Source organism: Stegostoma tigrinum, chromosome 18, assembly GCF_030684315.1.
Source record: "Stegostoma tigrinum isolate sSteTig4 chromosome 18, sSteTig4.hap1, whole genome shotgun sequence".
NCBI classification, from domain to species: Eukaryota; Metazoa; Chordata; class Chondrichthyes; order Orectolobiformes; family Stegostomatidae; genus Stegostoma; species Stegostoma tigrinum.
In genome coordinates, this window is record NC_081371.1 from 16,285,659 (window position 1) to 16,357,747 (window position 72,089).

The window sequence follows — 72,089 nt, forward strand, 5'->3', positions numbered from 1 at the left end:
CTGAATGGACTGGTAGCTTTGGGAGTCCGATGCTGAGCTTACGAATGACACGTCCCAACCAGCAGAGCTGATTTTGAGTGATTGGCTCCCCAATGCTGGGCATGTTGTTTTGAGGGAGTTAGCTTGGCTTTTCAAAATTAGAATAATGACTACACTTCAAAAGTATTTAGTTGGCTGTAAAGTACTTTGAGATGTCTGGTGGGTTGCAACTCAAATTCATTGGTATCAGTGATCAGACAACAATTTCTGGTGGCTCAGTGGTTCATACTGCTGCCTCACAGCACCAGGGACCCAGGTTTGATACCGCCCTGAGGTGACTACCCATGTGGAGTTTACGTGTTCTCCCTGTGTCTGCTCCGATTTCCTTCCATGGTCCAAGGATGTGTAAGTTAGGTGAATTGGCCTTGTGAAATTGCCCATAATGTCCCTGGATATGTAGTTTCGGTGGATTAGTCATGGGATGTGCAGGGCTACAGGGATAGGGTAGGGCATGGGTCTGGGTGAGATGCTCTTCAGAGAGTCGGTGTGGACCTGATGGACCAAATGGCCTGCTTCCACACTCTAAAGGTTCTACGGATTCTATTCTTTGGCTTTCTCTGTGGTAGAAGGTGACAACATTACAGAGTGATGGGAAAGGGAAACTCATAGGCCCCCTATCCCATCACTGGCTGTGTTGCACACATGGTGGCAGCCCTCAAACCTACTTATCCAGCATCACCCTCACTTTATTAATGACTGCTATGTTCTCCTCTCCAATTTCCTCATATTTCACACTGGGAAGACAGAAGCCATTGCTTTTGGCCACCACCACCACAGTCTCCATAATTTAGCCATTAATCCCAACCTATCAAGAAAACAAATCACAAACCTTATCAAATCTTTGAAAATATGAACTTGCTTTGTTTCAAGCAAAGTGTTACGATGATGTGACATAAAGTAGTGCCCAGTGACGGCGAATAAGAATAAAATATTATCAGTCTATTATCGGCTATAATCCCTTTATAGAACATCAGACAAACCTCAAATATGGAAAATAAAATGGAACATACAAAGCAATAAGATAATTGATTAGGGCTATGTAGAACAAATTAAGTAGAATAAATGAAGTATATATGAATGGAAAACAGTATGGGTAGGTTAGTCAAGTCAAATCACGTGACATAAAAGTAAACAGGCTGAAGGTAATAATGACATGATGTGATAGATTAGGTGGTCTTAGATGGTACTGAATTAGGTGGTACTGGAACAATGGGAGCACAGTATGATTATGATAGTAACATCATGTGACATGTAAACAAATGTTGAAGACCATGATGACAGAGAGTAATAGATTAGGTATGAAGTAGACCATTGTGGCAGAAAATATTCATAGTCTAATAAGTTGAGAAATCACTGTGGCAGGGATAATTCAGAAGATGAATAGCTTTAGAGGGATAACACGAACTAATACTATTGGTTTATTGCATAGCTTAGAGAGCTAACACTAGTTAACACAATTGGTTATGCTGATAACCTAAGAAAGAGCATGATGACTGAAAAGGTATAAAAACTAACAAGCCCTAAGTGTCAGGGGCGATCGAGAAGCCATTTTCTGATTGTCACAGCTTTTGTTTGCAATTAAAAGTTTAACTTCTTGAAGAATCCTTTACGTCTCCTGCTGATTCTCCATGACACAAAACACATTCACATATTGTGCATGGTCCATCAACAAACTGTACAAAGAAGCTGAAGAAGATGAATTACTCAGGGAGGCAACGGCCTAATGGTGTTATCACTGGACTGTTAGCCCAGAGACCCTCAGGTAATGTTCTGGGGACCTGGGATTGAATCCCACCATGACAGATGGTGCAAATTGAACTAGTAAATATCTGGAATTAAGAATCTAATGATGACCATGAATCCATTGTTGATTGTCGGGAAAAACCCGTCTGGTTCTTTAATGTCCTTTACGGAAGGAAACTGCCTTCCTTACCTGGTCTGGCCTAAGAGTGACTCCAGACCCACAGCAATGTGGTTGACTCTTAACTACTCTCTGGGCAATTAGGGATGGGCAATAAATGCCAGCTAGCCAGCAATGCCCTCATCCCATAAATGAAAAAAGGAAAGGAAAAGGATCTTAGGAAAACTGATGATCATGAAAGGCCAAGCTGAAGTGTGCAGTTTGTGATACTTGTCATGGAATATATATTATATCAACACAATTAATCTATAATAATGGATAATACATCGACATTTTCTGAAAGATCAACTGTTCTTGGAAGCTATGTGACTACAAGTGACTGTGACCCCAAATAAGGATTTTATTTGAGACCAGAGGTGACAAGATGCCTGAGAACAAGATGCTCCTATTGTTGTAAAAGGACTTTACAAAGATACACATTTCAGAAGAATTTTCAACCAGTCAAACCATCAATAGAATTATGGCATCCCTACAGTATGGAAGCAGGCCATTTGGCCCATCAGTTCAACACTGCCTCTTTGAAGAGCATCCCACCCATACCCAACCCCCTACCCTGTCCCTGTAATGCTGCTAATCCACGCAATCTACATATCCCTGGACACTATGGGCAAGCATGTCTGATCCACCTCGCCTGCACACCTTTGGACTGTGGGAGGAAACTGGAACACCCAGAGGAAACCCACTCAGACACAGGGAAAATATGCAAACTCCTCACAGACAGTCACCCGAGAGTGCAATCGAACCTGAGTCCATGGCAATGTGAGATAGCAGTGCTAACTACTGAGCAACCGTGCCATCCCAATTCACCAACTGCCTGGAATGTAAAGACATAAGAAGACCCTTTAACTTGACTCTGAGGGCTGCAGTCAAAAGGAAAGATAGAAAACACATATCACAGCACATCCAAAGACAAAGATTCCAAGTCACGTGGAACGAGACATTCCACGGCTTTGATATGGACTCCTGAAGGTTATATGATCAAATAGTGGTTTTGTTTAAAATAAGTTCTATCACTTGAATCCAGAAATCCTAATGGAATAATATTCCTACAAACTCTAATATGCTACTCTGCTAGACTTGCACACGTAACTAAACCTATACCTTATGCTATTCCGTGAGATTATTGAGTGAATCAGAGTAGAGTTGCCCACTTTCAGTCCTGCTTTATACTTGATGTACTTTCTTCAATAATACCCATATTTGGGCACACTGTGGTTCTGGAAATAAAAAGTGGGAGAAAAGATCAGGCGTGCTAGCTTCTATGCCTTGATCATTACATTAGTGTAACACTGACTACAGGCAAACGCTCAACTACACAAAATAGAGGAGTCCCAGGAAACCTTGGGATACTTTACTGGGACATTCAGACCTGACAGACAGGTGTTCACTACATTTTCTTCTGTCCTATGTCCAAGGGACATCAGTTGTCCCAGATGCAGCTAGAGGGAAATCTTCAATTCTGGTGTTTTAATAGTGACAGAGCTGCTTATTATATCAACAGCAGTGAACATTGTACAGTGTAGCAAAATAGAGTTTCACAAAACATTAAGTTCTTAGTGTATTTATACCTTTCTTTATTATATGATGAAATCAGCTCTTAAAGTATGAAGGATTTTCACATAAGACCCTTGCAATTGCTTCGTTCTGAACCTTGTTGGAAAATGTTGTTACAATTTAAGCAAAAACCTGATGTCTCGCTGTCAAAATGAAGTTGTTGCTGAGGTGCAGACAAGGAACACCTGGCAGGTGTAGGTGCTAAACTGTTGATGAACTTTGGGGCACTGATGAGGATATCCGATTAGACTACATGATGGCAAAGCCATTGGATCCTTAGGATAGGAGAGGGAAAAGTTTGGACATTATTGGTGAGAATGAGTTCTGGGACAGACTGAGAAGTGACACTTACTGCAGCCTTCAGGACTCAATATCAAATTCAACAACTTTAGTACCTGAATGCCTTCTAATTTTGGTGCTCATTATCAGCTTTTTCTTCTCCCTGGAATACTATCATTCATTCCCTTAGACTGCCTGACTGTCATTCTCTGTCTCTGAGCTCCAGTTCTGCCCCTATCCATTCACCCTCTCCCACATTCTCCACCCCCACCTACCCCTGCCCCATTTACACCACCTTTTCCAAGTTCTGAAGAAAAGTCACTGGCCTCAAAATATTAACCCTGCTTTCTCTCAATAGACCTGCTGAGTTTCTCCAGAAATTTCTGTTTTTGTTTCAGATTTCCAGCATCCACAATTCTTTGCTTTATTAGATCACAACAAATGATGCTAGTCCACCTGGACTCAATGTCCTCAAAAAGTAGCATAGTTTTATATGCATCAGTTAGCTTCCCTTGTTTTTTTCTAAACTGCAAACAACTCTTTGTACATTCTCCACTTTTTAAAAGTTGCGTCCATTTTCCTCATTTTCAGTCCACAGGCCAAAACTAAAAATAAAATTGGCCTCTAATATTGTTGCAGGTGACCGGTTTTGATCTCTGTTTCAATAATGGTCTTTTTTGATAATTTCACAGTTTTGATTTAACTTTTAATAAGTGAGCCTTTGCTTTGACATCATAACAGAATAAATTACACTAGGTTCATGGAAATAAGTTGCAAGACATATGTCACCAGTATGTCTTGAAATTGCCTGGCAAAACCTGATAATAAATTTGCTTTTGTGTGGAAGGTAAACAGAGCCCTAAAAGATAATTTCAGCACTACTTGGTTAGGTTGTCAACAGTGGAAGAGGACAAGTTCATTTTAATACCAATAATGGTTACATTTGTGAAATGATGTGGTTGACAAACCACTCCTTCAGAGTTTGGTTCAGAAGTTTACAATTTTGGCAAAAGTTAGAGAGGGGAGAAAGACACAGCTTAATTGCAACTACTCTAACCTAATCTTTCATCTCCTGTCAATACCACCTCACTTGGTATCTCACTGACGAGTTACAAACTTACAACTTCATGCCTCAGCGCAGGTCTATGGATTGCCTGTTCTAGAATTGAGTTTATTTTTCAACTATTAGTTGTTTTGTATATTTTAATATTCAAGCAGCCAAGGGATTAACTATACTCCGCTTAATTGTGCTCATCCAAAGTTGCTAGTATCTTACTGTGTGAACCTTTGTTTCTAGCTGCATTTCTGCTGTCAAATGAGAGTTACCATATGACCTCGGGTCAAAAATAAGGTCATAAGCTCATGGTTTTACTACTGTTGGAGGGCACCCATTTTATGGCTTGATTGCAGGACAAACTTGAGGTCATTTTGCCATCTGAAAACATTGTGTAAACAAGCTAAGTTTTGGGAAACTATATGATTATTATTAAGCTGTGAAGCCAGTTTTATGTTAAATTGGCTTAGCTGTTTAATCTAAAATGCTTTGAGTAGAAACAGTCGCTTTCTTTTAATATGTGACGTGACTTACACATTATTTTGAAATTAAAATTCTTAAATAGTTTTTGTGTAGGTCTCGTGGTTTGGCATTTTTTGCAAGTGCCTCCTTCCATATCTTGCAATGTTAGTTTGTAGAATTTGCCTTTAATTAACTATGTTATTACTTCTTTTGTAAAGATCTACATATTTTAATTGTTTGACTTTGGATGGAAATGACTAAAATGAACACTGCCTTTAGAAAGGTGTACAAGGATTTGTTGTAGCTTGGAAAAACAAGTGAAGCTAACCATGAAACAGTATTACTTTTGAGTACTTTTTGACAGTGAGTCCAGACAAATTGGCGAAATTTATTATGGGTTCAGGAGAGATCAGCATAGCAACAAACCTCTGACTGGTCAGGATACAGTTTAACTCAGAGTCTGTTAAGAGTGAAACAGCAAAAAGCAAGAAGACCTCCAGGAGCTGACTGTGTCAATCTTTCTCCCATTTCTCTGTGAAGCTGCTCATTCCAACTGTTCGCGAAAAATGCAGACAAAACATTTCAGAAACACTGAAAGAAATAATCCTGAAGCCCAAAAACAACAAGAAAGACTCTAGGACAAACCAACTATAAACTAATTCACAAAAACATACACACTAACACACACGTGAAAGCTCTGAGCAAATGCAGTTACTTCTGTATTGTGTTCCTCACATTAAATCATATAACCATGCTGTTCTTTCCAACTAATGAAAGTAAACTGGTTGTTTGAAGTTCAGTTTGCTGGCTTTATCTCAAGGTGAATCACATACACAGGCATCGAAGAAGATACTGGGATCCTTGACTGAGTATGACAACAGGAGGCAGTGTGAGAAAATACTCAGATTATTAACAAAAGTCTGCAAAGTAAGAATGCTACTTTGGAGAAGTATGCCCCATTCTTCTCATGACCTAAAAAACAAGGGAGTTGGAGATAACAGCCCAGACAGTCGCCTAGCTCTTCAAGCACAACCTTGAAGAAATTCCAGACAAAATACATCTGGACCTGGCTTCGAACAGGAAACTAATTAAATGGGCCAAAACCAGATATAACATTAAATGCTACGATCATAACAATTAAAGGAGTTTAAAGAAAATTCTCATAAACGAGCCTCGGTTGCAGACAGAGTAGAGCGTTTGGTCAGCTGCACAGAAGTTCTGCCAGATCATCTATTGATGGATTGGCCACCTGAGACAGATCCTAGCAGTGGGACCTCTGAGTGACTGGTGTCATTCTCAGTGTGTAACATTGATCAAGCATGTAATAAAGATGTACCATATTCAGTGGTGTTATATCCAAGTTGTGTGCCATTGATATCTTGGTCAGACCTTGAGATCCAAAAGGGTTTTTTTTGCACAAGCATTCCAGTGAACCACAGAATGATTATCACTGCGCCATTAACATCAGTGTATTAGTGAATAACCAAAAGGATCGTAATAACTAACTCATCTAGTTTTGTGATACAGGCCTGTGTTATTTCTCTTCATTCATAATATTGTGTTTTATCTGTTTGTTTTTATTCCTGTGCCTGTGTAGGAATTTTCAAAGGTGCAAAGGTTAAAACACGTGAATTAGACATCCTGATCTTCTCCTGTCTTGTTAATGTTAAGAATGTTACAAAAAATGGGGTTTGTTTTTATTGTTACTAATGTGGTGTGGCTTTCTTTTCTCTTGGGTAGCAGTCAGTTGGAGCCAAATTGGGAATTGACATAGTTTAATTGAATCTTCATAATTGTCGCAACTTGAGGAACTGTGAGTCTTGATTTCCAGGGCATTACCCCTGTGGATCGTGAAACTTAAAAAACAAACTTCAAAGAATTAACAAGATCAGCTGTGATATGATTTAATTTCTAGTAACCATGTGGCAACGCTGATGAGAATTCTTGTAGTTAGTACAGGCTCGCCTATTTCACTAGAAAACTAATAAAGACCCCTGAAAGATAGTACTGCCCTTTCAAAGTTAGTTCCAGATTCGAAAAGAAGCCAGGTTGCATCCTGAGTAAGTTACTCCCTCTTTCCCAAACGCACTCTTGGAAAGATTTATTATGAAGTCAGTTTATTGTAATGAAATAATTAAAGCTTCTAATTGTGTTACATGTTTTTCCCAAGGCGTTTCTGTATACTATACCACACAACTGGGTAAATTAGTTACAGTTTTGTTCATACATCTTTGTAATGTAGCTGGAGCAATTTTAAACTGAATGGCATGACATGACACTTATACAACCCATGCCGGAATTCACAGCGGGTCAGGCAGCATCCGTGGAGAGACAGCAAGCTAATGTTTTGAGTCTAGATGCGATTTCCAGCATTTTTTTGTTTTCAGTACAGATGTTAGCATCTACAGTAATTTTCTCCTACGTTAATGCAACCCATTTGGTGTAACAAGTTTATATGTCTTCAGCACTTGATGTCAGTGGTACTTACCAGTACCCCTTCAATTAATCAATCCTGAAAGAGGAAATACGACAAGCTGAGCAATACTAATGGCATTGCAATTCAGGCAGGACAATACACAATAAAAATAGTGTAACTGGACTCAGATACAATTGCAGACCTAGGAAAATCAAGGTCAGGAGGACCAAAGGCTGTGAATCTGCCAGTAATTGAATATTGTCATTAAGTACAGGTGCCCAAAAAGTCATTTGGAAGGCCTAATTTGTGTGAACATTCGTAACTGGTGAAACTGACCAATGACATTAGAAATATATAAAAGGCCACAAGTACAAGATACCAGTGGAGAGATCTCCTGGCATGTTTGTCTCCCTGTTGGTGGGGATAAAGACACTTGAAGTATGAGTGAAGACTGAAGGTACGATGAAAGATAATTTAGTTAATCCACACGTTTGATCGTAGGAAGGAATGAGGCACTGCCAAACCAATTTGGAATGGACAATAATTCTAAAGGGGGAATCTCAACATATAAATGGAGGAGACAACAGAGCATTGGAAGACATTGGTTATTGTGGGAGTCAGGAGTCATCAATGGCTACAAACATTCTGACTTTGATGGGGTGGGGGTGTACAATACAACATGGAGGTTAGCATGACAACAGGTCTGCTGAAGTTGAGATGTTGTTGTCCACTCCAAACAGAAATTGCTGCACAGGTCTTGCATGGTACACAACCCGAGGGAAGGAAGGAACATGATGGATTCTTAAAAGCTGAGAGCATGGCAACAGTCTTTCAATGAGGAAGATGACGACATTGAGCTGGAGGAACATCATCTTCAATATGATGGAGCAGTGCAAGATTGGGCACAACAAGCCAGATAGGACCTCAACAGCTTTGAAATAAAAGCAAAAATAATGTGGATGCTTGCAGTCAGAAATAAAAAAACGATATGTACTGGAGACACTCAGTAGGTCTGGCAGCATCTGTGGGAAGAGAAAGAGTGGTAACATTTTGAGTCTTGAGTACTGAGGAAGAATCAGAAGAGCTGTGTGGGTGTCCCTGAGTACATAGTACCCTTGCTGCAGCATTAGCAACAATAGTTGCTAGTGCAGCTCGAAGATACATCATGAAGTGCAGAGGGATATTGTAAATAGATTCGCAGATGTGCTATGAATTCTCGTAAAGACTACCACATGTCAGATGCCAATGTCTGTGGATGTCAGGTGGATATGGCCCATAGAGTGTGCCCAAGATGCTAATACCCAGTGTTCATCCTGGCTGTCTTTTGGAGGAAGCGGCAAGTTGATTCTTCCAAGAACTGGCCAAGATTTCCTGAGGGCTGGTTTATATGGCAAGTTTGTTCAGAACATAACCTGTGATGGGTTGGGCAATTAACAAGCTATTCAATAAGTAATGAGTGTTAATTAGGAATCTGCTGTTGCCTACTGAAAATCCCGTCATGCCATTTGAGGAAAGTGTACAAGATGTGGGGAAATGATCTTGTTGTCAAGTAGAACTCATCAAATATTTCACTCAATCTTACCACTTGTGTCACCATAGCTCATGTCAAACAGAGTCTGTTAGAATTCAACCCTGAATGATTACTTTTGGCACTCACCACTTCCTGTAAAATGTCAGCATAGAAATGATCTTATAAAGTTGTTATCCTTTAGTGCCATTTTTTTCTTCACTGCTGTTATTTTGCATGTGCTATTTTTGTCGAGTTCCTACCACGATTTAATATTAGTTTTTTTAATGAGTGCACACTAGCTTCTTCTTCCACTGAAGCATGTTCAAAATAAGAAATGATAGTTTCTTTTGAGAAAGTACTGTATTACGTTAAATATAACATTGAATGTTGTCCAGATTGAAAAATTGACTTGTATTCTATCTCTCAATAACAACGAAGTTACAAATATCGTTGTAATGTGGGAAGTACGGCAGCCAATTTGTACATGGCAAACTAGCAAAAACAGCAATCTGAAAATTTTTTTGGCGATGTTAATTAAGGGATAAATACTGACTCAACACCAGGGATAACCTTAAAAGAAACAAATGAATGTGAAAGCTGAAGATTTGAAATAAAACAGAACGTGCTGGAGGATTGCAACAGGTCTGACAGTATCAGTAGAGAGAGAGAAAAACATTTTAAGTTCAGCGTTCCTTCTTCAGAACTGGAGAGATGGAAAAATGTTGTGTTTTATGCCATTGAAAAAGGTGGAGAAGAGCAATTGGGACAGAAGTGTAAAAGACACAGAGCAAAGAAGCCCATATAAACTTTCAGAGTGATGCATAAAGTAATTTTGATTTTGTTATGCGTTATTTTTGAGTAAGTAAGAATCAGCGGAGGTATTGGAGCAGGAATAGATCATTTAACTCTGAAAATTCATGTGAATAAATGCTTCCTAACAACGTGAACAATTTAATATTCAAGATATATCCCCTTGTTCTGGACTATTTTAATACTGCTAATTGTTTCTCCTGATCTGCCCTATGAAATCCTTTAACCATCTAAAATCTTTAATTGGAGTCATTCCTTACTTTTTTATGTTCAAGAGATACAAGTGTAGTCAGTGCAACCTGTGCATATAAACTGGCCCTATTCATTCCATTTTCATTGTGGCCATTCTGCTCCCCCTTCCATTCTTTGAAGGCCAGGATATCCTTCCTGTCGTGTACTGACCAGATCTCAACATTGTGCTCCAGACATATTCCGGTGTGCAAAAATGAAAAGCTTAACTCTAAACTGTTTTGTTTGTTAAGGTCTGGCTTTTTTCCTCTTGAAGTTGACAACTAATTTGCCCACAATGGAGTTAAGATTGAACTTCAAGTTAACAAATTGCATTGACAAAAAGATTGCAGGAAATAGTAAAATCAAGAAATCTTCAAATCTTAACATTTATGAGAATACACGAAAGATAGTTGGTTAACCACAGAAGGGACTGTGAATGATAATAGAGGAAGTTGTAACAGGAAAAGCTAAGCCAACCAGCAAGCAAATCTCAGCTTAATTGGATAAAAATAGTCTGAATTTAGAAATTATTATGTTACAGGATATATTAGGATTTAGCTGCAAATTAGAGTATGAGCTGAATCCTTAAGGTAACCCTGAAGTAATGACCTTTCATGCTATGAATGCCACTTAGCCACAAATGATTCTGAGTCAATTAATCATCAACTGTTGGGCAAGCAGTAAAACTATTGTTGGTGAATTGGTATGTTTGTGGTTGTAGTAAGTAAACTATTCTGGTATGTACCTGTCCCTCCTGGACTAAGTCACCTGATGCAAAATTTGCTTGTCTAGAGAAAGTTCAAGCTAATTAAAAATTATTATTTAAACCATTATGACCCATTGACAAAATGTGGTTTCACCTCCTGTTATTTTATTAGCCTACTTCAGTCGGTTGCAGCAAATATTTCTATTTCTTCTTAGCTTACAACTATCGTACTTCAGGTAAATTACTGTACTAGTCAACATTAAGAAGCCAATTACAAAATTTATTGAAGTGAAAGCGAAATTTTAATATCTGTTAATCCTGAGAAAATTCATTAAAACATGACAGCAAATGCACATGCACAAACATAGCTAATTAGCTTAAAAAGGAGAATGTGTCTAGCACAGTCAGGGAAAATAAAGTCTATGCAGTTTAAAAGTCCTTACAGTCCTGGGAGTATCAGATTATAACCTGAGACCACAGTCTTTTTTACTCATACATGATATGTGGGAATCTCTGGCCGGGCCAGCATTATTGTCTCTCCCTACAGGCTCTTGCGAAGATGGTGCTGAGATGCCTTCTGGAACTGCTTCAATCCATATAGAGTAGGCAGACCCACAATGGTGATACAGAGGGAGTTCCAAGATTTTGACCAAGCAACAGTGAGGGAATGACTACATCTCTGAAAGCCAGGATGACCTAGAGGGGAGCCACGCTTCTACTGCCCTTGTCCTTCTAGGTGGTAATGCTGAATAAGGAACCTTGGTAATTTTTTGCAGGTGAGTCTTGTACATGGTACACGCTGCTGCTTCTGAGCATTGGCTATGGAGGGAATGGATGTTTATGGATGTAACATCAATCAAGCAGGTTGCTTTATCCTGTATGGTATCAAGCTCCTTGAGTCTTGTTAGAGCTGCACTCATCTAGGCAAATGGGGTCTGTTCCATTACATTCCTGACCTGTACCTTGGAGATGGTGGAAGGGCCTGGGAGAGCCAGGATGTGAGTTACTCACTGCAGGATTCCTAGCCTCTGGTCTGTTCTTGTGGCCACTGTAGGGCTGAAGGGCCTGTTCTGTGCTGTACTGTTCTATGTTCTATGTTCTACAGTTCAGCTTCCGGTCAGTGGTAGCTCCCAGGATGTTGACAGTGCAGGATTCAGTGATGATAACACTCTTGAATGTGAAGAGATGATGATTAGATTCTCTCATGTTGGAGGATGGTCATTGTGTGGCACAAAGTTTAAGTTGCCTCTTTTTAGCCCAAGCCTAGACAATGTCCATGTCTTGCTACAATTGAACTGCTTCAGTAACTAAGGAGGTGTGCATGATGCGGAATTCGGTGTAATCATCAGCCAACATCTCCACTTCTGACCTTATGGTGGAGTTGTTTAATTGTTGACTGGTATCTTGAGCAGGGGCAAAATGTGCAGATGGTTTTGAATTGTCAGCAATTGGTTGTTTTCCCTGTTTATTTTCAAACAAGGTGCTATTTTCAGGAGACAGAGAGAAACTTCAAGACAGAGAAACTTTTAACTTTGGTGGCTATAAATTCATTTCTTTCCACTCTGCTCCTCAAAAGCAGCTACTGAAACATGGTTGCTTTGTATATTCACAAGTCTATTCTCTATTATCTTTCTAATCTCAGCTGTTATGGACAACGTTTGATGTCCAAAATGTGTATTTATTACCTGATTATGAATTAAAACAGGAAGTGTGAAATTCAAGGCACTAACACTGTTGCATGATTTCAATGTCTTTAGTTAAAATACTAATTTCAGTGAAGACAGATTCATTTATTCCATAATTAATCTCCTGACCGTACCTCAATCTGTGGTTAGATAATCACAATGTATTTTAGGTCAATACTTATCAATTTTTAAAGAAGAAAACATTTTTGTCCAAAACAATTTCAGGTATTAAAATAAGATGATGAATTTGATAACTCACATTTAGCACTGTTGTAAAAAATACTACTGATTATCGTAATTTACTGTTCAGCCCAAGAGATAACTCTCCTCTGTATAGTTGTAAATCACACAGCCTGGTCTGCCACCAGTGGAATGTTACTCAGCTTCTAAGACTACTTATCATGACTAATCAGATTTTATAAGATGCCTGTTTATTATTGTGAGCTCGCTTACCCGAGATCTAGAGTCTTTGACTGCTATTGTTGAAATTAACATAGTTAAAGACATGGTATAAAAACTTCTATTTAACTGCATTCACTGCAGTTGTTTGGCAATGAAGATAATGCATTGGGAATGTATTAATGTAATACATTTGCAGATCAAGAGACAAAATGGTGTTTCATTCTGTTTTGATTTTTGCACTAGTATGCTTGCTTGAAGGTGGGATGACATTAGAACTTCATTGCAACAACCCATTACTTCTTTATTCTGCCAAGTCAGATTTTTTGCTACAACTATATTGATTAAAACGATGTTGTCCAAATAGCACAGGACATTTGGAACATTTAACTGATTTTTATGTAAAGAAACCAAAAAGTATACAAAAAATTGGGGTCAATTACCTCCTATTCCCTGATATTTTAAACATGTTGTATGTGCCAAGTGTATATGGACGGAAGAGTGCAAATGTATATATTCAGTGATCCTATATTTATGGAATAATTCCTTACTCTGCCAAACGACTTCCTTTCAAAGTGATTCAACATGTGGACTTGCATTGAAAATAATTTTTAAAATCCTTTAAGTATATCATTTGATTGTTTGGGCAAAAACATTTCTAATTATTACATATGTGATCTTCCAACTGGAGATATTTTTACATTTACTTGATACAAACCTCATTTTTAACATGAATTGGTAAAGATAAGCTCATCTGAAAATTGACTGGAAACAGATCAACATTTCTTTGCCAATCAGCAGTTTTTGGAAACCAGGTGACTCAGGTCGTGCTTATCAAAACAAAACATTGTTGTTGCAAATTACACTGTACATAGTTATGTTCCCATTGTTGCAAAAATACTTGTTATTTTGATAGGACCATCAATTGGCACCTCCTTGCGTCTAAAAAACCTAAGAAGACTGTTTTTTGACTCTGCACTAGTGTCGTTGGGAAAGCTGAAGATTCATTGTGGAGAACCAGGAAAGATGTACTCAAACACCTCACAAAATTTACTGGACATTGAAGTCTGAAAAGAACATGTGGTATGCCTCTTTTTAATCAGAGTTAATTTTTTTTCGAATTTCATGGACAGTTTCTCTCCATGAGGCCTAATGGATTTTCTCATGCTATTGGACAAAACTTGTCTCATTAACTACCTGCACTGCCCCTATGGCCTTCTCATCTGATGCTGGCCTGATTTTACCACTTGTAATTGCAGAAAGAATGGACCACTGCTCTGTTATTCTGGAATGGACTGGTATCCCTGTCATCTTTAAAAGGCCATTGAACACAGAGAAGGACTGCCAGTTTTAGCTGCTCAGCACCATCTGTGACATTTGCTTTGGACTTGTCACATATGGGAATTGTGGCACCCATGCTTCATGGACAGGCTCCTGGACGTCCTTGTGCATTGGATAGTGCAGAGCAGTGCTGTTCTGTTTCCCCAGGATCTGCAGAGGAGGCAACAACCCCGCAGCCTGTCTGACATTGCTGCACAGATCAGTGCAGTCACCAGCATCTGGAAGAATGCAAAGGAGTGTAGCAGGAAGGTCTGTGATCTTCTTGGATCTGCCACATATGAGCCACTATCTGCTTTATGTTACCTCATTCTCACTCTGTCTCTACTACTGAAGCTGCCTGAGGCTCGTGCTCTACCAATCTCACGATTAGGTTACAGAGCTTTATTTAAGTTATAGAATCCTTACAGTTAGGAAGGGCCGATGATCATCCCAACCAGACTCACCCTACCCCTTTAACCCTGCACTCCCTATAGCTAACCCACCCAGTCTGCACATCCCTGGACGCTATGAGCAATTTATAATGGCCAATCCACCTAGCCTGTACATCTTTGGACTTGGTGTTGTCACTTTCATCAGTGGATGCCCATCAGTTGTAGCTTAGAAAGTTCTAATAGACCTCCTTGATTAAGACTACAAAAAAAGATTAAAAGAAAAACATGATTCCAAAAAATGCTTGTGATGCATGGTCAGACTTCAATAGATCTGAATACAAATGATCACTATGGAAGAATATATCACAAACCAGATTGTATAAAAGAAGAAGTTCAATTTGGGAATTCCTGGATTTGTATAAATATTTAAATTTAAAAATAATTTCTGGAGAAAGTATTCATTCCCTAAAGTCTTCATGAAACAAATGAGAGGTTCTTTGGTGACTCAAAAAATAGGGGACTCAACGGTTGCCACATTTCAAAATTTCAGATGCTGGACAAAGGAACTAATATAATTGAAGGATTAAAGACAGGTCAGATAAGGATGAAAGTACTTTTAATAGATCTGTCCATTTCAGCAAAAGACAACATTGGAACAGCGATAATAATTGAATAAATCCCAGAAGTACACAAGGTGTAACTCAAAGTAAGGTGAATTGCCTAAAGTGATTGAAATGACAAACAACGAGGAGGATTTGATGGAAGAAGATGATGATGGACCTGAACATGTTATACTGGTGCCAGAGAGTTTTAGTTGTGTGAGAGCTGATACAATATCTTGATTCAGTTAGCTGTAGAATTTATTGCCCCGTGTACCAGAGTACTGGAATCTAGACATACAATGAAAAATGTACAAAATTGCCAATCTCCGAAACCATCTTGGTATACAAAAGACAGGATTAAAAACAGAAACAGAAATAAAAGAAACAGCCAAAAGAAAAGGAAACATCCAGATCATTCCCCCACTTCCACATGAGTTCTCACCACGAGAAAAACAAACCCACAAAGTCCATCACTCAATCTATGAACATTCAGGTGCCCTGCGTCTCAACATGTCACCGCAGCCTGGAATTCTCATCAGTTAGATTAGAAGAGCAATGTAATAGAAGGGCAATGACTTGCTTTAGGTTTGGTGATGACATGTATTGTGATAACAATATATTGTGAGGACAAAGAAAGCTGTAATTTTGCATGTTGGACAAAAGAATATCACATAAAAACATAAGAAATAGAAGCAGAGCACACCTCCTCTGCTATTCAATGATATCATAGCTAATACGTCAACTTAATTTTTCCATACAGTTCTCGAACTGCTGATTGCTTTTAATAGGTAGAAATCTACCCATCTCAGTCTTGAGCATAGTCAATAACTGAACCCCCACAGACCTCTAGGCCAGTGAATTACAAAGATTCACAACTTTCTAAGTGAAAAAATTCTTCCTCCTCTCAATCCAAAATATCCTGCCCTGTATTCTGAGATTGTATCATTTGGTTCTAGTCATCCTCATTAAAGCTACATCTACATTTTGATCCTTGTAAGAATTATATATTTTTGAATGAGATCACCTCTTATTCTTTTGAATTCCAAAGGATAAACTCCTAGTCTGTTTAATATTTGCTTTTAGAACCTTTATTGTCCTCCTCTGTCGGTAGGGAGACGGAAAATCTTCAGAATACTCCAGGTGTGGTCTCACTAAAACATATTTACTCCTATACTCAAATGCTCTTGCAATAAAAGTCAAATTATTATTTGAATTTTTAAATTACTGTACTCACATGCTAACTTTCAGTGACTTTTGGACTAGGATACCCAAGTCTCTTTCAAGTTCAAAATTTGCCATCCTCTCGCTAGTTAAAATATAGTCTAGATTCCTACCTAAATGATAGGAATTCCATTGCATTCCATCTGATATCTTCATTTCGTTATGAAGCCTCTTAATATTTGATATTTCTTTGAGAACTTGAGTTTGAGCCATCGCAGAACTATCTGGATTTTTGTTTTGGAAAGACAATGAAAAGACAATGGATGTGTAGGAGTTTTGGAAATCATGTAACTAGTGATGTTGATGACTTAAACTCATTTCAGCAGAAAAAAACACCTGACTTTTCGTTGACATTGCACAACGCAGTCAGGTCCATATTGGAATACAGGATGTGCAGGACAGCTGGTGAAAGCAGATTGGTCTTGTAAGGGAAACAGTGAAACAGGGGATGAGATGGAAACCTGAAACCACAATTGGAAACTGACAAGGAAATAATTGACATGGTGCTCAATTCATACAAATGTTGCATGCATCCATTGTGACGCAAAAATGTATTAATACGCTGTTTTGAGCTGTATACAGCAGAGTGTTTCCGAGCTAGACTTAGAAACCTCTTCCACTTACATGTGGTACAATCTTAAATAACTTTGTTCTATTATAATCTACTTAGGTCTGAAGACTAGATCTTTGCAAGACTCCCTATCAGTGAGTATACCCATGACAGAGCTATTGCATCCAAAGATGCATCACCTGTGGTGGATACTTGGGTGACATATATTCCAGAAGGGTAGCACAAATGGCGGGATGTGACAATTGTGTGAGATGCAGAATAAGCTGCACACATACTTGAATATTGATTGAACGCTCAGGATGACGATTAAGAAGCAAGGTCCAGGGACTAGAAGAATGGGGTGAAAAGGTTGAAAGTAAGACAGTGTAATTTCAAATAGTGTGTCTACATCTGATCTTTGCTTCAGAAAATGATCACCTACTAGAAAAAGACCATCCAATGGCGCAAAAGGAAGACATCACAGTAGTGAGGGAGCAGTCTATTGTCCAGTATGCAACATTCCCTTTTACCTTTAATACTGATAGTTAGAAAGATACAATTGTAATAGATCAGATAACAAAATAAAAGCCACTGAACAGTTTTGGAATAGAACTCGAAGCAGAATCGCTCATGCTCATGAAGTTTTGGTTACTGACATTAGTCTGGAAGGTAAACTAATAAGTGAGGATAAACAAAGGGTATTAAATAGCTGGAGCATGTTGGAAGTTTATTCTGAGATACCAATTTACGGTCAAACAGCCCAAACTAAGCCAGATGCTAGTTTTAATGTGTCACAGTCAAGTACTACAATAAAACAACGTAAAATCAAAAATATTTTGATATCGGTAAAACATTTGCAAAAAATGAAAACAGTGAACTACACTTCCAACATTCTAAATTAAAGAAAACGCCAGAATCAGCAGCTCAGACTGCATCTGTGGAGTGAGAAACAGAGTTAATATTTCAGGCCAAAGACCTTCTACCTAAAATTTAAAATTAAATCTGAAAAAAGGTGTACTTAAGTTCCTTTCCTGAGGTGATCCAAAGGACATGAAACAAGTCACTTTTAACAATGCTTCATATGTTAGTCTTCTTGATAGTTTTTCTCATGCAGAAATTTAATAATATATCTAATGAGAAGGAGTAGAAAATGTTGTTCTTCAGTTTAAGCCGTTATAAGTGTGAGGCAATGGCTAAGTGGTATTGTTGCTACACTAATGGCAGATGCTGGAATTTGAATTCAGTAAAAATCTAGAATTACGGGTCTAATGATAATTATGAAAGCAATGCTGTTTATTGGAACAATCCATGTGATTCACTAGTCCCTTTAGGGAAGAAACCTACAGTCCTTGCCTGGTCTAGCTTATATGTGACTCCAGATCCACAACGTTGTCGTTGACTCTTAACTGCCCTCTGGGCAATTAGGTATAGACAATAAATACTGGCCTAGCCAGTAATGCTAACAGCCTGTGAAGGAATTAAGAAAAAACTAAATTATTATTAAAACAATTTGCTGAAGCACTGGCTGATATTGCAGTCCATATTGCATTTTATGTGTCAAAACATGTTGAAATTCTGAAATTCTTAAGTTTAAACACATTGTACTTAATGTAGATAATTGTTCATTGTAGATAACGTGCATTCAACAACAAGTGTAAAGGATTGACCCTTTTGGTTAAAAGGATGCTGGAGGAAAGGGAATTGTGTAAAATGAAACGGGTGGATGCAAGTTATTAACCATAAGATTGTTTTGCCAAGATATGCTTGTGCAAAATGTATTAGTCATTCTAAATGAGGGGTATTTCACAACGTAATGCTTTTTCTACAGAATATAAAAAAATCACAATTTATTTTCATTTGAACTTTTGTTGTAGGTACAACATCTAATTTTATTTTAATGAGATTGTAGAAAATCTATAAGTTGCATATTTAATTGTGTTTGATTGCATTTCTGATGTGTAACTCCAAATTAAATCTCCTGCTATCTTCTCCTCACTGTAAGGTATAATGAACATTGACAACTAGCTGGAGGCAGGTGGACCTTCCAACACAGGGTATACAAGCAGAGGATCAGCTATCTTAGCATGTTTGAACACCAGCACCTCAGTAAGCTCAGTTTATCGTGAGAGTTTGCTGCTGACCTTTGCAGCCTCCTGGAAAAAGACTTCATGTCAATTGTATAGAGCAATAGTGGAGACATGGTGGGAGGTGTCTTGTGAGGTGCATCAATCATTCAGGATGATACCACAACTGTCCAACTCATCCAACATTCTCATGGGGCTAAACATGTTTCAAGTAATAAATAGAAGTAGCTAGCTGAATTGCTGACAGGAGGTGTTGCCGGGGAATGTGACACGCCACAGGCATGTCCGAATGTCTTCAGTTTAGGACAGTAGACAACCACCACAACAGCTCCTCCCTCTGAAGTGGCCAGAAGAAGCATAACGTTGCATTAATTTATTTTGTATCCCACCTGTTGCCAAAAAGTAAGCTGTCAGGAAACATACTCTAATTACACATACACACAATAGTAGTTGATAAATAAACTTACAAAAGCTTACTTGCAATTAGCTCATTCAGATTTATGTATTTGAGGGATGCAATAACATATCAGGTGATGAGATGTTAGCTTTATATAATTGCAGAGCAGAATATACAGCTCATGGGACAAGTATACATCGGAGACAACAACAATTTGTGCTTATGTGGTCTCCTTAATGGATTAAAATGTCTCAAGGCATTTCACTGCAGTGTTATCAGACAAAATTTGACACAGAGCCTTAAGAAGAGACACCAGGATTCGTAACAAACAGTTTGGACAGAGTAGGTTTTAAGCAGTACTTGAAAAGTGGAATGAGATGGCAAGGGAATTCCAAAGCTTATTGAACCGAAGAAATAGAAGAATGAAGAAAATTGGAAATGCACAAGAGGCCAGAATTGGAGAAGTATAGACATCTCAAGAGAACTGGAAGTCTGCAGGAAATTATAGGCTTGAGCAAGGATTTGAACGCAAGAATGAGAATTTAAAAATCAAAACTTTGCCAGATCAGGAGCCAATGTAGGTCAGTGAGCATATTGTTTCCTCCCTCATCTGCCAAGGATCGTACCTTGGGACTATGCAACTTCCTTGCTCAATGGCAAAGTTATGCAATACTTAAGGGATGCAATAATGCTGTTAATCCAACTGCAAGAAATCTTTTTCCTCCTCCAAATCCAGCTGAGATGTTGAAATGCCCAAAAGAACTCCCATGCATTCTGGTTATTGTTAGTGATTCTGCAGTTGAAGGTACAACACATACCTTTTCCAATATAATCAAGTACAAATGTGAGTTTGAACAGCAACAAGGCTAAAAATTCACCTTCACAAAGCCAGAGCAGCAACCCTTCAGTGGTGCCTAATGTACCAGGATAAATAATCCTGAACCAAAATAAAAACACCGATATCAGCAATGATGCAGCATTCACTATAATGACACTGTCACACAGGCAGAGGTTTCGAAGCAAGACCAAATATCAATGTAAGTATGGAATCAGGCAATGGTTTTGAAAGGGTTAATGTTTGAAACTGCATTTAGTTTCATCGAATTAGATGATATCTGCGTGGGGAATTGAGGATCCTGATAGGGGTGAGAAAAGTCACCCTGGACCCTTGATTGGCTAATTAGACACAGTAACTAAACAATGTAACATGCATTATTAACGTTATACAATAAAGTAAATCTTATTTTTAAGACAAATAATTCTTCTTGATAAGACTCAGGCAATATGTCCAGAGCTATTATTAATCAAACAAGCCCTAAAATTTATGGCAACCAAGATCAGCAAATTATTGTGGTGCAGTGGTACCGTCCCTACCTCTGAGCCAGGATGCCTGGGTTCAAGTCTCACCTGCTCCAATAGTGTGTCATTGTGAATCTAAACAGGTTGATTAAAGTAACTGGAAAGCAGGACTGGTGGCTGCATTTCATCCCAGTCATTAGCTGGAAGTAATTTGTTCAGTGAGCAGATAATACTCAGCACCCTCCATATCTGGCACTGGTGTCTCATTTCCTCAGTCATACACGCAGCTAGCCCGCAAATACAGAATTGGCCCATTGTTTTTAAAAGACACCAGAGTCAGCAATTAGGTTGAGAATTGGAAAGCTAATTGTGTTTTATCTAAGTCGAATATAGAAGATTGTACAATGTGAAGGAGCTGAAGAAAGGGCTTAGGAGACCTAATAAGGGAGCATGAGAAAACCTTGGCAGATAGCATCAGGAAAAACTCCAAGGCTTTTTACACGTACGTGAGGAATAAGAGAATGACCAGAGAAAGAGTAGGGTGAGCAAGGATTGTAAAGGGAATTTGTGTACAGAACCTAAGGAGATAGGAGAAGTCCTTAATGAATACTTTTCTTTGGTATTCACAACTGAGACAGACCTAGTTGTACAAGAGACAGTGTGAAACAGGCTGGCAGGCTAGAGGAGTTCGATGTTAGTAAGGAAAATGTACTAGGAATTTTGAGGAACTTGAAAGTAGATAAGTCCCCCAGAGCTGATTGGACCTATCCAAGGCTTTTATGGGAAGTGAGGGAAGAGATTGCAGGGCTGGAAGATTGGAGAGAGGCAAAAGTCATTCCCTTCTTCGATAAAGGGAATAGGGATAACCCCGGAAATTACAGGCCAGTTTGTCTTACTTCAGTGGTGGGCAAATTATTGGAAAGGGCTCTGAGAGAGAGAATTTATGATCACTTGGATAGGCACAGTTTGATTTGTCTTCGTCAGCATGGATTTGTGAGGGGGTAGATCATGCCTCATAAATCTTATTGAATTCTTTGAAGAGGTGACCAGACACATGAATAAAGGTAGAGCAGTGGATGTGGTATACATGGATTTAAGTAAGGCACTTGATAATGTTCCCCATGGTAGGCTCATGCAGAAAGTAAGGAGGCATGGGATAGGGGGAAATGTGGCACATTCGATTCAGAATTGGTTGACCCTTAGAAGACAAAGGGTGGTAATAGACAGAAAATATTCAACATTTTGCACAGTTACAAGTGGTGTACCACAAAGATCTGTTACAGGTCCTCTTCTATTGTGATTTTTGTAACTGGTTTGGATGTCGGAGTAGAAGGGTGGATTAGTAAATTCACAGATGAAACGAAGGTGGGTCAAGTTATGGATAGTGTAGATGGCTGTTTCTAGATTACAAAGGGACATTGATAGGATGCAGAGCTGGGCTGAGAAGTGGCAGATGGAGTTTAACCCTGAAAAGTGTGAGGTGATTCATTTTGGAAGGACAAACTTGAAAGAATATAGGGTTAACAGAAAGATTCTTGGTAGTGTGGAGGAGCAGAGGGATCTCGGTGTTCATATCCACAGTTCCCTGAAAGCTACCACCCAGGTGGATAGAGTTATTAAGAAGGCGCATGGTGTGTTAGCTTTCATCAATAGACGGAATGAGTTCAAGGGCTGTGAAGTTATGCTCCAGCTATACAAAAACCTGGTTCGACCACATCTGGAGTATTGTGTTCAGTTCTGGTCACCTCATTACAAGAAAGATATGGAAGCTTTGGAAAAGGTGCAGAGGAGATTTAACAGGATGTTGCCTGGAATGAAGGGAAAGTCTTATGAGGAAAGGTTAAGAGAGCTAGGGCTTTTCTCTTTAGAATGGCGAAGGATGAGAGAGGACTTGATAGAGGTGTATAGATACAGTAGACAGCCAGAGACATTTTCCTAGAGTGGAGGTAGCTATTATGAGGGGGCACAGTTTTAAAGTGAGTGGAGGTAGATATAGGGGAGACAGTAGATGTAGGTTCTTTGCTCAGAGAGTGGTAGGGGCGTGGATTGTATTACCGGAGAGGGTAGTGGAGTCGGCCTCACTAGGGGCATTTAAGCGGCTATTAGACAGGCATATGATGATAGTATAAGGTAGGAGTGGAGGTTAGATGGACCTTAGGCTGAGGGTTAAAGTTCGGCACAACAACATGGGCCGAAGGGCCTGTACTGTGCTGTACTGTTCTGTTCTATGAATGTACAGGAATGAGTTTTCACTTGCCTGTGTCCCATGTGATAAATTCACCAACTGCAATTTGCATGAAGAAATTGTAAAACCCAAACAATTCACAGCTGATTTATGTTTCACTTTCTTACTGAACAGTTTCTTGCTATAACCGCAGATTGCAGCGGCTCACTGACTCCTCGCCCGTCTGTTTATTTTGTGGCATTGTGGAGGCCGGGGACCATGTACATATTGGTTGTAGGCATTTGCACTTCCTTTCTAGTTATATGAAAAATCGATTATTTTGTTTTTGATTACACTTCAGCCCCTTGCTCCTAACCTTTAAGCATCCAGTGTGGAGGCGTGTGGGCAGATTGGAGGACCTCCTTGTGGGTCTGGTCCAGGGCTTGGCCAGGCTGTTTATAAGCAGCCTGTGGAAGGGGTCATACCTACTGCCTGTCTGCCCCTCTTCTGCAGTTATGTTTGTGCAGGTGTGTCTATCAATGCTCTCGATGCCTTTAGAGAGAGGAATGTACCGTGAAGTAAACAATGCTTCACTTTGCCCTCCAACTCCATTTTGACTTAGCCCCTTCCTGCTCTCTCTACCTTCCCCCACCCCACCAACCCCAGCTTTATAGTTTGTATTCCCATAATGGGCTTTGCTGGTAAATACTGCATTGGCTACCTGGATGTTTTACTGGTGTCGTCAGCAATTAATACAACACAAACAAAAAGTCACTGATTTTTGGTAGTAGGAACATTGGTCCATTGTGTGTGATAACACTTCTGTGTAAAAAAGAAAAGATTCTTGCTTGTAGAGAGAAGTGAGCACCAAGGGGGATGCAGTGCTTTATATTCCCCCCTACACCTCCGTTTTGATTTAGTCCCTTCCCCCTCATTCCCTACCTTGCCCTCACTTTTAATAGTTTGCATTATCCTAAATAGGATTTGCATGTAAATATTTAATTAGCTACACATGCGATTACTGCTGGCGATGGTTAGTAGTTTACAAAAAAATGTCATGATGGTTTTGATGGTGGGAATGTTGCTTAGTTGTGTATGACAACACTTCTGTATACAAATAAAATGGTGTTTTGCTGTTATGGAAAATAAAACAGAACATACAAAGCAATAAGATAATTGATTAGGGCTATGTAGAACAAATTAGGTAGAACAAATTCAGTACATATAAATGGAAAACAGTATGAGTACGTTAATCAAGGCAAATCACGTGACATAAAGGTAAACAGGCTGAAGGCAATGATGACATAATGTAAGAGACTAAGTGGTATGAGATGGTACTGAATTAGGTGGTACTAGGTGGGACTGGAACAATGGGAGCACAGTATGATTAGGATAGTAACATCATGTAACATGTAAACAAATATTGAAGGCCATGATGACGTAATGTAATAGATTAGGTACAAAGTTGGAGACCATTGCGAAAATCTAGACCCCGGCGGGGTCTCGGTTCCACGTTCGATCAATGAGCAAGCACAATTGGTCTGGCTGTTTAAGACTTTACTCTTTATTCCTTTTTACAGCTGGGTACAGAGCATCCGGAAACACAGAAGTTGAGCACTTCCGTATTCCTTGGAGGAGCTGCACACACCGGCTTAATATAAAGACATTTTTATAATTTTCTTAAAGCAGGTACAAGGCGTGATCGCACAGTACATTCAAACAATTACCAATCAATATGTGATATTGCTTCATTGGCAGTTACTAGATCCAATGATATTAACTGGGAAACAACTTATGTCACAACACTTAGGTCACTTTTATCTTGCTACACAGTGCCGGTGCACCTGCACTCGAAGGTCAGTTAGAGCGTTTAGTACTTTTCTATCTTATCAAGTTACTGCTGTATTCTAAAAGGCACATTGTCTGCTAATCTTTCTTTGCAACAGTCTGAGGGTTGGTTGCTTATGCAGCTCTAGCAAATTTACAGTTTGCAGCCTAGAAGCCAATTTGTTGTGCTAACTTGCATTGAGAAGCCATCTTGTTGCCGTCTAAGTTACCAAGAGCATTCATCAGGCAGTTGCTCCTAGCTGCAACTAGTCACGCAGGTGCAGGTCATGAGCCTCCATATCCTAGCCTAGCCTGTATCCAAGTTTCAGACTCTCATCTCCCTCCTTTGGTCATTCCATGACCACACCATAGGGCGGGAGAGCATGGATTAAATCAGTCCAAGCAGATGGACACCAGAGCCTGCCAATACTCCTCCACCCCCAAGGAGGAGCCAGGGGTGGACAACTGGCCCTCCTCATTCTCATTGAGTGCACCATCAGGACAGAGGAGGAGCATTTTCTGAGGGGAACCGATATCACTAATGGAATTCATTAGTCTAGCAATAATACATTTATAATAATACCAACAAAAAGACAGAATAAAATAAGACCAAGATATATCGCTGGATTGAGCAGCCAGTGGTACCATGAGCCAAAACTCCAATCTGCCCACCCAGTGCCCTCCGTCATTTTGTTGACAACGGTACGGATGTTATATACATGTTTGGCAATGTTCCCAGTGAGGTCGACAACACCCATCATACATTTGCCTTTTACTACAGTGCAACCCCCGTCCTCTTTGGCAAGTAGATGATCAAGAGCACCCGGTTTTGCTGGGAGATCAGGCGCAGTTCCGAAAGCATGCTCATAACCCCTTCCAAGGCTAAGGCTGTCTCGTTACCCAGGACGGTGAGGCCACAGATAAGATAATTCCAGTTTTGGCAGCCCCGCCCAGGGAAAGCACACTAAAGGAATGCGTAGCCCAAGGAATCACCTTTACTGCTGCCTAAAGTTTTGGACCCTTACCACTATGCGCAAAATTCAGGGGAGACAGTGCGCTTAGTATGGAGACCCCAGCTCCATGGCAGTGGTCGGGAAGAGAGTCCCTACTGCCACAGCATGAGGGGTGTTGGTCTTGTTCAGGACTAGAAAATTTGTGGCCTTACCTCGGCTAAAGAAGTAATATCTAGGTCTGGTGTAGATAACCCCTGAGAGTTCAGTGCTCAGGCGGCCCTTAAGATTGGGTTCGGGCGGGAGCCAATGCTGGAAAGGTCGAGGGTTATTTTTGCATACTGCAAACTCAACGGTGTACTTGGTTCCATTGCCAGTATTGAGTTCGAGATGCGTCCCGTTGCTGATACTGCAGAGGACCGTAACTCCCTTACCAACAGGGACGCACTCCTCATGCTGGCAGGCCAACTTAACACAGGATCCTGTAATGGAGCAGGAGCGATTTACGCATTTGACTAGGGCGCCCATGATATGGTCAGTGACCACAACCTTAGCACAGCCCCATCCAGTGACATTGTAGCAATTTAGGTCAGATATTCTAGACCTATTGAAAGAGCTTGTCAGGCAGGTGGCAGAGGGGGTAAGGTAATACTCAAAGTAGATATTAAGCGGTGGAGCCCCTTCAGAGGGGTTTCGCACTCCATCAATGGGTCGCGCAAGAGGGAAAAGGGGTCCAGGAGTCCTTGGCAGACTTGAGGTCATAGCAGAACACCTTGTCCTGGCCTAACATTTTATTGTGAGCTTGAGAAAACAAATTGTTAGTGAAAGACAATACTTCCCCCTTCTCCCTTTTGCGGCATGCAGATTCAGACCTCTTTAGGTAGGGGCAAGGCTTACCAGGGCTGCATTTAATACAGCTGAAATCAAACTGGCATAACACCTTGACAGGGTAAAAACCATTGAGACTTGTCCTGCAAACGAACTATCCGATCTTCTGGTAATTATCTCTGTTGCAAAGAAAGATTAGCAGACAATGCGCCTTTTAGAATACAGCAGTAATTTGATAATATAGAAAAGTACTAACTGCTCTAACTGACCTTTGAGTGCAGGGGCACCGGCACTGTGTAGCGAGATAAAGGTGATCTTTCTGGAAATTATAGACCAGTGAGCCTTACCTCAGTTGTTGGTAAAGTGTTGGAAAAGGTTATAAGAGATAGGATTTATAATCATCTAGGAAAGAATAATTTGATTCGGGATAGTCAGCATGGTTTTGTGAAGGGTAGGTCGTGCCTCACAAACCTTATTGAGTTCTTTGAGAAGGTGACCAAACAGGTAGATGAGAGTAAACCGGTTGATGTGGTGTATATGGATTTCAGCAAGGTGTTCGATAAGGTTCCCCACAGTAGGTTATTGTACAAAATGCGGAGGAATGGGATTGTGGGAGATATAGCAGTTTGGATCGGAAATTGGCTTGCTGAAAGAAGACAGAGGGTGGTAGTTGATGGGAAATGTTCATCTTAGAGACCAGTTACTAGTGGTGTACCACAAGGGTCGGTGTTGGGTCCACTACTGTTTGTCATTTTTATAAATGACCTGGATGAGGGCGTAGAAGGACGGGTTAGTAAATTTGCAGACGACACTAAGGTCGGCGGAGTTGTGGATAGTGACAAAGGATGCTGTAGGTTGCAGAGAGACATAGGTAAGCTGCAGAGCTGGGCTGAGAGATGGTAAATGGAGTTTAATGCGGACAAGTGTGAGGTGATGCACTTTGGTAGGAGTAACCGGAAGGCAAAGTACAGGGCTAATGGTAAGATTCTTGGTAGTGTGGATGAGCAGAGAGATCTCAGTGTCCATGTACACAGATCCTTGAAAGTTGCCACCCAGGTTGACAGGGCTGTTAAGAAGGCATACAGTGTTTTAGCTTTTATTAATAGAGGGATCGAGTTCCGGAACCAAGAGGTTATGCTGCAGCTGTACAAAACTCTGGTGCGGCCGCACTTGGAGTATCGTGTACAGTTCTGGTCACCGCATTATAAGAAGGATGTGGAAGCTTTGGAAAGGGTGCAGAGGAGATTTACTAGGATGTTGCCTGGTATGGAGTGAAGGTCTTACGAGGAAAGGCTGAGGGATTTGAGGCAGTTTTCGTTAGAGAGAAGAAGGTTGAGAGGTGACTTAATTGAGACATATAAAATAATCCGAGGGTTAGATAGGGTGGATAGGGACAGCCTTTTTCCTAGGATGGTGACGGCGAGCACAAGGGGGCATAGCTTTAAATTGAGGGGTGAAAGATATAGGACAGATGTCAGAGGTAGTTTCTTTACTCAGAGAGTAGTAAGGGAATGGAATGCTTTGCCTGCAACGGTAGTAGATTCATCGACTTTAGGTACATTTAAGTCATCATTGGACAAGCATATGGACGTACATGGAATAGTGTAGGTTAGATGGGCTTCAGATCGGTATGACAGGTCGGCACAACATCGAGGGCCGAAGGGCCTGTACTGTGCTGTAATGTTCTATGTTCTGTGTTATTGATGCAGTTGGCCATTGCGACAGTCATTCTTGGAAATGTTCCATACATCGAAGGAATCAGTCTCTTGGCACACAAGGACATCTTTACAGCATAAATGGTACATAGTCTCTGTTTGCTCAGGATCACATTGGTAAATAGTCCCTTCTTGAGCACTAGTACTGATGATGACAGGGTAAGTTTGATCTTCACCATAACGGTCATCCTGGAGCAAGAGTTACGATACCTAAAACAGAAGAAGAATTACTGTTTGAAACATACAGTTTTGGTTGTATCTTAAGAGTCTGGTTTGTTATGAACTGATTCTGGTTCATCTCCCAGGTCCTCATCGTCTCCATTTCCATCATCTCTTCCCTTGTAAGGGGCTCAACCGATGACCTCGCAATGATGGAGGTGAACCCAGGAGGAGCGCTCGGCGACCTTAACAGCAGCAGTGGTGATAAGGACAACCTGGAAAGACCCCTCCCATCGAGGTTGGAGGCCAAGGTGTGTCCAATCCTTGATGAGAATGAAGGAGCTGAGTTCAATAGCCAGAACAGTGTCAAGGGAGGGGAGCTTCTCATAAGTAGCACAGACCTGGGAGTGAAGACCTCGCAAAATTTTAGTCAAAGAAAGAACATAGGAGGACATGTCTTCAGTCATGTGGTGGAAATGAACAGGCGAAGAGGCGTCATTCCAGGGCATGCAGAAAGCTCGACCATAAACAAGTTCGGCTGGGGATAAGCGAGTTTTGTCTGCGGGAGTGCAACACAGGTGGAACAATACTAGAGGCAACAATCAAACCCAGGAGAGACTGGTCTCAGAAGTCAATTTGGCAAGCTTAGTTTTCAAAGTCTGGTTACAATGCTCTATGAGCCCCGCAGCCTGACGGTGATATGCATAATGAAGCAGGCGGCAGATCCCAAAATGAGAGCATATTTCATCATTGATGTCCCCAATAAAGTGGCGGTCATTGTCAGAGGACAGGCAAAAGGGAATACCAAAATGGGGAATAATTTCTTTGAGCAAAATATTTACAACAGTCTTGGCAGTAGCATTAGAAGTAGGATAAGCCTCAATCCATTTGGAAAAAACATCAACAATAACCAGAACATACTTATAATGCTGACATTTTTGCAACTCAATAAAGTCAAGCAAAAGGGCCTGGAAGGGTCCTTCAGGAAGGGGTGTCTGCCCCATCGGGCAAGGCACACCCTTGCCTGGGTTATGTTCTTGGCAGGTGAGGCATCGAGCACTGACACACTCTGGGCCATCTGCTGGAGGTGAGGGTGCCACCAGGTGGTCAAGAGGAGGTCAGAAGTCGAGCGAGCACCACAATGAGTAGCATTGTGCAAACAAACAATCAATGACCTATGAGGCAAGAGCGTTAGGCATACAAATTTGACCAGCCGGAGTGGTCCAGAGTTTAGTAATAGGATTACAATAACAGCCGGTGCTGGACCACAGCAGCTTCTCAGAGTCAGGGGTGTCCCCTGTAAGATAACAACATCCTCAATGGTTGGCATTAACTTGTCAGAGGTCAACTTACTCTTGTCAGAGCTTTCAGTCTGGCCCATCATTTTAGGCACAATCATAAGATGGCCGCGAGAGGCATCTTTGGCGGCCTCATCAGCAGCACGGTAACCAATGTCAACAGGGGATTGGCCAATAGTATGGACAGCACACTTGATAATAGAAACCTGTTTTGGGAGCAGGAGCACTGTTAAGAAATCTGAACGAGCTGGCGATGAGAAATAGGGGTACCTGAAGAGGTCAAAAATCTTCTATTCTTCCAGAGCTGGCCAAAATCATGGACAACTCTGAAGGCGTAGTGGGAATCAGTGTAAATGTTCACGTGAAGGCCGTCCCGAGGATGCAGGCACGGATCAGGGAAAAAAGTTCGGCCTGTTGGGCAGTAAAGGGAGTCTCAAAAGAAACCGATTCCAGGATGGAGCCATGATCATCAACTATCGCAAAGTCTGAGAGGCAATTACCTGTATGGCCGAGAGAGGAACTACCATCATTAAACATATTGGTGTCAGGGTCTGGGATAGGGAAATCAGAAAGGTCTGGGTGAACGTGGATGTCCTCATTAATGAGGAGGAAACAATCATGATCTGGAGTGGACAAAGGTGATGGGGAATGCGCAAGGAAGTCGGCAGGATTAATAGTGGTACAGTCCTTAAAGCTCAGCCGGGCGCTGTTGAGGTGGTAGATTTCATAATGGTTTTGGCAAGCGGCAGTCAAATGTTGAATATGCAATTGCCCTAACAGGGCAATCACTGCATGAGAGCTGTAGACAACAATGTCCTGCTGGAGGGTGAGGTTCTCTGCGACTGTAAGCTGAGATAAATAGCGGTAAGGATTTGAGTACAACGGGGGTGTCCCAAGGCAACAGAGTCAAGCTTAGTAGAGAAATAGGCTACCAGGCGGTGTCGATCTCCATGTAGTTGAGTGAGAACTGAGAAAGCACAGTCATCCAGAATAGTGCAGTAAAGCTGGAAAGGCCTATCATAAAGGGGTCTCCCCAAAGCTGGAACTTGTGACAAGGCTTGCTTGAATTCATCAAAGACCTGTTTTGCCTCTGAGGGGAGTTCGAAGGTCCCTTCATTGGAAGTGACAGGGGTCAACATCTTAACGAGGGCTGCGTTAGGGATCCATTGTCAACAGAGGTTGACCATGCCCAGCCATTGGCGAACCTGTTTCGTGGCCTGTGGGACTGGGAAGTTGACAATAGGAGTAATACGGCGCTGTTCAAGTGAATCAGCCAACAGGATGAAACCTAGGAACTTTACTTGGCATTGTGCAATTAAGACCTTCTTGGGAGAAACAACATAGCCCAAATGCTTCAGATAGTTAAGGAGGAGGATGACATCGGAGCAGTTAGATTCTTCGTCTAGACTGGCAACAAGGAGGACATCCACAAATTGAATCAATGTCGATCCATCGGTGAGGGTGGGGGTGAGGGAACGCAATTGTTTCGGTAAGGCCTGAAAGAAGAGGGTCGCAGCATGTATGAAGCCTTGACGTAGTCGAGTCCACGTCAACTGTTGGCAATTAAAAGTAAAGGCAAATAGATACTGACTGTCTTCATGGAGAGGTAGAGAAAAAGAAAATGCGTGTTGCAGGTCGACAACAGCAAAAACTTTAGCGTCTGATGGTACCAAGGCTAGAATATGAGCTGGATTTGGGACTAGGACATGGAGAGGCTGTACAATAGCATTGATAGCTCTCAAGTCTTGAACCAATCTATACTGGTCTGGCTTGCCAGGTTTTGGGACAGCCATAATTGGAGTGTTACAGGGTGATTGGCAAAGGACCAGGATGCCCTGGCAAAGAAAAGCATTAATCAGAGCAGGGAGGCTCGGTATTGCCTGTTGTTTCAGCGGATATTGGTGTATAGACGGCAGAATGACATTTGGTTTCAAAAAAACTTGAATGGGTTCCCATTTCATAAGTCCAACATGGGAGGATGTTTCAGCCCGTACGTCAGGATGGACCAAGTCAAGGACATCCGGACTTTCATGGTGGAGGTGTGTGGCCCGAGAGAGGCAGGATTGGAATAGTAGAGGACAGTCATCCCCCCGGGAGTGTCTGCAGATTATGGCAATGTGGATCAGCCTTGGTGATTGCATGTTGGACCAAAGGGCCCAGATCTTTGGCATGGTAAGGCGGATTGACTTTCCGATTGATGTGAGGTGCCGAGGTACTTGCCTGTTTCCACAGATGAGCAGGTATGTGAATGTAGTCTGCTTCACCCTCTGGCCCAGTAACTCGAGCCAGGATCTGTATAGTCCATTCGGTGCCAATGAAATCCCTGAAGAAATCTTCAAGTGAGTGGTCTTGGCCTGTCCGATCGTAGGCAAGGGTGACGTGACTGTCAGAACTTTGAAGGCTAAGGTCAAGTGACTACCATTGGGGTTTAGTAGACACGTACAGCTGGCGCTTAGCTGAGTCAGACTCAAGTTGGACACCATCAGGGGAACAGGCAAGTTTGACTTGAGAAGCGCACAGCAGGTCTCGTCCCATTAGGTTGCATGATAATGCGGTGGTAATCACAAAACAATAGTCCAGGGAATAGCCTTGGAAATAGAAACTGGATCAGAAATCAGATAATGGTGGGTCTCCCCTTGAAAGTCAGATAACTTTTGGGTCTTCTTAGAGTTTGGAAGGTTCATGTTGGATGTTACCGAGGACATTGATGCTCCCGTGTCAATCAGAAAAGGATACCATCTATTTTTGACTTTGAGTAAAACTGTAGGTTCCTGTGTGTGAGATTTAGACTTCAAAGGAAAGTTAGTCAGTCACTGGGAAAAAGGATTATTTTGCAAAAAATTAGCATATCGTCCTCTGCCTCTCGCTTGTATCGGAGGGTGGTTATTGGCGTAACCCCAGTTGTCCTGAGAGTAATTTCCATTACCATATCCACCTCCTTGGCTCCCCCTACTTGTCCCTTGGGGACAATCAGAAGCCCAATGGAGAGGGTGGTCATAAATGAAGCAGCCGTGCATCGGGCAGTCACAAGCCCAGTGGTACGGGCTGCCACAATTGAAACAGCTCTGAGGGGCTTGTCTGGGAGGGACCCATCAGCCATATCCATGACCGCGGCCCCAAAAGGGTGGAGGGCCTCTACTACAATGCATAGGTAATTGTTGGGGAGTCTCTTCTTGGACAACAAATTCCGACTTCACACAGGTGTGAAGTCTCGTCCTCACCCAGATGCTTCCTCAGAGCCTTAATAGAACGATGGAGTTGATTGGGGTTAGCGTCGACCTGGTCCAAGTTATTTGTCTTAACTGCAGAGGCGACAGAGGGCGGCCAACAATTCAGTAATATAGAGCTATATTTAGGATCGGCAACACAGAAATCCAAAGCCCGTTCGCCAGAATAGGACTCATAACATTCTCAGAAGTGTTCGAGGAAGTCCTCGGCAGACTCCTTACATTTAGGGCGAAATTCGAGGATACGAGTAAGGTCAATAGGCTTTGCCAGTGTGGCAGACGCAGCAGCAAGGATATAATCCTGTCACGATCAGAGATAATGGGAACGGGCCTAGACTGGTCATCAGAGGGTCTAATGAAGGGTCTAGGCCCGAAACATCAGCTTTTGTGCTCCTGAGATGCTGCTTGACCTGCTGTGTTCATCCAGCTCCACACTTTGTTATCTATCATCCTGTCGCTGCTGTTCCTGAGCCACTGCGTTGGCAAGGGCAGTAAAGTAATTATGACCAAAACGCTCGGTGAAGTGGGCATATTCATTGGAGAAGGGCCCACAGATCTTGGGCAGTCCCATCATAAACTTTGATCGTGGTGCTTAGGGAATCAACAAACTGCTGTGGAGCTTTGTGGTGATCCGGAGCAGTACTGAGAATGGACATAATTTCATGCGGCTTCCGGTGATAGTAAACACAGATAGTGGCATTTGACCAGCAGCCGTCGAAGTAACGGGAATCTGAGGAGTATGACGACAAACGGTGGTGACGGGGGCAGATCCAGATGGAAGAACGACAGGGGCCGACTGCAGGGGAAGAACGGGGATTGGGTGGAGCAACAGATTGGTAAGCAGGAGGTTGTACGACAGATGGAAGAGGGATAAAGTGGGGTTAGGTTGGGAGGCGTTTGATCTGTCGATCTGGAGGGGGCTCTAATCACTGGGGGGGGGTGGCATTAAGGTTCGCTTGTGGGTTGGGTGGGGGTGGGGGAGGCGGTGCGAGGCTCAGATAGGAACACCAATCATCCAAATCCGAATTTTCATTGTCTCCCACACCCAAACTAAAGCCAACCATCGAACTACTCAGCTCCTTTTTTTTGTCAGTCACCGGTGACTTTTCTTTTTGTTTCTGTTGACGTTTGACTTGAGCACATTCGTTTTTGAGGACCTCAGTTGATTTCATGGTACCATTGTCAGTTCAATTCCCAATTTGGTGGCAGAATCCTGCCACGAATTTAAGACCGATTGTTTGTGGCTTTCATCACAAAATTGTCGCCACAGTCCAATCAATTCTTTCATTTTTGAGCCTGTGTTTCAATACCAAATCAATTGCTGGGCTGATTTAACCAATTGATTATTTTTGGGGCTGCCAAGTGGCCACTGATCATCACCTAATTTCTTATTTAAGGCGCCAGAAACTTTGCACAAGCCTTCAGTGTTTTCCGGATACTTTTCACACAGTTTCACCAGTGAAGAAGATGGGTTTTCCGTTTTATCTATATTATTACCCATCCTAAACAACCTTCCTTTATAATCTCAACCTAAAACTTTTACTAATCAACAATCTGTCAATGAACAACAAACTAATGACTTCCACAAAACCTTGACAACATCCAAAAACCCTGACAGTCTCGTTATAATATATCGCGATAATTCCTTGTTTCGTCTTTCACAGACTAATTTGAAAATCACTTCAGACAAATCTAAAATCACTTTAGACAATGCCAATTTGACCAAATATGAGTCCCCGACTCATTTAAAGTCTTCAATACTCAGGTCCCTGACCTGTCTATTTCGTCTCTCAATTCATAATGTTAGAGTCCCCGACTGTATTTCAGATCCCCGATCCGTCGGTCCTCGACCTTTAAATGGAGTCCCCGACTCCCTTCTAATCTTTTCAAGACCGATGCTTTTTTGGGCTGGACTTGGACTACAGGTAGCGAAGGGTCGAGTCCACCACGACTTGAAAGAGAGGAAAACCAAACGGAGAAAATACTCACGTCTGGCCGGCCGATTCTTCTACACTCAATAGTGGAGGACTCAAGGCTCTTACACCTCTGTCAACAATCCGTCCGTACCGAATCTGAGTCACGGCACCAGATGAAAATCTAGACCCAGCGGGGTCTCTCGGTTCTGCAATCAACCAATGAGCACTCAGAATTGGTCTGGCTGTTTAAGACTTTACTCTTTATTCCTTTTTACAGCTGGGTACAGAGCATCCGGAAACACAGAAGTTGAGCACTTCCGTATTCCTTGGAGGAGCTGCACACGCCAGCTTAATACAAAGACATTTTCATAATTTTCTTAAAGCAGGTACAAGGCGTGATCGCACAGTACATTCAAACAATTACCAATCAATATGTGATATTGCTTCATTGGCAGTTACTAGATCCAATGATATTAACTGGGAAACAACTTATGTCACAACACTTAGGTCACTTTTATCTTGCTACACAGTGCTGGTGCACCTGCACTCGAAGGTCAGTTAGAGCGTTTAGTACTTTTCTATCTTACCAAGTTACTGCTGTATTCTAAAAGGGACATTGTCTGCTAATCTTTCTTTGCAACAGTCTGAGGGTTAGTTACTTATGCAGCTTTAGCAAATTTACAGTTTGCAGCCTAGAAGCCAATTTGTTGTGCTAACTTGCATTGAGAAGCCATCTTGTTGCCGTCTAAGTTACCAAGAGCATTCATCAGGCAGTTGCTCCTAGCTGCAACTAGTTACACAGGCGCAGGTCATGAGCCTCCATATCCTAGCCTAGCCTGTATCCAAGTTTCAGACTCTCAATTGTGGCAGAAAATAATCATTATCTAATAAGTAGAGAAATCATTGTAGCAGAGATAATTCAGAAGACAAATAGCTTAGAGAGATAACACTAGTTAACACAATTGGTTGTGCTGATAACCTGAGAAAGAGCATGATAACTGAAAAGGTAGAAAAACTAACAAGCCCCGTAGGTCGGGGGCGATCGGGAAACCATTTTCTGATTGTCACAGCTTTTGTTTGCGAATAAAAGTTTAACTTCTTGAAGAATTCTCTATGCCTCCTGGTGATTCTCCACGACAAATTTTCGCCGTGAGCAGGGTCGCAAGAGACCTACCTGAAAAGGGGCAGCAGCAACAGGGTGCTTCCCGGTCCGCTGGGGACACTCCTGAGATTGGCAGAATAAGGGTGCACCCAACAAAAAGGTAAGCATTTTGCTGCTAATTCAGACTGTATTCTGTTGGCTTGGGGAGGCCCTCGGGGACTCGGAAGTATGGGGAAACTGCCGAAGGGTCTCTCCGATCCAAAGATCCAAACCGCGGGTGTAAATTAAAGTGGAGGAGACGAAGAGGACTGTTCAAGAAAACTGCGCAGTGGGGTACGGGGTGAATAAGTGTCGTACGAAGATGTTGGCTGAAATAAAAACTCCACGTGGTGTAAATAAGTCCCTGTGGATACCACCTCACAGGTAACGAGGGCCTGAACAGGCAGGGCAGAAAGTTCTGTGGATACCAGTCTGGAAAAGCAGGGATCTGTACGGGCAGAACAAGTAAATTAAAGATTATTTCACTAATAGCACTATTGAACCCATTCAAAACTAAAAGCAGGCAGATTGGTAATAGTTGCCTAAGAGTAAAGTAATAAGGAACAGCTATATTCTTCAAAGCATCATCAGATTGCTGAGCTGTGTGAAAACAAGGACCGTTTCACAGTTAGACTGATGGGACGTTAACCATGAACAAAGGGACTGCACTTGAAATACTGAGTAGAAAGTTCCCAGTAGCAAGGAATGATATTGTAAAATTGTCTGAGAAATGGGCAGAAAGAACTGAGAAATTATTGACAAAATGGCCAAAAGAAGGTACTTTTGATATAAGCATATGCGATGAAATGGAAGGGTTAATTAAAAACCACAAACCAAAAGATAAACCTAAAAAGAGGAACAAGAAGAAAAAGCAGGAGGCAGAGATATTAAAACTTTTTAGGAAGGACGGGGAAGAGTTGAGAAAATCTTATCAGGCACCAGCTGTGACCCACAGGGGTACTGAGGGAAATGAATAGCCCCTGTAATACTCCATTGCTGCCAGTCCTAAAAACAGACGGATCCAAATGAAGACTTGCGCATGATTTAAGAGCAGTAAATGAGGTGGTGGGGGATTGGCCAGCAGTGATTCCAAAACCACATATACTGCTGACTAATGTGCCTCCACAGGCAGCCTGGCTGTCAGTCATTGATTTATGTTCTGCCTTCTTCAGCATTCCACTAGCAGAACATTGCCAGTATTCATTTGCTTTTACGTACAAAGGTCAACAGTACACTTACACGAGAATGCCGCAGGGGTTTAAACATTCACCACATGTATTTAACCAAGTTTTGAAGACAGACTTGGAAGGCATGTTGTTGGAAGGTACGCTGATTCGGTCTGTTGATGATTTATTAGTGTGCTCAGAAAGTCAGGAACAGTGTGAACAAGACACCCTTTTCCTCCTCGAGAAACCGGCATATGGAGGTCACAAGGTGTCCAGGAAGAAACTACAGTTTTGTAAACAGCAAGTTGAATACTTGGGTAGACTAATTTCTAAACAGGCTAAGATGGTTGCACCAAATCAGATTGAGGAAATTGCTAAAGCCCCCAGACCTGAGATTGTAGGACTGATTATGACATTTTGGGGATGGCTGGATTTAGTTCAGACTAGATTGGGGAATATGCCGAAATTACGGTGCCCCTTAGGAAAACAATGAAGGAGGCTGGACATTCACACTTGAGGAATGCCTTGCAGTGGAGTGAGGAAGCTGCAACAGCTTTTAACACCCTTAAACAAGCATTGCAGTCAGCTCTGGCATTAGCCCTGCCTAGTTATGTGAAGCATTTTCACCTTTACATGTCCATCAGACAGGACGGATATGCTGCTGCAGTGCTTACACAGGAGGCAGGTGTAGGGGGACCTAAGCAACCTATTGCATATTGTAGCACCAAACAAGACAAAGTGGTTCGGGGATGTCCGCCATGCTATCAGGGGCTAGCAGCTGCACATTTTGCATATGAAAGAGCATCCCCTGTGACGATGGGCTACCTTATTGTCCTGCATACACACCATAAGGTAGTAGAATTGTTAGAAAAAGGACAATTTGTATTGACACCTGCAGGATAATAGCATATCGGATGTTACTGACCTTCCCAGACATAACTATACAGAGATGCGCTGCCAGGAACATAGATTACATTCCACTAGAACATGAGGGAGAGCCCCACAACTGTGTAAGGAAAGTAACTACATTTGCTAAATTGAGGGCTGATTTACAATCTGAGCCACTGCCTGGTGAAGATAAAAAGGTACTATTTGTAGACGGCTCATGCTATAAGGATTATGATGGGAATCATGCAGGATTTTCTGTTGTGCTGCAAGAACAATCTCAGTTTAGGACAATCAAGCTGGAGGCTTGCTCACAACCTTGCTCAGCACAACTGGCTGAGATCAAGGCATTAACAGCAGCATGCGAGTCGATGGAAGGTGAGAGAGCCGACATCTACACTGATTCGGCTTATGCCCATGGGGTATGCCACCTGTTTGGGGCAGCGTGGAAGCAAAGAGACTTTAGGAAAAGCAACAAAGTCCCCATACAGCATTGCGAGCAGATTGTAGAATTGACGGCTGCAATGATGAAGCCAAAAGCGCTGGCTATCATTAAGTGTCAAGCTCACAGAAAAGGGAGTGATATGGTAATAAAGGGTAATCAGGTGGCAGCTGAAGCAGCTAAAATGGCCTCTGGGTGTGCCTCAGCTGACAATGTGCCCCAGATACGTTTAGATCTGGAGCCTGCAACAGCAGACGTCATTGAGATCCAAAGTAGGGAAACCTTAGTCGAGCAAACACTGTGGAAACAAAGGGTGGCCAAGGAAAACCAAGACTGCCTGTGGGGCTTAGACAACGGTTTATGGGTGGCATCCACCCCTTTGTTGACGGCCCTTATTTCAGAGGCGCATGGGCTAGACCACTGTGCAAGAGGGGAAGTGATTAGGAAGATAAAAAGGGACGGATTCTGGTCACCTTACTTGCAGGCCTCAGTGGATCACATGCTGTTACAATGTGAGGCATGCGCTCAATGCAACATTAGAAAGGGAATAACCATGCCCGTAGGACATATACCAGTACCTGAGGGACCATTTAAGCATTTGGTGATTGACTATGTGGACATGATAAAGACGGTGAGAGGAAAAAGATATATGTTAGTAGTGATTGATAGGTTTAGTAGCTGGGTAGACGCAACTCTGTCCAAAGACTCCACGTGGTGTAAATAAGTCCCTGTGGATACCACCTCGCAGGTAATGAGGGCCTGAACAGGCAGGGCAGAAAGTTCTGTGGATACCAGTCTGGAAAAGCAGGGATCTGCAGGAATAGTGGTGAAATTTCTGACCAATGAAGTTATTTCAAGGTTTGGCATACCGTCAGAAATCAGTTCAGACAACGGGCCTGCTTTTATTCAATAAGTGGTTAAGTTGGTGCTGCAGACCTTGAGAATCAAGCAAAGGTTTGGATGTGTGTATCATCCCCAGTCACAAGGCATGATAGAAAGGATTAATGGCACCTTAAGAGCCAAATTGAATAAGATTTGCACAAGCACCAACCTTAATTGGGTTGAAGCACTGCCACTGGCACTAATGAGTTATCGCATGCAGACTAACCGCATGACAAATTTAATGCTGCATGAAATGCTTCCTGGTAGACCGATGCCAGTGCCCAAGTGGAGAGGCCCATATGAGGGACCCAGCTTGGAACAATTGGAGCTAGAACTTAAGCAGTCTATGTCACAACTAAATACGATACATAAGTCTATCCACGCACAGGAGAAGCAAAAAGAGCTGGTGCCCGACTCAGAGGAAGGACCTATTAAACCTGGGGATCAGGTGTATGTGCAGGTCTTCCGGAGGAAGTGGAATGAGCCGAGGAGAGGGGGACCCTTCACAGTGACCAAGGCGTCGCCCACAGCTGTTCAAGTGGAAGGATGACACATGTTGTACCACCTCAACCATTGCACCAAAACTGTCCCACAGGCGCAGACTGACTCCGGAGCTGAAGTAAGTGGGGGTGAGGAAGAGGCTGCTGAGAGCGGGCCGGATGCGCAGGAAACTAGTACTTGTCAGCAGGGCATTGTACAGTCGGTAAGGGGGACATTTGAGAACACTGACAACTCTGGAACTATTGGTGATGGGTCTGTGGCAGGTAGTTCTTCTCCTAATGATGAGGCCGGAGAAGGGGTGGGGGAAACCACAGCTGCACCCCTCCCCAGCGCCGGGGTCTCCTACCCATGTGCAGACTTGGAAACCATCAACTTAGCGGGCCTGGCAGATCTGATCCCATAGTGCCACTAATGTGCAGGCCACAAGGCATAGAGGGGTCAGGAGCATGGAGCACACGTCCCTAGAGTGGACACATGCCCGTGATAATTATTGGTATAATGGGCCAATTACACAGCAGTGATGCTGACCAGACAGGGCTGTTTCCATACTTTGTTGTCCCTCTGCCTTATAACTTGTCCATCTGCATCCAATGCCGCCAACAAAGGTCCAGCCGCCCATTTGACCCAAATGATTTCTCATCATATTTGCAGCCCCACTGCCCTTTCTGGTGCCTTCTCCTCCAGGCTTCTACATTCTTTCAACAAGATGACTCAGGGGGACAGCACCTCCAACAGTGGTGCGGTTATAGCACTCCTTGGTCTGCCAGTCAAACCAATCACACATTCCCCATGACTATTTTTGACATACGTGAAGGTTTGAGCTTTGAATGTTTCAAACGAAATGGCTCTGCGCAAGTAGGCCAATTTGGAAGCCTTTGTGGAAATACAATTGGCATTGAGGTTGACACAACATTTGGTGCAGTCCTGAATTCTCAACACGTCCCATTAGCAGATACCTGGTGGCTGTGTGCTCAGAAAGGGGGGTTGCGTTCGACACTTCCCTATGACTGGAATGGTATCTGTGCTCAGGTAATGCTCCTTCATGAAATTGTTGTGTCACCATGAGCTCAGTTTGACGCTCTATCACAACCGACTTTGCACCACCCTAAATGATAGTTTGTCCCTGATCCAGCGGTACGACTTGCTCAGTCAGCCTAGGGGAATTCCCAATGAGTTTAAAGCCAGAAACGAGATTGCCGCAGGGTGGGAAGCTCTTCTCCCAGTTATAGGGGTTAGCGAGAATACTGAATGAATTAATATCATCTATTATAATCAACAAAGATTTAGTAACTACACTGATGATGCCCTCTCAGCCTTGGGAGAGCTGTTGGATGCAACTACCAAAATGACATGGCAAAATAGACAGGTTCCGGATTGGATGCTAGCTGAGAAAGGAGGAGTGCTTGTAATGTTTGGGGAACACTGTTGCACCTTTATATCTAACAACACCAGTCCAGAGGGGTCATGTACTAAGGCATTGGAGAAACTGAAGGGACTAAGGCAGGAGCTTAAAGACAATGCAGGTTTTGGCCATCAGGTCTTTGATTGGTTGGATAGCGTATTAGGGGAAGGGGGGCTTGGTTTGCCAGGATCGGAATTATTATAGGTGTTGTGCTGCTCGTCATCGCACTTGTGTTTTGCTGTGCTCTACCTCTTATTAAGTCTCTTCTTGTGCGCAGCACTGCGCAGCAGCTCCTGGTTGTTTCGACAACCTCTGAACAATCCCCCTCTTCCGGTGGAGTTTCACTGTTTTATTACTATGATCCGATGTCCACGGAGGTGCAGGAGGCCTGAGGGGATGAAGGTGCCTGAGCTGTTTTTATGAAGTGCGCAGGTTTAGATTGTAAGGGTCTTGGGTCTTTTTTCCCGCCCTGGCTATTGACGAGCAGGTTTTTGGCCCAGTGACTCCAGGGAAAAGAGGAAGAACCCTTAAAGATTTAGACCCTGAAATTATTTCTGCCCACTTTTGGGCCTACAACTCCCCATTGGCCAATATGGGTCTAGTCTTATTGTTTTTTTTCTCTATGTGAGACCAGTATGTCTCAAAGAGGGGAATATATGGAAAATACAATGGAACATACAAAGCAATAAGATAATTGATTAGGGCTACGTAGAACAATTTAGGTGGAACAAATTAAGGATAAATGAATGGAAAACAGTATGGGTAGGTTAGTCAAGTCAAATCATGTGATAGAAAGGTAAACAGGCTGAAGATCATAATGACATGATGTAATAGATTAGGTAGTCTTAGATGGTACTGAATTAGGTGGTACTGGAACAATCGGAGCACAGTATGATTAGGATAGTAACACCATGTGACATGTAAACAAATGTTGAAGACCATGATGACAGAGAGTAATAGATTAGGTATGAAGTAGACCATTGTGGCAGAAAATAATCATAGTCTAATAAGTTGAGAAATCACTGTAGCAGGGATAATTCAGAAGATGAATAGCTTTAGAGGGATAACACAAACTAATACTATTGGTTTACTGCATACCTTAGAGAGATAACACTAGTTAACACAATTGGTTGTGCTGATAACCTGAGAAAGAGCATGATGACTGAAAAGGTATAAAAACTAACAAGCCCCAAGGGTCGGGGGCAATCAGGAAGCCATTTTCTGATTGTCACAGCTTTTGTTTGCAAATAAAAGTCTAACTTCTTGAAGAATTCTCTAAGTCTCCTGGTGATTCTCCATGACACCTCTTCTGCGGTTATATTTGTGCAGGTGTGTCTATCAATGCTCTTGATGCCTTTAGAGGGAGGTATGTACCGTGAAGTAAACAATGCTTCATTTCCCCCCTCAACTCCATTTTGACTTAGCCCCTTCCTGCTCTCTCTACCGCCCCCCCACCCCACCAACCCCAGCTTTATAGTTTGTACTCCCATAATGGGCTGTGCTGGTAAATACTGCATTGGCTACCTGGATGTTTTACTGGTGTGATCAGCAATTAATACAAAACAAACAAAAAGTCACTGATTTTTGGTGGTAGGAACATTGGTCCATTGTGTGTGATGACACTTCTGCGTATAAAAGTTTTTTGCTTGTAGAGAGAGATGGGCACCATGGGGGATGCAGTGCTTTATATTCCCCCCTACAACTCTGTTTTGATTTAGTCCCTTCCCCCTCATTCCCTACCTTGCCCTCACTTTTAATAGTTTGCATTACCCTAAATAGGATTTGCATGTAAATATTTAATTGGCTACACATGCGATTACTGCTGGTGATGGTTAGTAATTTACAAAAAAATGTCATGATGGTTTTGATGGTGGGAATGTTGCTTAGCTGTGTATGACAACACTTCTGTGTACAATTAAAAAAGTGTTTTGCTGTTTCCTTTACTTCTCAGCAGCATGTTCAGTTATGAAGTTTTTAGAGACCATTCAGCCCTTTGAGCCTGCTCTGCCATTCATCACTATCCAACTCAGTAGCCTAATCTTGCTTTCTCCCTATAACCTTTGATCCCATTCACCCCAAGTGCTATATCTAATCACCCCTTAAATGCATTCAATGTTTTGGCATCAAATATTTCCTGTGGTAATGAATTCCACAGGCTCACCACTCTTTGGGTAAAGAAATGTCTTTCATCTCCATTCTAAATGGTCTACCCCAAATCCTCAGACTGTGATCCCTAGTTCTGGACATACCCACCATTGGGAACATCCTCCCTCCATCTACCCTAACCAGTCCTGTTAGAATTTTATAAGTCACTGCGACACCTCCATCCCCCGCCCCATTTATCTGAACTCTAGCAAAAACAAACTGTTGCGTTCAGAACCATCAGTTACTGAAGTTGCTGAGAGGGGAAAGAAATGAGAGAGGAGTGATCAAGGGCAGGAGAGAGTAGAGAAGAAGGGTTGGGAGGAGGAGGAGGAGATTGGGGGAAAGATATGGAGGGGAAGGGCAGACATGTAGTCAATATGGTTGAAGTTTTGTCTCGTAAATTAAAATATATGTATTAAGTATATGACTGGACACTGTCTAACCAATTATCTACTACTGCTGTTTGACATGGGAGGTAGGGTAGGGAAAGGGAGATGAGGGTAGAACAGAGTATTAGCAAAGGACTGGGACGAGTGGCAGGTCAAGCAGGATGTGGAGAAGGGAACGGGGAGGGAATGTGGAAAGGTGGTGAGGAAGGAGTGTAAGATGAGGAGCAGAATGAGAAACAAGTGAAGGAGGTGGGGAGGAGAGAGAGAGAAAGGCTTGACTGGGGAAAGGTGAAAAAAAGAGACGCTAAGAGTTTGGAGATGAGGGTGGATAACGGGAAGGAAAAGAGGAAGGAGACAGGGAGTAGCAGGAGAGGAGGTTGAAAAGGGAATGTGGAGCAGGAAAAGGAAGAACGATGAGGGCTAGTAGGAGTGGAAACAGAATTGGAAAAGAGGAGTGAAAAGTAAAGGGTCGGAGGACAAAGCTTGGGAGACTAGATCAGGGGGAATGATGAAAAGTGGGAAGACAATGTTTGGAAGGGAGGGACAAGTGGGAAGGAGAGGAGTAGGCTATTGTGGGATCACTTTAAGGGATTCTGGCCAGACCTGGAGTTAGGAAGGGAACATAATTAGACACAACAGAACCCACCAACTCCCTAGCATTACCCAAATTAAATCCTGGGTGGGAAGGCCCAAGCTTCAGCTTTCTACAATGCTGCCAACTGAAGTCCTTAAATAGTCTATTGATGACCACCTAAGGATCTCATGCAATCTGGGCTGCAATTATTTCAGCTCTAGATGGGACAAAAATGAACCAGCCAACCCAACCAGTTCTCCTGAGCAGGCAGGTGTTCAGTTTGATTGGCGTGGGGGCATTCCGAAAGCAGCATTCTTGAAATTGGTTGGGGTACTGGCCACTGAGAGCTACCTACAAGTGCCATTTTCCTTTCTCTGGGATGATCCTGTATCCTGGGAGCCTGGGGGATAGTTCTTGGTGACCAGGACTTTGTCATTCTGGGGCCTAATGCCAATAGAAAGTCTGCCAGAAACTAATCGGCTGACTGAGTTTTGGAAGATCCCAAGTAGGTTTTCTTATCATCAGAGTACTTGGGCTTCCCTCTTCTCATCTCTCCCAGTTAGTCTGAAAATAGGAAGATATCATTCTTCAAATGGAGCGATTTCATGTCTCACATGACCCACAAGCTGTTGGTGTACACAGACAATGTAAAAAGGCATCCAATTATGCACCTGTATTCTTCTCTTCATGGGAAATGGGCAGTGTTGGCTGGACCAGCATTTGTTGCCCAGAGGTCAATTAAGAATCAACCACATTGTTGTGGGTCTACATTGTAGACAGTAGATACCTTTCGCTAGAGGGCTGGGTTTTTAAAAATTCATTAATGGGATGAGGGCATCACTGACAGCATTTATTGCCCGTTCCTAATTGCCTTGAGGACAGTTAAGAGCTCCCAATTGCTGTGGGTCCAGAGTTGCATGTAGGCCAGATCAGGTAAAGATAGCAGTTTCCCTCCCTAAAGAATGTTAGTGAACCAGATTCCCTCCCCAACCCATCTCCTCTCCCCTGACAATTGGCAATGGATTCATAGTCATTAGTAGATTTTTAATTCCAGATATTTTATTGAATTCAAATTCCACCATCTGCTATGGTGGGATTTGAACCTGAGTCCCCAGAACGTTATCTGGGTCTCTGGATTAACTGTCCAGCAATAATACCACTAAGCCATTGCCACTGGTTTAGATTAGCTTGTTTGTAATTCTGAACTTTTATTGAATACAAATTTCATTATCTGCCATGGGCAATGTCCCAGAAGATCAACCTGGGATTCTGGATTATTTGTCCAGGGTCATTGCTATTATGTCACTACTTTAGATTTAGATTTTTTCTTTATTTTACTTCATGATGTGGACATGGTCCAGTTCAAGTTATAATGAAGAATCTACGTACTTGTTACATATTATTTGCATTCTTGTGACTCCTTTATCAACAACCCAGCAACTAAACACAAGAAGAAGAATGTAGGAGCAGAAAGTGAAGATGAAAAGGCAGGGAAAGGTTCAGGGCCAAGGTGTTTGTTAAAGAAAAGGCAACATACAGCATATATAGGCAGCATGGTGGTTTAGTGGTGAGCACTACTGCCTTACAGCACTAGGGGTCCAGGCTCAATTCGACCCTCAGGTAACTACCTGTGTGGAGTTTACACATTCTTCCCCATGTCTGTGTGGGATTCCTCTGGGTGCTCCAGTTTCCTCCCACAGTCCAGAGATGTGCAGGCTAGGTGGATTGGCCATGCTAAATTGCCCATAGTGTTCAGGAATGTGTAGATTAGGGGATGGGTCTGAGGGTCAGTGTGGACTTCTTGGGCCAAAGGACCTGTTTCCACACCGTAGGGCTCAATTTTCTAAAAATTTCTAGCATTATTGCAAGATGGAGGTCATTTGACTCACCATTTCATTGCTGACTGTCTTCTCATGCAGCTTTCTGCCTATATTCTTTCAGATTGTTGCTTTCCAAATAACGATGTTATTCTGTTTTGAATTAATTCTAATCTAGCCATTTTAGTCATCTGTTTCAAGGAGTTAATCAGGAAGTGCAAGAATCACTTAAATCTCTTGCTACATTGAATTATTAAAATTGAACATTTCATTTCACTGTCATGGGTAGGCGATGTCAATTCAACACTTCTGAGTTCCTTCATCCATGCTGTGCAGTTAAAAAAGGCTGAGCCTTCAGCTTCATGTAGATTTCAGATCCTGATACTAACTAGCTCTGATAAGGCAGCTTTTAGCACTAATTGGTCACAGGTTGTGATTCTACTGACCGCTCAGCCCCTATAGAAAAGGTAATGATGTGCTTGGCCTGTGGAGACAGGGAAACTGGGAGATATTTGCTAATTGCGGATTTGTCAAAATTATATCACTTCTGTTCCTTATCATTGCATTGTATTCCATATTGAAAGGTTGACTTTAACTCCTTATGCCTAATTGGCTGAGAATTAAATGCTGACATCTGAGGTTCTGATTTGGGAAGGATATCCTCCTGAGGCAAATAGTGTTCTATAAATACACAACGATAAATGAGGACACTTGTGGTGCAGTGGTATTGTCCCTATCTTTGGTCCAGAATATGCAGGTTCATATTCTGCCTGCTACAAATGTGTGTCATAGCTTATCTTAATAGGTGGTTGATAAAACGTATAGATGAGGGACCAGATAATATGTCATTTTGTCCAATTTGCAATTTTAACAATGCCAGCATTTTCTCTCATGATGTCTGTGGATGAACAAACTGGGCCGAATATATGTCTGCTCAGCCTTAATCCCATTGTCATGTCTTCCAGCTCTGGCTCTTTGAAGATCCATTCTGATTCTTTAAATCCATTTTTACCTCTTTGGCACTGTTGCACCATTTTTTATGGCTAATGTCAAATTTCTTCTTGGTACCAGAGATCCCCATTGGAAAGTCATCACCTGTAGAATGCCCAGCAAGACGAGTTGGGGTGGATGCTAAACCCAATGGATCAGAAATAGAGGCAAAAAGGACCATTCTAGCCTTGACGTCTGAAATTTTCACATCGAGAAACACTTTCCACACACAGCTTTCTAACTCGCTCAGAATTTTTATAAGAACTGCATGTCACTTTAGCAGGGAGAAGAATGATTGTGTTCCAATATAACCTTCAAAAGCTACACATTTATCAGCACAGCAATTCTTACTGAAAGTAAGTTGCTGCTACCATGGTTACTGTGCAACCAAGGTCTGTTAGTCCTGCAATGATAACAGATATGTGAGTCTCGCTCAAAGGGTTTGTACGAGCAAGCTTTAATACATCTTGTTTAATCTTAATATTGTACAACTGTTACACTTTTAGTACTTATATTAAGTAACAAGCAAGATGTAACAAACAAACTAATGACATTCATGCAATATCATCTGTTTCGGAGGCTGCAAGGAGATCATTTTGATGTTCCAGCCCGCTTATTTATTTCTACTTTACCTGTCTGTGTACAGAATTCTAACATTCTGGGAGGGAACAGGCTTTATCTGCCGTAGTTAGCTCGCTTAGACTTCATAACACATCCCTGTTCTCATCTTCTAGTCATAAATTATCCAATCATGCTCATTGATTGGCTAACAACTAATGTCACACCCCCAAATCTTATCTTGGCTGAGAACACAGCATGTTCCTCTCAGGAATGTGTAAGACTACACCATAGAAGCACTTGTTATTTTGTTGTTATTGAGTCCTGCAAGTGACAGCAGTTTCCTATGCTGAAGATGTTGGGCTCCTAGTAACCAATGGCTGGAATTTGTTCCAGCGACATCAGTCTGCCCCTTCAGTCGAAGAGTTGATTAAACACTGCTTTGCTATGAAAGGGAGGCCAGATGCAATGTAATTGGCGAGCATTGAGCATTCAGACAGAATTCAAATCCTTACAGTACTGCTGGTCAATCAGAGGCTGGCAGCTCTCTATTGCTGGCAACAGAAATAATTTTATTCCTGCGTCTGATAACATCGGCTATACTTTTCCTGTCAGATTGTAAAGTATGAAGAACTATTTTACAAATAAATGCTCCCACAGCAATCAAAAAAAAACCCTCCATGCGCTGAGCCATACTGTATTAACAGACTCAGTTCAGTCATTTATCTGAGCTAAATCGGTTAAGCTTGTCTGGATGTCATTTGATGACACAATAATCATCATCAGCTTTCCTCACCAGAACAAAACTGATCAAGGTCCCTAATCCTGATCCTGGATGATAAAGTTGTAGCATCATGCAAGAGATCTAATTCATCTGAGTCTCATCTCTCACAAATAAAGGAGATTGAAATGAACATTGTCACAGACTGCAGATAATGAGAGAATCTAAAGCTGGGAGCTTGTTGAGTGACAGAGTTCAGCGAGGAAGAGAAAGAGGTAGAACCTATGTTTTGTGATTTTGTCAGCCTTCACAAGAGTAGGAGTTGAAAAGCTACATAAGAGGGGGCTGAGAGCCAATGGATGTTCAATTCTGTGAAAACCTCCACTGCATTTGGAGAAAAATAACATATGATACTATAGGGAAATGGCTAATTGACTGGTTGGTGAGTATTTTGCTCAATTATCTTTTGAAGCCAAAGAAATTAGTTAGAAGCTGTAAGGTTATATCTGTATGGAGAAAGGCCACAAGCAATAATAAAGCTTATTGGGAGTAGCGGAGTTAATTAATTAATTAAAACAAATTATGTATGACACTAAAGATGACAAACCAGGTCATTTGTTGTGACTGCATGCTATCAAAAATCCTGAGTGCTAGTGTGATCCAGGATGAATAAAACTGAAGTAATTGGCAAAAACTGAAAGAACTGTGAATTCCTGAAATCAGGAATAAAAACAAAGTTGCTGGAAAAGCTCAGCAAATCTGGCAGCATCTGTGAAGGAAGAAACAGAGTTAATGTTTCAGGTCCAATGACTGCAAACCAAGACATCGTTCTCACACCTACTGCACATGCCAGCTGCTATGGATCACTAAGATCAGTTTGCATTGTGCTGGCATAAGGCCAAAATCTCTGAAATGGACCGAGTAGCTTTTTCTGTGTTGTAAACTTTAGTCATATACCAGATAGCAATTCTAGTTGACACATGTTTCACCGTACTTTTGTGCTGATATTAACAATGCTAAAGAATGTATCAGACAGTACAGATGAAATTAAACCCATACAGGTTAAACCTAGTACCTACCATACAGTATCATTATGTGCCTTCAGATTTTCCAAGCACAGTGGATTGTCACTAAACATAAGTACCATGAGTTCTCCTTGGATATCTAGCATTAACTTGGCAGTAGCTTGAGAAGCTCAGAGTTTTGAGCCAGACACCAAGGTACAAACACTGTGAAGTATCAGCAAGGAGGAAGCTTACCTATGTACCTTTATCCTGGAGGCATTTGTGCTTCTTTGAATCGGGTCTTCTGATTTGATCAGTGGCCAAGGACAGGAAGGTGTGACTGCAAGTAAGACAGGTATGCAAAACTAGAATATACAAATGGACGGACCACAGCCATAGCAATTATCCAACAAGAATGTTGTTTTTGCAACTGGTAGGGATGGAAGTGTGGCTGCTGGTGCATCAGTATACAAATAAGAACATGTTGGTACAGGAAGTCATTCAAACAGAGGGGCTCTAAATAGGAATGTATTGATAGGAAGGGACAGAATGATCAGGGAGGTTAGATATGGTTGTCTGTACCAGTCCAGTCTGCTGTGTTCATGCTGAGTGCAAGAACTGGAGGGAACCTTGCAGTGGGAGAGTAAGAATCCAGTAGTGTAGTCCACATAGCTACCAAAGACAAACATAGAACTGGAAAAGAGATTTAATTGATGGAGTATGAAGCTGCGGCCTAAATTAAGAATAGTCTGTAGAATATTACCTAAGCCACCTGCAAAGAGACATTGGAAAAGTAAGATAAATGCATGGTGCAAAGGTTGGTGTGGGAGAAATGATTTCCAGGTCTTGGGGCACTGGCACCAGTACTAATGGAAGTGGAAGCTGTACCATTGGAATGGTTTGAAATGTATTAGGATGTGTATTCTGGAGAGTTGTATAACCAGGGTAGCAGAGAAGGCTTTAACTTAAATAATAGGGTGAAGAATCAACTTTAGAAGGATTTAGTAAGTTAAATAGAGAAAACAAAGCAAAAGAGCCAGGAAGCAACAAGGGAAATGGTGATCAGAGCATGACAGCTTGGGACAGAATGCAAAATCCTAAGAATGCAATAGTGGATAGAGCTAGCGATTATAAAAATATTTTAAAAATTAAAGAAAATGGATTTGAATCACATAGCATTTATAATAAAATGGATTAATTGACTAGAAGTTAATTTCTAACATCTGAAAGACATTACAGAAACTTGACTGCAAGATTATAAAGACTAGGATTTGAACATTCAAGAGCATATGACATTTAAGAAAGGCAGGAAGAGGTAGAGATGGGAGCTCTGTGTATTCAGCAAAGCATTGATCCAATATAAAGAGATTATCTTGGTTCTCCATGTCAGCATGCAGAATCAGCCAGAGTAGAGATGAGCTCAAGGAGATTCTGAATAAGAGTCACATTGGACTCCAAATATTAATTCTGATCATCTCCCCATTAATGCTGCCTGACTTGCTGAAGTACAGAAGGATCTGGATGGCCTGCTACACATAGCAGAAGAAGTTCGAATGGATGTACATAAAATCATGAGGAAGATAAATGGAGCATTGTCATTTATTACAAGGGGAATGGAACACATAAGTGGAGATCTACAACAAAAACCAAAATTGCTGGCAAAACTCAGCAGGTTCGGCAGCATCTGTGGGGAGAAAGCAAAACTAATGTTTTGAGTCTGGTAATTTTTTTATCAGTTCTGAAGAAGGGTCTGTTTTGATTAATTTGTCTCTTTTACATTGAAATTTCATGATGGTGGTTTCCAGTATGTTTTAGATTGAAAAGCTTTTAGTGCCTTCATATTGCAATCTGCCTCTTTCAGCAAACCAAGACATCATTCTCACACCTACTGCACATGCCAGTTGCTATGGATCACTAAGATCAGTTTGCATTGTGCTGGCATAAGGCCAAAATCTCTGAAATGGACTGAGTAGCTTTTTCTGTGTTGTAAACTTTAGTCATATACCAGATAGCAATTCTAGTTGACACATGTTTCACCGTACTTTTGTGCTGATATTAACAATGTTAAAGAATGTATCAGACAGTACAGATGAAATTAAACCCATACAGGTTAAACCTAGTACCTACCATACACTATCATAATGTGCCTTCAGATTTTCCAAGCACAGTGGATTGTCACTAAACATAAGTACCATGAGTTCTCCTCGGATATCTAGCATTAACTTGCAAAATATTGTTGGACACAGTCTATGTATTGGTAAGATTGGTTCATAAAGTAGAGCTGGGGGGTTTGGAAATTTCCTTACAATGCCCTACAATTCAGAGTGTCAGTATTAGAAAAACATATGAAACATCTGTGGATAGTAGCTAAGTTAGAGGAATTTGCCAAGAATAGATCCTTGGGAGATTCTGGAAGTGTGAGATCTGAGGCAGAAGCAATTTAATTGCAGAAGATTTTTGGAATAATGTAAAGTTTCATTAAGGGGTCTATGAAAATGTTAGAATTAAAATTAACTTGGATTTGACCTGGGTAATATGAGTTCTTTGCTGCGGTCTGTTCATTTTCCAGACTATTTAGCTTGTAAATATTGTACCAACATAAACATACCTTTCCCTATGAGCATACTTTTTCAACATCATGGTACTGCACTAGCTGAGGACCTTTCTTTATTTCTCTATTTTGTGTCTAAAATATGTACCTAAAATAAGGGGAGATATTGTAAATTTTTCACTTTGAGTACACGTGGAAAAAAGTCTAATTCTATGCGTTTGATAACATCTAATTAATTCAGTGTGGCCTAAGTGAGAGATAAAGACGTTTTGAGTATATTGTATTGATGCTGTCAAAATGATATAAAATATAGACAGTTGGTCATTGAATTCCAAATTCATTTTAATAGCAGGGACTTTCATAAGCTGAAGTGGTTTTTACAAACGACCAAAAGCACTGACTTTAAAATGGCCCCAGGGATCACTTTACTGACACAAGTTTATAAAATAATCATGGCTGTTGTCTTTTCCCTAGGATGGGGGATTTCAAGACGAGGGAGCTCATTTTTAAGGTGAGAGGAGAAAAATACATGAGAGGCTTTTTTTTTACACGGCGGTGGTTCGCAAGTGAACTGAACTTCTTAAAGAACTGGTGGATGTGAGTAAAATGTAGTTAACTATTTTCACTGTCAATTCAGAACCAATCACAAGGTTTTGTTTCATGAATGGAAGAGCAATTTTATCTCCTGCTAACTCCAAGACACACATATATATAAAATGATATTTGAAAGACATTTAGATAATGACATAGATATGAAAGGTTTGGAAGGATATTGTCCAGGAGCAGGCAGCTGAGACTAGTTTAGTTTGGGATTGTATTTGGCATGGAGTGGTTGGACCAAAGGGTCTGCTTCCATGCTATATGACTCTATGACCCTAAGTTGGCCAGGTTTCATGAAAGTGACATGGATTAAGAGCTTGAGCTGAAATTAACATTTTCTCCAAGGGTGAGTAAACCAGCCAGAAAGCCAAGAGATGTGAAAAGGTTCTCACCCCAAATGGATTTATACCAATATGAGAATTTTCACATGTTGGAGAAAGAACCTCATCTACAATTATCTTGCTTGAAAACATGACCTTTGCAAACATGGAATACAGAATAAATTCCTGTTTGGGAAGATGAAAAGAGAATTGATAATGCAGAAATAAACACAGTCTAAAATCTCTCACTCTCTCTCTGTCTCTAAAGAACTAAAAGTAACAACATAAACTGGAAAGAGACATCAGGAGACAGCCCGGGATATCATCCAACTGCTCGTGGTCTCACCTGAAGGACACCACCCTTTTTAACTTTGTGTATATATGTGTGTCTTGGAGTTAGCAGGAGATAAAATTGCTCTTTCATTCATGAAACAAAACCTTGTGATTGGTTCTGGGTTCTGAACTGACAGTGAAAATAGGTAACTACATTCTAAAGGGCGAAACATATAGGCTCATGCCAAAAGAACTTACATCTTTATTGTAGGTAGCAAGAAGATGCAAAGACTCAGCCCTTTCCACCTGTTGTAATGTTGTGGGAATAGAAACAGGAAGGAAAGTACGTTTAAGGACATGATTTAAAATGGTGAAAGAGAGCCTATGGAATAGTGATCAGAGATAATGGGAACTGCAGATGCTGGAGAGTCCGAGATAACAAAGTGTGGAGCTGGATGAACACAGCAGGCCAAGCAGCACCTTAGGAGCACAAAAGCTGACGTTTCAGGTCTAGGCCCTTCATCAGAAAAGGCGGAAGAGGAGAGGGTTCTGAAATAAATAGGGAGGGGGGGGCAGACCGAAGATGGATGGAGGAGAAGATAGATGGAGAGGACAACAAGAGAGGTGCAATGGGAGAGAGATCCTCTGAGGTTGGTCCAGAGGGAGGAGGGTAACTTCTTCAGGTAACCTATGTTACCTATGTTTTTGCTCTTTTTTAATTCATTTATAGGATGTGGGTGTCACTGGCTGGAACAGTACTTACTGCCCATCAATTAAGGCTGTGGTTGGCTGAAAATCTGCAATCCATGTGCTGTGGGTTGACCGACAATGCCATTTAGGAGGAATTCCAGGATTTTGACTCAGAGATAGCAAAGGAGTGGTAATATATTTCCAAATCAGGGTCATGAGTGGCTTGGGGAGGAACTTGCTGGTGGTGGTGTTCCCATGTATCTGCTGCCCTTGTCTTTCTAGCTGGAAATGGTCATGGATTTGGAGGGTGCTGTCTAAGGCATGTTGATGAATTACTGCAGTGCATCTCATAGATGGTACACACTGCTGCTTGTGAGCATTGGAGGTGGGATGAGTGAATGTTCATGGATGTGGTACCATAAAGCAAGTTGCTTTGTCCTGGATGATATCCAGCTGCTTGAATGGTGTGGAGCTATACCTATCCATACAAGTGGCAAGTATTTCCATCACACTCCTGATTTCTGCCTTGTAGATGGTGGACAGGGTTTAAGGAGTCAAGAAGGGAGTTACTTGCTTCAGTATCCCTAGCCTCTGATATGCTCTCAAAGCTACAGGACTTAAATGGATAATGCAAAGATAGTGAGAGACCTTTTGCTATGGAGAGTGAAATTTGATAGTAACAAAGCTGGTTGCACGAAAAGTCTAACTGCATTTGCTGTCGTCAGATTTAAGGAAAAAGCAGAGTCTGTACAATTAGATTCTTAAGTAGTGGGAGACACTAGTTGAATTGATATATTTCGAAATATTTTGGAAGAAAATGCTGTGGAACAACTGAGCAAGTTCACCAAGGTATTCCGGCAGATTAGGGATGTGGGCTAAGGGAATATATCGTTCCTTTATTCATTTATGGGATGAGGATGTTGCTGGCCAGGCAGCATTTATTGCACATCCCTAATTACCCAGAAGGCAGTTAAGCGTCAACCACATTGCTATAGGTCTGGAATTACATATAGTCCAGTTGAGGTAAGGATGGCAGTTTCCTTCCCTAAAGCAGATGGGCTTTTGCAACAATTGACAATGGATTCATAGTCATCGTCAGATTCTTAATTCCAGATATTTATTGAATTCAAATTCCACCACCTGCCATGATGGGTTTTGAACCCAGGTCCCCTGGGATGTTGTCTGGTTCTCTTGATTAACAGTCCAGCGATAATACCTCTAGGCCATTGCCTTCCCCATTCCTCCCACACTTTATGAGTGAATTATAGAAGGAGCTTCTATCAGAAATCTTTCGACAATTGATGAGTAAGTTAAGAGAGGCAGGAAAGGAGCCAAAAACAGCATAACGTGTGTTCAAATTCTGAGGGCTAGAAGTCACAGTGCAAGGACAAATTGAGAGAGCCAAATATCTGAGGAAGAGTTTATGCAAATTGTGACATTGAGTGCAGGAAGAGAGGTGGAGAACTGTTACTGAAGTGAAGAATCACTTGATACCAAAATGGAGGAAGCAGAGAAGGGAAGTGATGTTGATGAGAATGTTAACAAGCATTAACAATAGGATGGTGTTATATGACCAGGGATACCAGACCCGAGGGTCCCAGTCTAAGGATACAGAGCTGGCCATTTGGGACTGAAATGATGAGAAATGTCTTCAAAAAGTGGTGAGCCTATGGAATTCTCTGCTACAAAAAGCAGCTGAAGCCAAAAAATTGAATATTTTAAAGAAGTAGTTAAACATAGCTCTTTGGGTTGAGGGATCAAAGGGTATGTGGAGAAAGTGGGAACAGGGGACCGACTCGGATGATCAGCCATGATCATATTGAATGGCGGAGGAGGCTGTAAGGACTGAATGGCCTACTCCTGTTCCTATCTGCCATATTTCTATGATCAAGGAAGAGCAGTGTGGCTTGGAAGTGTTCAAATGGGAGCAGGCACCAAGGTCTAGGGTGACAGACCCTTGCACGGTACTTGGCCAGAATCTGGTGTTGCTTCTCAGAGAGCCAATGATAGAATCCACACAGAGTGCAAAAATACACAAAATAAAACATGGGAGGGGAGGGACTTGAAGCCAAGGTGATAGCAGGGGAGAAGGAAGTCTTGGATATGTTGTCAATTCTGAAGGGGAATCAGAGAAGCACTGTGTTGGTGAATGGAAGCATAGCTGGAGAAATCTGGAGAGCAGAAAATGTTGTCACATAAATAAGATAGGTGGAGACCCTAAATATCCTTCAAATCTGTAAATTAAGGTAAGAGTTAAAGTATTAGTAATAAAAAAAATGGAACTGATGCACTATTAATGTAAAGGGTCATTGGCTGAATGTGAGACTGAAATCCTGCGGCATCTCAGGATGAAAAGCAGACAGGCTCACAAGGTAATAAAATGTGAGGCTGGATGAACACAGCAGGCCAAGCAGCATCTCAGGAGCACAAAAGCTGACGTTTCGGGCCTAGACCCTTCATCAGAGAGGGGGATGGGGAGAGGGAACTGGAATAAATAGGGAGAGAGGGGGAGGCGGACTGAAGATGGAGAGAAAAGAAGATAGGTGGAGAGAGTATAGGTGGGGAGGTAGGGAGGGGATAGGTCAGTCCAGGGAAGACGGACAGGTCAAGGAGGTGGGATGAGGTTAGTAGGTAGCTGGGGGTGCGGCTTGGGGTGGGAGGGAGGGATGGGTGAGAGGAAGAACCGGTTAGGGAGGCAGAGACAGGTTGGACTGGTTTTGGGATGCAGTGGGTGGGGGGGAAGAGCTGGGCTGGTTGTGTGGTGCAGTGGGGGGAGGGGACGAACTGGGCTGGTTTAGGGATGCAGTAGGGGAAGGGGAGATTTTGAAACTGGTGAAGTCCACATTGATACCATTAGGCTGCAGGGTTCCCAGGCGGAATATGAGTTGCTGTTCCTGCAACCTTCGGGTGGCATCATTGTGGCAGTGCAGGAGGCCCATGACGGACATGTCATCTAGAGAATGGGAGGGGGAGTGGAAATGGTTTGCGACTGGGAGGTGCAGTTGTTTGTTGCGAACTGAGCGGAGGTGTTCTGCAAAGCGGTCTCCAAGCCTCCGCTTGGTTTCCCCAATGTAGAGGAAGCCACACCGGGTACAGTGGATGCAGTATACCACATTGGCAGATGTGCAGGTGAACCTCTGCTTAATGTGGAATGTCATCTTGGGGCCTGGGATAGGGGTGAGGGAGGAGGTGTGGGGGCAAGTGTAGCATTTCCTGCGGTTGCAGGGGAAGGTGCCGGGTGTGGTGGGGTTGGAGGGCAGTGTGGAGCGAACAAGGAAGTCACGGAGAGAGTGGTCTCTCCGGAAAGCAGACAGGGGTGGTGATGGAAAAATGTCTTGGGTGGTGGGGTCGGATTGTAAATGGTGGAAGTGTCGGAGGATGATGCGTTGTATCCGGAGGTTGGTAGGGTGGTGTGTGAGAATGAGGGGAATCCTCTTCGGGCGGTTGTGGGGGGGTGGCGGGGTGTGAGGGATGTGTTGCGGGAAATACAGGAGACGCGGTCAAGGGCGTTCTCGATCACTGTGGGGGAAAGTTGCAGTCCTTGAAGAACTTGGACATCTGGGATGTGCGGGAGTGGAATGTCTTATCGTGGGAGCAGATGCGATGGAGGCGGAGGAATTGGGAATAGGGGATGGAATTTTTGCAGGATGTTGGGTGAGAGGAGGTGTATTCTAGGTAGCTGTGGGAGTTGGTGGGCTTGAAATGGACATCAATTACAAGCTGGTTGCCTGAGATGGAGACTGAGAGGTCCAGGAAGGTGAGGGATGTGCTGGAGATGGCCCAGGTGAACTGAAGGTTGGGGTGGAAGGTGTTGGTGAAGTGGATGTACTGTTCGAGCTCCTCTGGGGAGCAAGAGGCGGCGCCGATACAGTCATCAATGTACCGGAGGAAGAGGTGGGGTTTAGGGCCTGTGTAGGTGCGGAAGAGGGACTGTTGATCAGTATAGAAATGCAGAAAGAATGTGCTGTGAGATCGGATTTCTGATATGCACCAGAACAAGGAGTAATAATCAGTATCCTTTAACTAAGTAATTGATAAGACAGATGCGTATTTATTTTCATTCCTTATATGGACTTGTGTTTAACACCTTCTTTGCTTAACTGTGCAATAGTTAGATGTGATAATATTCACCCAACTGTACAAAAGGAAACATTTTGAACTACTCTCGAAACTACATGCTTGAAACATGAAATTAACTGAGGTTAGCACACACTTGTGCCTCCAGATTGGTAATGTGCAGCCTATTTCTTTAATCTACCTTTTTCATTACTTTTTAGTTTGTACCAGAGTTCAATCTATAAGTTGCATGTCACGGTGAAGAAGATTCTTAGAATCAGGGCTGATTTGAGAAGGTAGCCAATACCATATTGAAGAGCACGTACTAAGGGAAATAAGCCTCTGAGCATAACTAAGCAGCACAGGGGAAACAATTTGGGAACTAGCAGAGAAGCAAAGATGAAGTTTAACAAAACAGACCCCAGGTCAGAAACCACTTGAAGACTTTAGCCATTTCCAGCAACCAATGGAGTACCACGCGTTTAGATGCTGTATCCCTTAGTGGAATGGAGAAGGATCCTAGAGTTTTCAGATGTATGTAGAGGCTTCAGGAGCCATAAAATGAGCTGAAGCAGTGGGAAAGTAAGTGGAGAAGATCCTAGCAAGAATGTAGAAGAATCTAGGAATCATCAAGTGGGTGGGAATGAATCTGAAAGAGATCAAAGACTGCATGACAGCAGCTGAAAAGCAGAGTGAAGATCTGGAATCCAGGAGGTGGGACTGGAACAAAGTGGAAGAGTGGAGCCTAGGCCAAGAGATAAGTAGATCAACACACTTTATTCCAGGTCTCCAAACAACAACTCAAAATACAAACCATTTCATTGCAGTAGACACACCTAGTAGTTCAGCAACAGAGCATTTCAAAGGCTCTTTTAGACACCTGAAAAGCAGTATGGTAATAACACATAGGGAATGAGAACAGTCACAGAGCCAGGTTTCACAATGAAAAGGTAGCAAGGCAGATGGCACACAGATTCCTGCTGCACCCGCATGCTTACCTTTAACAACCTACAGCCACCCAGATACTAACCTGTCTTCCTGTGTTTGATTGCAAAATAAATAACGTCACAGTTAATGCACATTATACTGCCATTCGCTCTGCCATTTATCCATTCACACTCAGATTGTCTGAATCACCTTGAAGCAACTCTGCATCCTACTTACAGCTCACCCTCCCACCCAACTTTGTGTTATTGGTAAATTTGGAGATGTTACATTTAGTTACCTTGTCTAAATCATTACCAGATACTGTGAATAGCTGGGGTCAAAACGTTGATCCCTTCAGTCCCTCACTGGTCACTGATGTTCAGAAAAAGACCCATGTATTTTTACAGAGATAGTAGGAACTGCTGATGCTGGAGTCTGAGATAACACAGTGAGGAGCTATTGGAACACAACAGGCCAGATAGCATACAGGAACAGGAAAGCTGACGTTTCAGATCGGGACCCTTCTTCAGAAAATGCCACACTGTGTTATCTCATGTATTTTGACTCTTTGTTTTCTGTCTGCCAATCGGTTTTCTATCCAGCTTGTTGACTGTAATTACATTTACAATCATCTGGAGAAAGTGAACATTAAGCATACTCCTTAATTTCTAAATGGCTCATTTTGCTGAAATCCTAAAAAAATCTTAAAAACATGCATTACCTTTACTAAAGGTAAAGCAGTTGGCATGGTACTTTTCATGCAATTATTCTGTGGAAGCACTTTAATGAAGCATTTCAGTACAGCACTTTACAGAAGTACTTAAAAAACTTTACAGAGCACTTTTAGGTACAGTAATTTAAGAGGTTTAAGAGTTAGATATTACCTTTTTGAAACTGAATTGGCCAGGCTCTGCTATAAGGAGGGTTCCTCCTTCTTTTACCTCCCTGATCCAAGGTTCCACTTCTTCCTGACGATATTTGACCTCAGGGGTTATCGTTGAAGTGAGCTCCAAGTATCCCACTTTATATATATGTTTCCTCTCCAATCTTCTGGGATGTTCCAGGACCATGTGCTCTTGGTCATTCGTATGGCCCACGGCCTGTTCTTTGTTCTCCCTTATCTGTCTTTGAGCAGTTTCATATTGTTTTATGAGCCTGACTGATTAAACTGCAACCGCAGTGGCTCCATATTTTCACACTACAATCAGCAATGAGTATGAAAACATTCGATAGCAATGGGACATTTTCCCAGATATCCTTTTGGAATGTTTATTGTAATTAATCAGGTATCAGTGAAACAATGTCCCATCTGTTCAACGACCCTCCTGATACCAAATACGTTAGGCCACACAATGAGCCCTCTTCTGATACAATTCATCTGGTTATCAGTCTGGCTCCACCATTCTAAGGCCAGGGCCTCACACAGAGAAACTGTCCAGACCTGTTTTAACAGTTCCCCATTGTCCATATTTCTTTAAGATTTTAGATGTTAGCTATGCGCCCCCTCCCACATCTCATGCACTTTAGAAAGCTTTTGCACTGATGCTGTTAAATTGGATTTTCTGTCACTCAAGGTTTCTTGGGTTACAATTTGGTTTTCAAAGGGAACACTTTGGATTTATTCCAAGTACAGGAATCCAGCGGCAGCTTCTCCTCCCACCGTCTGTTTCCAACCACATCTCAAATTGCCCATTTAAAACTCTTTCACTGTGTTCCTGGGATAATAGTAGCTCAAGACAGTAGTCTTTGGTCCATTTCAAGGACAATTCAATTAAATATTGTTTCTCTATGAAGATATCACTATCTTGCGCACGGTTGAGAATTGTAACGTCAAAATGAGCAAGGTTCAAGAATTAGTTCAGCATAAACTCAAAATGTCTCATAAAGTATTTTAATAAAGAAACTATAACACCTTGACCTGCTATTCAAGATTTCACTGAAGATTCTAAGAAATCTAAGCAGGTATCCTGACTAACTCCCAGCCAGATTTGAAAAAAAAGACTTTTTTAAAATCAAAGTTGACAATTGACTGAACTAAATTGATCCAATCTTGAGGTAAATCTACTTCAATAGCACAATTAAAACAAAAGAAAATTCCAGAAAATGTACAGTTTATGTATGTGTCCTTTTGTTGCTAAAGATGTCCCAAATCGCCATGTTATTCTTGTCTGCATTTTGTTTGGCCTTTCCTCACATTCCTGTTTCACTTTTACATGCAAAATGAAGAAGAAATCTTTGGAGCACTGCTTAGAATCATCAGTGTAATCTAAGCTGGCAGGTCAAGGTATTGTAATTTCTTTACTGAAATACTTTATGAGACATTTTGAGTGATAGATTCTCTGGTTTCAACAGTTGTATTTTGTGAATCAGACCCTAAACAAAACAGGGAATCCAGGGCAGAATTTTCCATTTGCATTGAGAAGGTGGTGTTGAGAGGATTCCTCAGGGCTTGGAATGCTTTTTCTCATGTAATCTGATCTTCTCCTCGTTAATTGTGCAACTGGGCTCTTGGTGCCTTTCTTAGGGAATCGCATGGCCATGGAGAACTGTTCACCTACTGTTCACTCTGCCACAGCCAGAAGTAAAGCTCAGCTGCACACCACATCTAATGCTGCAGTTTGGTGTGAGAGAAATGGAGTGCTACAGGACAGTGGTTAAACTACAGTTAACACTAGTATATGAACATAGGCACAACAGTTAACACTTGGACAGGAATTTAGTCACAGATGTGATAGCAATAAGGAGAAGTGGTGAGGCGGCAGTGCACAGTATGGGGGATCAGCTTGAGTGAGCAGAAGATAACAGTAAGGAGCGATTAAGAACCAGCTAAAACTGGATCCGGGAAACACTTGGGGCTAAATAGGGGAAAGGTGAGGAGTATGTGGCCACAGGCAGCTATGGCACATGTGTAGTAGAGAATAGTAAAAGCCAGAGCTGAACTACAGATGGGGACGCCCACTTAGGGAGGCCCGAGGGAATACAAACATTGGCGCCTGAATACATAATGAATGGGATGTATAAAAGAAGACTGCAAACTCTGTATAAGGTCTCTCCGGTTCTCCGGGGGCACCCGAATCTGCAGACTTGCAATAAAAGAACTTCTTTCCACAACATTGTCTCCAGTAGTTCTGTGACTGTGAGCACGGGTGTTTTGATAAATCTCACAAATTTGGGGGCTCGTTCGGGATCGCCACTCCGAGACGTCCGATGGCGGGTCTAGGAAGAGGCGGAGGTGCACCCCGCTGAGTTCAGTGGTCCCTGAAGTCCTGGCCCGATGTTGGGCAGTCTGAGCGAGTGATATCCGGACAGGAGACTCTGGGAACAAGTGGTGGTAGGACATCGGTAGCGCGCTGCGATCGAGCAATTCTTGTGCACAAGACCCGGGTAAGAAAAAAAGACTATTAAGTACTACTCGGGCAATCGGGGGAACGTCTGCCGAAGAGCAGTCGGCAGGGTCTGGGTAACAAGACCCAGGGGAAACAGGCGCGGGAAGGACAAGGTGCATCTGGGGCAGCTCACCCGATAGTCCGTGGGTTGAGGGCTGTGGGAAGTTGGCAAAGACTTCAGGGTACCGGTACCAGGGAAGAAGTAGACATGGGAAACACGTGCACAAAACCCTGAGGGGGGAGGGAAGAGAAGGACTTTATGGGAGAGCGCCCCATGATCCCGCCCGATAGTCCGTTAGGGCGGCAGCTAAGGAATTGGGACACAGGGCGGACGAAGGGAAAAAGTAAGGAAGTTATAATAAAATACTGTTATTTTGAATGGCCGAAAACCCCGATCCGCGGACCCTCAGTATGGCGGCCACACTTGGGGTCCGACAAGGATTGGGTTTGTCAGAACTCGAATGTCTTTGTGAGTCAAAGGAGTCCTCCTAATCCGGAGGAGCAGGACTATGCAAGGTGTTGGACACCGACAGCAAAGTTATTTAAAATGGATGAAAACAAGAGCAGAACTCGAGCGCCCCCACGTGGAACCCCCTTGATCACCTGCCTCCACACCACCAGGCAGCCCATCATGGTCCGGGGGCCGCGGGTGTGGAAGCGGCGGGGGACGTAGACCCGAACGTACCTAGCAATGAGGGGGAATACGACATAAGGGAGGATGGGGATGATCAGTCAAAAGGGAACGTCTCGGAAGACCTTCCTGATGAGAGGCTTCAGAAAGAAGGCAGGGGACAGAAGAGGATAAGGAGAACTGAAGTGGAACTGTTAATGGAAGGCACCCAGAACCCTATCACAATCGCAATGAATCCGCTCCGAGAGGTCCCGGTGGGAAACAGCGACTTGGGATTCGTAAACGTTCCCCTCACTAGCATGGAAGTCAGGAATTTTAAGAAGGAGATGAAGAATCTTTTAGAGGACCCCTTAGGGTTGGCTGAACAATTTGATCAGTTTCTGGGGCCTAATATTTACACCTGGGACGAGATGCAAGCTATAATGGGGACCCTGTTCACCTCGGAGGAAAGGCAGATGATCCGGCAAGCTGGAATGAGGATATGGGAAAGGGACCACCAGCCCCAGAAGGGGCACCTTGGGGTATTACCTGAGGCGAAGTTCCCCGTGGTTCGACCCGATTGGGATAAGCAACAGGAAGTGGGGAGGTGAAATATGCAGGATCTTCGGGAGCTCATAGTAAAAGGGATAAAAGACGCGGTACCGAAGGGTCAGAATTTCGAGCGAGCCTTCGAGAATAGACAGATGAAAGAGGAAGCTCCGGCTGTCTTCTTACAGAGACTACGGAAAAATATACAACAATACTCGGGCGTAGACCCAAACTCTGAGCCGGGACAACAACTGCTGCGGGCGAATTTCGTTACCAAATCCTGGCCGGATATTAAACGGAAGTTGGAAAAATTGGAAGACTGGAACGAAAAGTCGCTTGATCAATTACTCAAGGAGGCCCAGAAGGTTTATGTGAGGCGGGAGGACGAGAAGCAAAAGGGAAAGGCTAAGATGATGATGCAGGCGGTAGAGCATGCCGTTGGGAAGAAATGGGAAAGAGAGAGAGGGTGGGGGGCCCTGAGACAAGAAGAGTGGGGGCAAGGTGGAGGGAAAACGGAGGGAAGGAGGGAGAGGATGGAGTGAGAGAAGAGAGAGAGAGCAAGGCTGGAGGACAGGACCCTCTAGGTGTTATGATTGTAACAAAAAGGGACACTTTAAAAGAGAATGCCCCAAACTGCGGAAAGAGACCCGTTCTTACGCGTTGACGGAGGAGGACGATTAGGGGGGTCGGGGGTCCCCGGCCACTACGGGATCTGTGGGCGGTAGAGGGGAAACCCTGGTAAATTTAAAGATAGGACCCCAAGGAGAGGAGATGGTATTTATGGTGGACTCTGGAGCTGAAAGGTCGAGCGTGGTCCATACTCCACGCGGAACATCGTTGGGAGAAAATAAAGTGAAAGTATGTGGAGTAGGCGGGAAAATAATTGAAACAGTTGTAATTGAGAATGTGAAAGTGACATACCAAGACCGGGAAGTTACTGAGGACCTGATCCTAGTCCCACAGGCAGGGATAAGCCTTATGGGGAGAGATTTACAAGTACACCTGGGGGTAGGGACTGCTCCTGTTGGAGGACATAGAACATAGAACATAGAACATAGAACAGTACAGCACAGAACAGGCCCTTCAGCCCACAATGTTGTGCCGACCATTGATCCTCATGTATGCACCCTCAAATTTCTGTGACCATATACATGTCCAGCAGTCTCTTAAATGACCCCAATGACCTTGCTTCCACAACTGCTGCTGGCAACGCATTCCATGCTCTCACAACTCTCTGCGTAAAGAACCTGCCTCTGACATCCCCTCTATACTTTCAACCAACCAGCTTAAAACTATGACCCCTCGTGCTAGCCATTTCTGCCCTGGGAAATAGTCTCTGGCTATCAACTCTATCTATGCCTCTCATTATCTTGTATACCTCAATTAGGTCCCCTCTCCTCCTCCTTTTCTCCAATGAAAAGAGACCGAGCTCAGTCAACCTCTCTTCATAAGATAAGCCCTCCAGTCCAGGCAGCATCCTGGTAAACCTCCTCTGAACCCTCTCCAAAGCATCCAAATCTTTCCTATAATAGAGCGACCAGAACTGGACGCAGTATTCCAAGTGCGGTCTAACCAAAGTTTTATAGAGCTGCAACAAGATCTCACGACTCTTAAACTCAATCCCCCTGTTAATGAAAGCCAAAACACCATATGCTTGCTGAACAACCCTGTCCACTTGGGTAGCCATTTTAAGGGATCTGGGCCTGGCGACTTGTCAATCTTAATGTTTGACAAAATTTTCAGCACATCAGCTTCCTCTATCTCTATCCATTCCAGCATGCACACCTGCTCTTCAAAGGTTTCATTCACTACAAAGTTTGTTTCTTTCGTAAAGACAGAAGCAAAAAACTCATTTAGGGCTTCCCCTACCTCCTCAGGCTCCACATACAAGTTCCCTATGCTATCCCTGATCGGCCCTACTCTTTCTTTGATCATTCTCTTATTCCTCACGTAAGTGTAAAATGCCTTTGTGTTTTCCCGGATTCCTTCTGCCAAGCCTTTCTCGTGCCCCCTCCTGGCTCTCCTCAGACCATTTTTGAGCTCCTTCCTTGCCTGCATGTAATCCTCTCTAGCTGAACTTGACCCTAGCTTCCTCCACCTTATGTAAGCTACCTTCTTCCTTTTCACAAGAAGCTCCACCGCTCTCGTCATCCAAGGTTCCTTTATCTTACCCCTTCTTGCCTGTCTCAGAGGGACATATTTACTCATCACTCCCAACAACTGTTCCTTAAACAGTCTCCACATGTCTATAGTTCCCTTACCATGGAACAACTGCTCCCAGTCCATGCTTCCTAACTCATGTCTAATCGCATCATAGTTTCCTCTTCCCCAATTAAATATCCTCCCATTTTGCCTAATCCTCTCCTCCTCCATAGCTATGTAGAATGTGAGGCAGTTATGGTCACTATACCAAAATGCTCTCCCACCACAAGATCTGATACCTGCCCCGGCTCGTTTCCGAGCACCAAGTCTAGAATGGCCTCTCCCCTCGTCGGCCTGTCAACGTACTGCGTTAGGAAACCCTCCTGAACACACCTTACAAAAACAGCTCCATTCAAATCTTCTGCTCGAAGGAGGTTCCAATCAATATTAGGAAAGTTAGTCACCCATTACAACAACCCTACTGCGTCCACACTTTTCCAAAATCTGTCGACCTATGCTTTCTTCAATCTCCCTGCTGCTATTGGGGGGCCTGTAGTAAACCCCTAACGAGGTGACTGCTCCCTTGCTGTTCCTAATTTCCACCCATACTGACTCAGTAGGCAGATCTTCCTCGACAATGGAAGCTTCTGTAGCTGTGATACCCTCTCTGATTAGTAGTGCTACACCCCCTCCTCTTTTTCCCCCCTCCCTATTCTTTTTAAATGTTCTAAACCCTGGAAGATCCAGCAACCATTCCTGCCCATGAGAAACCCATGTCTCTGTTATGGCCACAACATCATAGCACCAGGTACTGATCCATGCTCTAAGTTCATCACTTTTATTCCTGATACTCCTTGCATTAAAGCAAACACACTTTAACCGATCCCTTGGTTCCTTCCCAGGAAAATCCTTCCCACTAGCTGGTCTACCTCTTGCTACTGCCTCACCTGCATCAACGCTCACCTCTGGTATACAGCTCAGGTTCCCACCCCCCTGCCATACTAGTTTAAACCCTCTCGAACTACTCGAGCAAACCTTCCACCCAGGACATTGGTCCCCTTCCAGTTCAGATGCAACCCGTCCTTCTTGTACAGGTCCCACCTTCCCCAGAAGGCATCCCAATTATCTATATATCTGAAGCCCTCCCTCCTACACCAGCTGCGTAGCCACGTGTTCAGCTGCGCCTGCTCCCTGTTCCTCACCTCGCTATCTCGTGGCAAGAATCCTATCGTTAATCCTGTACTCAGCTTTCAAATTCGACCTTCCAAAATGCATCACCTCGCATTTATCCAGGTTGAACTCCATCTGCCACCTCTCAGCCCATCTCTGCATCCTGTCAATGTCCCGCTGCAGCCTACAACAGCCCTCTATACTGTCAACGAGACCTCCGACCTTTGTGTCGTCTGCAAACTTGCTGTGACCCATCCTTCAATCCCCTCATCCAAGTCATTAATAAAAATTACAAACAGTAGAGGCCCAAGAACAGAGTCCTGTGGAACCCCACTCACCACTGACTTCCAGGCAGAATATTTTCCTTCTACTACCACTCGCTGTCTTCTGTTGGCCAGCCAATTCTGTATCTAAGCAGCTAAGTTCCCCTGCATCCCATTCCTCCTGACCTTCTGAATGAGCCTACCATGGGGAACCTTATCAAATGCCTTACTGAAGTCCATATACACCACATCCACAGCTCGACCCTCATCAACTTTTCTAGTCACATCCTCAAAAAACTCGATAAGGTTTGTGAGGCATGACCTACCCCTCACAAAGCCGTGTTGACTGTATTTGATCAAGCCATGCTCTTCCAGATGGTCATAAATCTTATCCCTCAGAATCCTTTCTAACACCTTGCAGACGACAGACGTGAGACTTACCGGTCTATAATTGCCAGGGATTTCCCTATTTCCTTTCTTGAAGAGAGGAATTACATTTGCCTCTCTCCAGTCCTCAGGTACGTTCCGGGAATCCCGATCTTGACCACAAAATCTCCTGTCGATTCCCCTAACTATCGAGTCCCCTACCACGAGTACTTTTCTATTCTGCCCCCTTCCCTTCTTTGCCACAGTGTCAGGCTCAGTGCCAGAGAACTGACTACTATGGCTTTCCTCTGGTAGGTCATCCCCCCCAGCAGTATCCAAAACGGTATACTTATTGCTGGGGGGAATGCCCACAGGGGATCTCTGCACTGTCTGTCTGTCCCCTTTCCTCCCCCTAACTGTAACCCATCTATCCTCGTCCTGAGCCTTAGGAGTGACCAACTCCCGATAACTCCTCTCAATTACCCCCTCTGCCTCCCGAATGATCCGTAGTTCATCCAGCTCCAGCTCCATTTCCCTAACACGGTTTTCAAGGAGCTGTAGTTGGGTGCACTTCCCGCAGATGTAGCCAGCGGAGACGTGTGCCACATCTCCCAACTGCCACATTCTGCAGGAGGAGCAAGCAACTCTATCTATGCCTCTCATTATCTTGTATACCTCAATTAGGTCCCCTCTCCTCCTCCTTTTCTCCAATGAAAAGAGACCGAGCTCAGTCAACCTCTCTTCATAAGATAAGCCCTCCAGTCCAGGCAGCATCCTGGTAAACCTCCTCTGAACCCTCTCCAAAGCATCCACATCTTTCCTATAATAGGGCACCCAGAACTGGACGCAGTATTCCAAGTGCGGTCTAACCAAAGTTTTATAGAGCTGCAACAAGATCTCACGACTCTTAAACTCAATCCCCCTGTTAATGAAAGCCAAAACACCATATGCTTGCTTAACAACCCTGTCCACTTGACATATTGTGGCTCAGTTATGCACCCTGAGGGAGGAAGACGAACGAGAGATCGGGGACCAGGTCTGGTCTGGAGAGGGCAACAGAGGGGGTTTACAGATACCTCCCCTCCGAATAACCCTGAAGGAAGGATATGGCCCAGTACGAGTGAGACAGTATCCCATCTCTCGCGAAGGGCGAAAGGGGCTCCAGCCGGTTATCGAGGGTCTTCTGCGGGATGGAATGCTGGAAGGATGTATGTTCCCCTTCAACACCCCAGTGTTACCTGTGCGGAAGCCGGACGGGACGTCCCGTCTTGTTCAGGACCTGCGGGAACTAAAAAAGATAGTTCAGACCCGACATCAAGTAGTCCCGAACCCCTATACTATTCTGAACCGGATACCCCCAGAGCATGCGTGGTTCAGTGTAGTCGACTTAAAAGATGCCTTTTAAAGTGGCCTTGGGGGTGTTGACTCAAACACGAGGGGGGCAGAAACAACCGGTGGCCTTCCTCTCGAAAGTACTAGATCTGGTGTCCCGAGGCTGGCCCGTATGTGTCCAGGCGATAGCAGCCATGGCTATCTTGGTTGAGGAAAGTCGGAAGCTCACCTTCGGTGGAAATCTTGTAGTATGTACTCCCCACACAGTCAGGACAATCCTGACCCAGAAATCCCATAGGTGGCTGACAGATTCGAGAATATTAAAATACGAAACGATCTTGATGGAAAAGGGCGACTTGACCATAGTCACGGATAAAAACGCAAACCCCTCACAATTTTTATACCCGCCTGCGGCAGATGAAGAGTCAGGAGACTGGGAACATAACTGTTGCGACATCATTGACTTACAAACTAAGAGCCGAAACGAGCTGGATGAGGAACCCCTCACAGGAGGGTGCAGATGGTTCGTAGACGGATCATCGTACTGCATGGAAGGAAAGAGGTACAGCGGATACGCGATAATCGATGGGATTGCGGGAACCGCAGTAGAATCGGGGCGCCTACCCGGGAACTGGTTGGCACAGCCCTGTGAATTGTACGCCCTGATGAGAGCATTGGAGTTGTAGGACAACTGGGAAGGCACGACCTACACTGATTCAAAGTATGCATTTGGAGTAGAGCATACATTTGGCAAAATCTGGAAAGAGCGGGGGATGATAACGACAAGGGGGAGGGAGCTGGCCCATGAACAATTGATTAAAAAGACCTTGGACACGCTCAAGAAACCTGAAAGAATAGCAGGAGTACGTGTTCCAGGGCGTCAAAAGGGAAAATCGCTAGAGGCCAGAGGGAAGCGAATGGCCGACGAGAACGCCTGAAAGGCTGCCCAATCCGCGACAGTGTGAATGATGTCCCTGATCCCGTTGGGGGAAAGGGTAAAGAAGGTACCGCTATTCTCAGACTCCGATAAGGAGCGGATGAAAAAGGAGTTGGGAGCCAGACAAACAGCGGACGGGAAGTGGTGGCTTCCGGATGGTAGACAAATACTAAACCAGGAGGTAACCAGGCGACTGCTGCACGAATTGCACTCCTAGTCCCATTGGGGAACCCAGGCGCTATGTGACACCCTTTTACGAACTTACGCATGTTCCGGCATATATACCTTGGTGAAACAAGCGGTGTCGGGGTGTATAGTCTGCCAGAAAGTGAATAAAAAGGTGATGAGGGCACTGCCAAAAGGGGGACAGCCATTGGCAGTACGACCATTTCAACGAATACAGATGGACTTCACTGAACTCCCTAGAGCCCAGAGGTGGGGGTATATACTGGTGATAGAAGACCGCTATACCCGATGGGTGGAGGCCTTCCCTGTCGCTAGTGCAACTGCCCACGTGGTGGCTAAGATCCTCTTAGAACAGATAATCCCTAGGTACGGAATAGTAGAATCCATTGATTCAGATAGGGGAACACACTTTGCGGCAAAGGTGCAAAAATTGATTTGTGGTACATTGGGGATTACCTGGAAGTTGCACACCCCGTGGCACCCACAAAATTCGGGAATGGTAGAGCGAATGAATGCCACCTTAAAGGCACAAATAAGGAAGCTAGTAGAGGAAACAAAACTCCCCTGGACTAAGTGTTTACCGCTAGCTCTGCTCAGAATACGCACTGCTCCCCGGAAGGATATAGGGGTGTCACCGTATGAAATGTTGTTTGGACTCCCCTATCTAGGAGGGGAGGAAGGGGTCCCCACCTTTGAAAGTAATGATGCGTTTCTAAGGAACTATTTACTGGCAGTCTCTCGTTCACTTACAGAGCTTAAAACCAAAGGCTTGCTGGCACAGAGCCCTCCTCTGGATTTCCACATCCACCCGATAAAGGCAGGAGATTGGGTCCTTGTCAAGTCGTGGAAAGAGGAGAAGTTACGGCCGCAATTGTCTGGCCCATATCTAGTGTTGCTGACAACGGAAACAGCGATTCGAACAAAAGAAAAAGGGTGGACGCACGTGGCGCGAGTAAAGGGACCAGTGGATCCATCAACCGAGGGAGAGTGGGAAGTCCGAGCGGGGGACAATCCGTTGACATTACGGATTAAGCGAAAAGGATGATGAAGGACAGTAGCCAGTTCAAAATTGTATATCACAGTCTGTTTACTATACTGTACCTTGCGGTTTGCTGAAGCGAGTTTAATTATTTTACTACACTCTGTGCGAACTATGCTAGACAGAAGGGACAGACCAATTGTTGGGTATGTGCGGCCATCCCACATCATGGGGAGTCCGGTAGCATTCTGCCTGTGACTAGGGAGGAAGTAGGCGAGGTGCTGCAGTTCAACACCTCTGTAAGCGATACGTGGGAGTCAGGCGGGGGTACATGGAATTCTAGTTACGGGAATTGGTGGCTGCGTTGTGGTAGGTGGAAAGGGAGCAAGGGGAATTACAGTTTCAAGGGATAGTTTCCCCGACCGGCCCCACGGACCCAAGGGGCAATTGATCGTCTCAGAGTTACGCCACCTCGGGGACAGGTTAACTCAACGTGTTTCTGTAACTGGAATGTGAGCTCCCCGTTCCAATTGGGGAACTCGTCCTGTAAAGTGTACCAAGTGGCCCATGAATATAGCCTGCCCATACCATTAAACGGGACATATTGGGTATGTGACACCAGAGCATATCCATACCTGCCCGGGGAACAACATGAACATCAGGGAGTCCAGGGATCCGGCATAGAGCGGACCTTGCCACCTGAACAGAAGGGGTGGCGTGGTTGTTGTTCCCTAGCCTACCGAGTCCCTCATGTACACATCCCGAAACAAGTCCCATGGACTAGAAAGGAACGGGGGAAGAAGAGGCGCAAACCTAGAAAGGTGGCAGACACTGACCGCTTGATCTGGACCCTCTTTACTCCTTATGGGACGGCTCGGGCAGGGGTAGAAATTCAACAGTTAGCTGCTTCCTTGGAGGAATTGGCCAATGGCATGGCTATAGCTCTAAGCGAGACGCAGACCCAGGTGCGGGCCCTCACTACTGAAATGATTGCCCTCAGATTAGTGGCCCTCCAAAACCGAATGGCCTTGGATTTAAACTCGCTGAGAAAGGGGGGACCTGCGCTCTGATAGGGAATGAATGTTGTACCTATGTCCTTGACGAGTCGCGAAACATTACT

General features: G+C 43.1%; 1 long non-coding RNA gene across 1 annotated transcript; it reads right to left on the bottom strand.

The window, feature by feature from the left end:
• Nucleotides 1–27,899: 27,899 nt before the first annotated feature.
• On the bottom strand, nucleotides 27,900–37,167 carry LOC125461121 (uncharacterized). The gene is made up of 3 exons (XR_007249405.2): nucleotides 36,190–37,167; nucleotides 35,089–35,221; nucleotides 27,900–28,625 (listed from the first exon to the last, which is right to left on the bottom strand). It is a non-coding gene; the product is annotated as an uncharacterized LOC125461121 (long non-coding RNA).
• Between the last annotated feature and the right edge of the window lie 34,922 nt (nucleotides 37,168–72,089).